Below are 60644 nucleotides of genomic sequence, written 5' to 3'. Positions count from 1 at the left end.
CTTTAATTATTGTGTTGCACATGGGATGTATAATGTCTGGCTCTTTTAATGTAATGTGCACAAGGGGCTAAACAATATAACAAATTAAAGCAGTATAATTAATGATAAACAAATTAAAGCAATATAGTTTATTGTTACGCTAAACAACAATAATTAAAGTAGTATAATTAACCAATACATTATAAAAGACAAATAAATTAATGAAACAACAATATAACAAATTATAGTTTATAAAAGACAAACAAATTAATGAAACAACAATATAACAAATTATAGTTTATAAAAGACAAACAAATTAATGAAACAACTAAACAACAATAATTAATAATTTTATTAATATTTCAAATGAACTTATAGTTTATTGTTTATTCTTTTGCTAGAATTATGGACAAATATTTGATAAGAAAACCACGTACGAAGATTCATCTCCTGTGCAAGATTCATCTTCATCTTCTAAGCGAATTCATGTTGATTTTAACTTAGAAAATCTTCCTTCAGATCCTGGGCTACGAGAAAAGATATTATCTTATCATCCTAATCATCATTATGAAATAAGAAGATATTATTTACAAAAAGACCCTTGTCAACCTGTTTTACACTATGATGATTACCCTATATCATATTTTTCTGGAAAGCCCTGTCAATTTATATCCAAATGGTATAAAAATAGATACTGGTTGAAATATAGTATAGATAAGGATGTAGTATTTTGTTTTTATTGCTACCTATTTGGGCAAGATGTTGGTAAGCAAGGAGGAGGTGACACTTTTGTAACGAAGGGATTCAAACTTTGGAATCCAGAAGAGAAGTTAAATTCCCATGTTGGAGAAGTTAATAGTTCTCATAATCAAGCTGTCTAGAAGAGTGAAGATCTATTGAAGGAAAAGCAACACATTCAAAGTGTTTTGGTTAAGCAATCAAATCAAGATAAAATTGAATATCGGGTTCAATTAAATGCAATAATTGATTGCATAAGATTCCTTTTATGCCAGGGATTAGCTTTTCGTGGTCACGATGAATCTCAAGGTCCAAGTGATAAAAGAAATTTCCTTGAGCTTCTACAATTTTTGGGGGATCACAATAAATCTATCAATGAAGTGTTGCAAAAAGTTCCGAAAAATTGCAAGCTTATCCACCATGATATTCAAAAAGACATTGTAAATGCAATTGCACGTGAAACATCCAAAGCCATCATTAAGGATCTTGACAATGGGTTCTTTTCAGTATTAGTTGATGAGTCACGTGATATCTCAGTGAAAGAACAAATGGCCCTCGTTCTTTGTTATGTGAACAAAAAAGGAATTATTATAGAGCGGTTCCTTGATATTGTACTTGTAGCAAGTACCACCGCTTTGTCACTTAAACATGCTATTAAATGTTTACTTTGTGAACATAATTTGAGTTTATCGAACCTACATGGACAAGGTTATGATGGAGCTAGTAATATGCAAGGTGATATCAATGGTCTCAAAACTTTAATTTTGAAAGAGAATAAGTTAGCATTTTATGTCCATTGTTTTGCTCATCAACTTCAATTGACACTTGTTGCTGCTGCTAAAAATCACATTAACATTGCTAATTTTTTTTTATGTGATTAGTAATTTAGTAACTATTGTTAGAGGCTCTTGTAAGAGATGAGATGCTCTTCGAGATACACAATTTGTCAAAATTAAAGAAGATTTAAAGAATTATGTACGTAGAAGTGGACAAGGTTTGAATTAAGAGACAAATCTAAAACGTCCTAGTGATACACATTGGGATCATATTATGAGACTATTCTTAACTTGATTTTAATGTTCTTTGCTGTTGTTGATGTACTTGAGATTATTGAAGAAAATGGTCTGTCCGACTAAAAAGTTGAAGTTCAATCTATTATGAGGTCAATTCTATCTTTTGAATTTGTTTTTACTCTACACTTGATGAAAAACATTTTAGGGATCACAAATGAGTTGTCAATAGCATTGCAAAAAAAAAAAAAAAAAAAAAAAAAAAAAAAATCAAGATATAGTAAATGCTATGGATCTTGTTAAAGTGTCTAAGCAACAATTGCAAGTGATGAGAGATAATGAATGGATATCTTTATTGACTGAAATGTCTTCATTTTGTACAACACATGATATCCCTATCTTAAACATGGATGAAATATTTGTAGTTAGTGGGAGGTCTCAACGCAACACCCAGCAAAATACAAATTTACATCATTATCGTGTTGAGCTATTCTGCACAATCATAAATATGCAACTTCAAGAGCTTAACAACCAATTTTCAAAGGCGAATACTGATTTGCTACTTTGTATGGCTTGCTTGAATCTAAGTAATTCATTTGTGGCTTCTGATAAGGAAAAGTTGATATGTCTAGCAAAGTTCTATCCATTTGATTTTCTTGGGATAGATATCTTGGCACTTGACTCTCAACTTCAGAATTACATTTTTGATATGCACAACAATGACTTGTTTTTAGAGCTTCAAGGAGTTAGTGAACATAAGGAAGCATGTGACTTATCCATTAGTCTATTTGCTTGTGAAGTTAGCTTTAACCCTTCCTGTTGCTACTGCAACAGTAGAAAGAAGTTTTTCAGCAATGAAATATATACAGAATGAACTTTGCAATCGAATGGGAGATCAGTGGATGAATGATTGTTTGGTTGTGTATATGGAAAGATATGTAGTTTGTAATATTGATAATGAGACTATCATGCAACGATTTCAAAATATGAAAACTCGTAGAAGACAATTGTAAACTTTATGTATTTGCATGTTTTTTGATTGTTGTTGTTATTAATATATAAAATTTTCTTTATATTAGATTGTTTAATTTATGCTTATTGAGGAACACCCTAGAAAAAATTCTTGAAGCCGCCACTGCGTAGAACCATATTAATGCACTACCTTAGAAAGGAATTAGTTACAGAAAGCTCAAGGAGACAATGAAGAGGATGGATTGAAAGCAATTTGTTCAGCACAACTACCACTTCATGAGGCCCTGCTTCTCGGCCAACACCCATAAGATCAAGGTAATATAGGTAATGGGATATAATGTTGTTCATGGACTCATTATCACCTTGACCGCAAACAAGATCTCTGTAAAGCACATTCATGGTAGCACCAAAACCAGAAACACGCTTGGCCAAAGAGTCATTCTTGGTGGGTTTCCAAAGGCCAATAAAGACATCGTGTGCTGAAGGTTGATGCTCTATAATTGGTGTCATCCATCTCCAAATTGCAACTTGGAAGGCTAGGGTAGCATTTTGTTCAATATATTCTGGATGGTTCAACAAATCCCCCTTCAGATCTTTACCGGCTTCTCCATAGTTGTAGTCCTATTGACTACAACCGTAAAGAAAGTTGATTGGATTGTGGTATGCAACAATGAATTGATCAACAAAAAAATCTTCTCAAAAAGGAAACAAAAGACACATACAAGTCTTCGGGTAGTAGAAAAAGTGGGTTGCACTTTCTTTTATATATAAAAATCAATTACTTAGATTTCGTTTGGAGAATGCATAACTTACGTACTCATATTTGAATTATGCTAGAAAGGGAACTCATTTTGATGTTTTATTAACATCGAAACATAAAACTTTGTAGAAGTTTCAACATAGGATAAAATTGAGCAATATAAGTTGAGAAAATAATTCTAACACATAAATAAAAGAATGTACAATTATTGTTAGTTTTATAGAAAAGATAGATACCAATAGATAGGCAGAGCACCTCGACCATAGTATGCAACTCCAGGAGAACATGGATAAGTATTTTTGTAGTGCTCATCACAATAATTGTATGAGTTGGAATTCATTTCCTTATTATTACATAAACCCCATGATAATGGTTCCTTGGTAGCCGGCCACTTTATATCCACCCGAAAAAATATTATTCACTTTTAGTTTGTATAGAGAGTGAGTGCGTGAGCAAAAGGCCATTGACCATATATAGCTTATAGATAAATTTAATTACACAACCAATTCTTCAACACGTAAAGCTCCGAATTCATTTTATTTCAAATTTAAACCCAATATGTTTTAAGGAAAAACGAATCTACTTAAACCACACTCATTAGATTCACTTACATCCTATTCCTTCATTCGTTTGCTCAAAAAATTGTTGGATTCAAAAATTAAATTAAGATTCTAATCATAATTAAGCCTCATTCCAACGTGACCCTAATAAACAATATAAATTGTTAAACTTTTCATAACGAGTAACATTCGATCTTTTTCAGTTTAAATTAATTTAATCAAATAAACGGGTAACAAAGCCCAAATTATACAATGTGACATCAATTCTTAATAGATTAAATAACTAAACGACATAAAAGATTTAAAACATTAAAGCCCATTCCAATTGCATCAAATTAAAACTTGTGTGTGTTTATTTCTTAAAAAAAAAATAATTAAACCTTTCTTGTTTTGGATAATTTTTTTTTTTTTTTTTTTTTTTTTTTTTTTTATACATGATAGAATTTCTACTGTAGCCTAATCTAAGTGTATATGTATATAAAACTCTCTCCTAGAGACTTGAACCCCGGCCCTTACCCCCTATGCAAATTAAAAGTCATGATTGTTTTTGATATATCAAATAATTAATAATAACTATCTTTGGGTAAACAAATATTTTATAGAGGTCAAAAAAATTCTTAAAATAATTGGTAAAAAGAGATTAAGAAAAACAGATATTAATACTATCTTTAAGATTTATCCAATTTGAAAAAGATCCAAACCAAACAGTCCCCTAGGCCTACAATTAAATGTCTTCAAAGTTTAAACACAGTACACACTTTGATCAAACCCCTACAAAATTTGAACCCTCACTCTCTCTCACTCTCACTCTATCATGCATGCACATATTCAACCGAACCAACAAGACAAAAACCCAAATTAAAATTTCCCAAGACAGAGACTCTTTGATTTAGTACTCACAGGAGGGTTTGGTGCCAACATGGGCAAGAAAAGCCGCAACTTCTTTGGTTCCAAAGAAGCTTGAGTTCAAGTAGGTAGTGCCAAAGCCATAGGGCTCATACTCTGCAAAGACAGTGATAAAAGAGTGGTAGTCCCAAAAGCCCATTGCATGGGCCTCAAGGGAGTTCCGAACTACAAAAAAAGGGGTCTATAGCCATGTTTCAAAAACGTGGCTATAGACCCCAAAAACACGGCTATAGGATAGAGCTGCATTTCCTATAGCCACGTTTGTAAACGTGGCATAAACAGCGCAACACAAAGCCTATAGCCGTGTTTTTGTAACCGCGGCTAAAGGTCTGACCTATAGCCGCGTTTTCTAACCGCGGCTATAGGATTCAGTCCTATAGCTGTGTTTTTAGAAACGCAGCAATAGACCCCAACCTATTACAAGATAGCTTTGAGCTGTGTTCGTTAGCGATTGGCCAACACTGTGGATTTCTAAGAATGATGGGGAGCATCGACTGCATGCATTGGAAATGAAAGAATTGTCCAAGTAAGTGGAAAGGTCAATATATTGGTCATACCCATGATCCAACGATAATTTGGAAATCTTGGCATCTATGACTTTTGGATATGGCATGCATTTTTTGGGTTACCGGGGTCTCACAATGACATGAATGTCCTAGAGCGGTCTTCTGTATTTTCTGAGCTTGCTAAAGGGCATGCTCCTCCGGTTAATTACTCGATAAATGGTAATGACTATTCGATGGGATACTATCTTGCAGATGGTATATATCCATCATGGGCAACATTTGTCAAAACAATTCTAGCACCACAAGACCGTAAAGACAACATTTTGCTTCCGCACAAGAGGCGGCCAAGAAAGATGTCGAACGTGCATTTGGAGTGCTTCAAGCACTATTTGCAATTATGCGTGGGCCTGCACATTTTTTCTACCTTGAAACACTTAAGGACATTGTGATGGCATGTATAATATTGCATAATATGATCATTGAAGATGAGCAACATACTTACCTTGGAGAAAATGACTTTGATTATGATCAAATCGATAATAGTGGACCCAAACCGGTGTCACATAATTCCACTTGTAACCTTATGCAATTCATTGAACGTCATAATTCCATTAGAGATAGAGGAATTCATTCTCAACTTCAAGCAGATTTCGTTGAGCATCTATGGCAACTACAAGGCCAGTCGTAGGAATTTGGAATTCTAAATTTCTAAGTATTACTACCTTTATTTAATGTGCACCTTCATTGGAATTTGAAATTTACTAAGTTAAATATTAGAATAAAATTTTCAAATTGCATTCCTTTGATGTTCTATGAGATTATTTATCTGAATTAGCGAAATGAAAGAACACTTCACGGCTTCAAAAGGCCTGTGATGTATGTATTTGCTTTCTTGTAATGCCAAGAAAATATTATTGCATTAGTTGAGGGTACTGTAGCAGGTCAGATGTAAAGAGGTGGATACAAGATACAAGATAAATGTTCAATTACTAGAAATAAAGGAAAATGATGGCTAATACATATGCATAGATAGAACGGAAGCAAAAGATAGAATTTGAAGGCACAATTCCAAATTTCCAAGCTGTTGCTTGACCAACTGCATCCCTTTTTTACGAGTGTACTATGTCTATATCTTGGACCTTCATAGAAGATTGCACACAGTTGAAAATAAACTTGTTCAAAATATGAGAAGGTGAATTGGCTAAAAAAGATACTATATATAACTATATAAAGTGTTACCAATAAAGCAGATGGTTTGGGAAGGTTAGAGAGACGGAGAAAGATAGGTCCATTGTGCTAAAAAATAAGGCTCCAAAGTCCAAACAACTCATATCAAAATTCAGTTCAAATTGTATGTTTGGCTTGAATCCAGAACTACATTATGTGATATATGACCACTATTCAGATCAATTTAATTAAATTTAAATTCAAACTCGATTAAATGGGCTGAAGCATTATATATACAAGTTAAACACATTTACACTACTGACATAATCATAGTAAAGCCAGCCTTCATCAATGGCTTCAATTGCAAGAATCCAGCCAACATACAAGTACAAGTACAGCTAGACATACACAAACCATAAACCATGGCAGCAAGTACAAGTACAACCACCTTCAACAAGCAAAACAAGAAAAGAGAATGACAAATTATCCAAGTGCTATTATCCTTGCACAAATTATCTTGTATAGAATGACAAAAACAGAGACAGTGCTTCACCCAAAACAGAATGACAAGAATAGAATCAAAAATTAAATTGAATAATCAAGTGTTATTGTCTGTGCACAATACAAAATTTACAACATTGCTATTTTCCTTGCACAAGTGAATACTGCAAAAATATATCTAACATGATTAGAGATTTAATAATCATATTCCCTACATAAGTAAATACTACAAAAGAGATGTCTAACATCAACTCATTTATGTCAACCATGTGCTAGTATCTTTGCACTATACAAAAAATTACTTGATTAGATATTGTCAATAATAATATTCAAATTATGATTGAAATTTAGACCTTAACCTCTCCAAGATTTCCAAACGACGTAGACAAATATATTCTTTTTGCTCAGGATCCATGGTTCTTGTATCTTTTATCATAATTTCATCTTCCACTTTTCTCTTTTCCACTTCATTCTTCTCTTCCTTGATACGAATCAACTCTCTTCGTTCTTCGGATGCAATGCGCATTAACTCTCTTCGTTATTCTAATGCAATGCGCATACTTTCCTTTTTCTCCTCATGCATTCTCTTCTTTTCTTCCTTGATTTCATCGAATTGGGAGGAAAGTATTTAGACCACATCATCAAATTTTTTTTTTTTTTTAATTTCTCCTTTTAGGCCTTTTTGCCTATGGGTCTCTCCAAAGTTTCGCCAGAGTTCATCTCATCATTATCTTCATCTAGATTTATTGAGCTTGCAAATGTATGACAAGATTGTATGGCTGGCTGTCTTGTGTGGACTTTCACATTATCTCTTAAATTCAACCACTTAGCTTCATTCCTCAAAATTCTCCAACAATGTTCCAGTTCAAATGCATTTTTGTTATTACTTTTATACATAGTTTTTGCATCATTAATCTACAAAAGTAAAAAATTGTAAATAATGAGAATCATAAAACTAAAAGTGCATTAATGTACAATACATATTAGATGTTGAGTCGAAATACCTTGTCATGCTCAGTTTTACCACTTTCATTTTGGTTATCAATTTGGGCCAAGTATCCACAAAACTTGTTGGTCTCCTTTTGAATTGCTAACCACCGACTATTTAAAGAATCGTTGTAGCGGTTAAATTTCTTGTTATTGTGGAAGGTGGACCAAATTCTATCCCAAAATGTTGTGCATTTTTGGTCTGTTGATGTCACGACATCTAAGCTAAAATTAAGCCACGCCGACACTAGCTTAATGTCTTCATCTACGATGAAGTTGTTTCCCCGTTGACTTCTCTTAGTAGTTGATTTTTTTGCAATGTGGGGTGTAGATTGTCCCATTTCAACTTGAGGTGGAGATTGATGGACATTCACGTCTGAATGCAAAGTGGACATCAAAATACTATTGTCAAAAGACTCAAAACCTTGTTCTTTGTCTTGTAAAATGTCAAGGAAGAAGGAATTTTGTGAGTCCATCACCTAACAAACACTAAAGTAATTTAGAAGCAGGATTGATAAGCAACAAAATTGAAGTTAAAATTTAACTACTAGATAATGCAGGGGAAAAGAATTGACAATGGTAGGTAAGTTACTAGTACTTCTAAACCAATCAAAACACACTCGTCAATGTGTGAACCATTGCTCCAAGGCAGAGAGACATACTAGGCAGTTCTTTCATGGCCAACAAATAGTATATGTTTCTCAAGTGTATCCCAAAGAAACATCCAAAATCAATGTAAAACCTTTAACATGAGGTTGAAGTAGTTTATAACTAATTAATAAGAGACTCCACCAAATGTCAATGCTAGCCATACATTCAAGAACCATTCCTTCCTACGGTGATAGGACATGAAGAAGGAAAATGAATTTTTTAAAAATAAAATAAAAGAAAGCAATGATCTGATTATCCACCTATTTCCATATTGGAAGAAACACCAATATTAGCATATAAATAGCACTTGGATTAGCTTCTTTCTATTGGCTTATTTGCCTATATACAAATTTTTAAAGCCTTTTTTTTTTAGGTACAATTGTACTTTTATGAACTTTCAGAAAATCAACAAATAATCTTTTAGCTCACTAATGTGCCTAAGATCCAGTATCATAGAATTGGAGGAATATATATAAAGATGTCAAATTTATCTCAGAAACAAGTATTGACAAAAAGGTAATGAGACCAAGGAAAAGCTATAGGATTACAAGCAATTTGCATCTGCCTAGTAGATGTGAATTCAGAAATGGAAGAATCTCTTCCATACAAATACTGGGCGATCATATTAAATATAAGGATTGTGATCATTTGTGAATCGTATATATGATTAATTTGATTTGAAACTAATCCCTATCTAAAATACATGAAATTTAATCCTTACCTGAACTCTAAAATAATCAAATATAAATACACACAAATTTTTGAAATATTAATAAATTCCAAAAATAACTTCGGGTGTGTTCCGAAGAATCTGAATTGAGTTAAATTCTGAAACACAAGGTCCAAATGTGAATTGCCCACATCCCAATCTTCAACAAAGACTAGCCAAAGTGACAGCTACTGTAGAAAGTACTCCATACATTAAAGACCCAATAATTTATTTTGAATGAGAAGTTACCTTTAGATTTTTTACTACATTCTATTCAGGCTTTTTTAGACAAGCAAGATCAATATCCAACACAAGAATGGATTTTATATAATTCAATCTATTATAGCATAGGCAAACACGCCCCAATCCCCCGAGAGGCCCAATGAAAGAAACCTTGTTTCATGCCCTCACTTGAAAAAAGAAACTCCCAGGAAACCCTAAAAAAAATTAGTTTAGAGAAACTCCCAAGAATCTTGCTTGAAACCAAAAAAAAAAAAAAAAAAAAAACCCTAAAATCTCAATGAGAGAAAACCCATACATTTTCAGAGAAATTTGCCCCAAAATCTATCAATAAAGATACCTCCAAGTTGATCCACCCTCCTCACGGGGCTACAAAACCCCCAAACCGATCACATTATTTCCAGTGGTGATGAGAATGAGCAAGACCTGTTGAGAAGTAGACAAAGAGAGAAGATGAGAGGAAGAGCTCAGGAATGAAACAGGGAGAGACTATTGAGAGGCGTTGGTGTTGCTCAGGTGAGAGGAGAGAGAAAAAAAGAGTGAGATAAGTTTTTTTATAGTATATAAAGATAATATTAAAATAATAGATGGACAAGTTACACGGTTACAGTAGCAATTGTGCACAGTTATTGTAGCAATTGTGAAAAAATGCACAATTTTACACCCACTGATGTGGATGTTTTTTTAGGTCAAAATGTGTAAAATGAGTAACTTTTTCTATTTTGCAAGACTTTACACATGATGATGTGGTTGCTCTTACAATGCAAAAAATGGAGTATAGATCTCTCTTGACAGTGGCATTGATATTATTAGTTCTTGTGAATTGTCCCAAGTTTTCTTAGAGCCAGAAGCTACCTTGTGAAAATAGAGCATGCTCAAAAACTAAATGTTATCAAGGTCGTGGGCAGTGCAACACCATTAAATATCGATGCTGTGATGGGCCGTCACTAACTACTTGCAGAGCGACCAGTTTGAGAACATGTTCTCAAACCGGATTCTATCTACGCATATGTATTAGCCATCATTTTCCTTTATTTCTAGTAATTGAACATTTATCTTGTATCTTGTATTCCACCTCTTTACATTTGACCTGCTACAGTACCCTCAATTAAATGCAATAATATTTTCTTGGCATTACAGGAAAGCAAATACACACATCATAGGCCTTTTGAAGCTGTGAAGTGTTCTTTCATTTCGCTAATTCAAATAAATAATCTCATAGAACATCAAAGGAATGCAATTTGAAAATTTTATTCTAATATTAAACTTAGTAAATTTCAAATTCCAATGAAGGTTCACATTAAATAAAGGTAATAATACTTAGAAATTTAGAATTCCAAATTCCTACGACTGGCCGTGTAGTTGCCATAGATGCTCAACAAGATCTGCTTGAAGTTGAGAATGAATTCCTCTATCTTTAATGGAATTATGACGTTCAATGAATTGCATAAGATTACAAGTGGATTTATGTGACACCGGTTCGGGTCCACTATTATCGATTTGATCATAATCAAAGTCATTTGCTCCAAGGTAAGTATGTCGCTCATATTCAACGATCATATTATGCAATATTATACATGCCATCACAATGTCCTTAAGCATTTCAAGGTGGAAAAAATGTGCAGACCCACGCACAATAGCAAATAGTGCTTGAAGCACTCCAAATGCACGTTCGACATCCTTCTTGGCTGCCTATTATGCGGAAGCAAAATGTTGTCTTTTATGGTCTTGTGGTGCTAGAATTGTTTTGACAAATGTTGCCCATGATGGATATATACCATCTACAAGATAGTACCCCATCGAATAGTCATTACCATTTATCGAGTAATTAACCGGAGGAGCATACCCTTCAGCAAGCTCAGAAAATACAGAAGACCGCTCTAGGACATTGATGTCATTGTGAGACCTCGGTAACCCAAAAAATGCATGCCATATCCAAAGGTCATAGACGCCACGATTTCCAAAATTATCGTTGGATCACGGGTATGACCAATATATTGACCTTTCCACTTACTTGGACAATTCTTCCATTTCCAATGCATTCAGTCGATGCTCCCCATCATTCTTAGAAATCCATGGTGTTGGCCAACCGCTAACAACCTTGCAATGTCATTGTTGTTTGGTGACCTTATGTACTCTTCAAAAAAGATTGAAACTACCACTTTAACAAAATTTTTTAAGATTTTTATTGCAGTGCTTTCTCCAATCCTCAAGTATTCATCCCTGAAAGTAGCCGACACTCCATATATAAGCAAGCATTCCGATTGCGGCGATCATCTTTTGAAGGGAAGACAACCTGAGTGTGTTAGCTGCATTTTTTTTTTTTTTTTGGAACAAAGTATGGTTCAGTAGCTTCAACTCTTGAATGGATACATAGAAACACCAAGCTGCCGACGGTCACCAAAGCCACTATTTTGGTAGTTTGGGCACCGGCGGCGTTTGTCGAAACCACTATTTTAACAATCTACCCACCGGTGGGTCACTATTCGGTGGTACGGCAGGTGGTGAGACCAATCTGGTAGCATTCGTCAGAGCCACTATTTTGACGATTTGGCCATCTCCACCACAAGCGGCTCCATTGGCCGAGCCACCGGTATTGGTAGTTTACTTAAAATATAAGTTTAAATTAAAAAAGTATGACTATTAGGGAAAATAATAAAAAATTGATGAAGAATGAATATTTTATTGAAATATCTTGTAAAATAGATAAACTAATGTGAGTATTTTGTAAAAATGATGATGTAAAATAAAAAATAAAAGTAGGTTTTTTGTGTTAAATAGACGGAATCTTTTGCACAAATTAATATGAATGCTCTAACAATGAATATATTAACAAGGCTGGCTGGTGGAGTTTGAACTTTGAAGAGAGATATGTGCCTTCCTATATACTGGGTGCTGGGAGAAGGAAATTAAAGGTAAACAAAATATAGTCAAGTCAGGTGCAACTGGGAAAGTCATCTTTCGCTCGCGTTTTTACTTTCTTCTTTTCTTCTTTACTTTTCTATTTTTTATTATTTTTCTTATCGTCCCTTTACTGAATTGATAAGTTTTTACAGATTTCATACTTTTTTGCGCTTCGCGATGAAAGTTTGTGCGACTTAGAATTATTGCTCCAAAAGGAAAAGGAATAAAGTTTGTGCGACTTAAAATTATTGCTTCAAAAGTTTGTGCGACTCAGAATTATTGCTCCAAAAGGAAAAGTGTTGTAAAATGATAGAAATATATAAAACAAAGTAAAATAAATAAGAAATATATATTGACAAACTCTTATATTCAAGTGATCATCCACGATTCTTTTGATCACTTTTAGATATGTAACAGTAAAGTAATCCCACACACACACATATATATATATATATATATATATATATGACCATAGAATGCTTGTAGAGTTTATGAGATAATGAGTACACTTATGGATATATATCTCCCATATAGACTTTACACATCCCAAATAACATTTTCATTGCCCAAAGTTTACACATTTCAATCAAACTTTATTTCTAACAAAAATGAATAAAGTTAAATGGAGGACACGGGAATTGTTGGTCTATGTCTGCATAGTCTCCGAATTCATTGCCCAAAATTTACACACAACATAGTCTCCGATTTCAGCAGTAGCGAAAGAAAGAGAAAAAGATAAATAAAAGGTAAAAAGAAAATGAAAAGTAAGAAAGAGAGAAAAAGATAACTTTTCCTCTTTTTTTTTTTTTTAATGGAGGACTCGGGGATTGTTGGTCTATGTCTGCCAGTATATTTCATTCACATTGGATTGATGCTGTGGGACACAAAGAGAAAGGCCATTTTGAGCTTCCTTTAATTTAAGGAAAATAATTCTGTTTATACACTTAACACGTGACATGCTTTACAATTACCGGGCATGCACGTAATATCTACAGACATAATATTTTTTTCACTATTTTTTCCCCATAATTGGTACAGGGTTTGTTGTGATCTAAGCATAATAAAAATTATAATTTTTTTTTTTGAAGACTATAAAAATGATATTAATGACATAGCAGGATAAAAATGATTTTGGTTTAATCATAGTATAAACCGTATTAACAATTATAAAAAATATTGTGTCACTAATATTACTCCATAAAATATTTATCAATAATACAAGCATATTTACATATATTTTTTAAAATCATAAACATCTATCTATTAAAAAGAAAAAAAATGGTACATGTATATTATAAATATCAGCCCATTTCTATACATGCGTAATATTTATAAAAAAAAAAAAATTCAAAATAAAACCAAAGAGCCAAAAAAATTTCATAATTTTCTTATAATAGTTTGTTTTGATTTGTGCATAATAAAAAAGTGGTAGACTGATGTTCTATTTTAACGTACTATCTTAGCAAATTGTCACTCATATATCATATAAAACTGTTAAAAAAACAGGTTATGAAAATTTTGTGTCCCAATTTTGTATTATGATTTTTTTTTTTTTTTTTTTTTTTTTTTTTGCATTGTTTGTCTTATTGAGAATGCTATATTCAATGACACAATATTAAAGTACAATCAATTTCCAAAATAAATATGGTCAGTTTCTTGCATCTTAAAAAATGAAAAAAAAAAAAAAAAAAAAAAAAAAAAAACTGTTTATATTTCAGATTGTAGGGACACGATTTTGGTTAACCCAGTCCTGGACGGTCAGGTCCCGGCCCAAGAAATCCAACACAATGAATTTTGTAGAGTATGGGCTGAAGAACTCGGTTCCAGTTGGCTCAGACGGTTCGTTGCATGTCCTTAGTAGATGTAGAAACATGAATCAAGAAAATGGATGCAAAAGTGGAAGTTTTATTCATGGCTATGCATTCATACAATGAATCCTTGCCCTTCTCTCTCTCTCCCTCTCTTTTTTCGTCCCCCCTTTCTGAGGGACTCTTACATATTATATAGGCCCTCTTTTATCATCTGGGCCTTACACTTGTTGATCATTCAAACCCCCACTTGAGCACCTGTCCCATCAGACGCCCTTACCAGTTCTTTGTGAGTTGCAATGACCAAGGTAATACTGTTCAAGGGTCTTCTCTTCATTAATGCGGCCAGGAGAGTAGTTGTGGTGCATTTAATGTGGTGGTGACAGCCTTTGCTGGGATATTTTGAGCCTTCTTTGTTTTTATGTGTTTGGAGTAGAGGCTACAGTAACTGGGATGCATCATTGACCTGGACTTTGGAACGTCCGAGGAGGAATCCTCCTCGGACGTGTTTTCTTCGCTCTAGTTGGCTTGGGCAGGGGTTATGGGCCGCGACGTCTCCTCGGATAGAATGGTCCTCGGACGGGCCCAAGGCCCAGCCAACTTGTTATTCTGGACCAGTCCCCACAATAGCCCCTCAAAACTCCGGTTTTGATCTCCCTCCGAGGAGAAAAGCGAGGTTTTGACATTTATTAAGGATGGAACAGATGAAATCTTGATCCGCACGCATGGGCGGTTACTTTTGACGCGCCACAATTTACGAGGCGCGGCCATTTACTCCAGACAGCTTTATGTCTCCTTCATCCAACGACGAGATGTGGATCTAACGGCTAGCATTGCTCCTCGAATTTGTAAGCGGGAGGGATTTTTTTTCTCTCTTTTCCTCCTGCTATATAAAGCGCCTGAGAGGCTCCTTTTTTCTTTTTTATCCGCATATCAGAACAGAGAGCTCCAGAGAACTCCAGCGCCCAGAAATCCTTGTGCACCTCCGTTCTTCAAATCTCCATAATCGTTTCTGCGAAGCGCCCTTCCTAGAAGAGATTTCCGATCACATCACCGGTCATTTGCGAAGGTATCCGTAAGTTCCGTTCGTTTCGTTGCTTCGATTTTCTCCTCGGATTTTACTTTTCTCCTCGGTCCTTATTTCCATTTCTCCAGTTCAGCTTAGATGGGTAGATTCAAAAACCTAGTAGACACTCCGGCTGCCATGGAGGCTTTTAGGGCAAAATACCATATCCCGCAGGGGGTGGTTCTGCGGTACTGTCCCACAGAAGGAGTACTGTTAGATAGAGACGTGGGTGAAGTGGTCATTCCCATGGTTGCCTTTATACAAGGGGGAATGACACTTCCCATGCGTAGGATTACCCGGGACTACTTGTTCCACCATAGGTTGACACCTCACCAATGCGCTCCAAACATGTTCAGGGTACTAGGCTGCATAGATGTCCTGAACGAGCAAATGGGTCTGGGTCGACCTAGCATGATGTGGTACACATGTACGAGTGTCACTACGTCGAGAAGGGAGGATATTACCTTAAATCTCGATCCGAGGTGGTTAGGCTAATCTCCTGTCTCCCCATATCCAATAAGACTATGAAGGATGACTTCCTCATTGCCTCAGGAGAATGGAGCGATGGTTTTCATTGTCCAACTCAGGCAGGAACTCCAGGTGCGGCGCCTTTAGGCCCAATCCTTTTAGGGAAGGGGCTTAGCTCCTCGGATTTACTCTCTTTTTTGCTTGTCATAAATTTTGTAGTTTAATTCTAATTTCCTTCTCGGCTGTATTGCAGATAGAGCTTTGGTCGCTCCCAAGCTGAGCCGCGTGAACGTTCCGGCCTTAAATTATCTTTTAAGGTCAGAAATCTACGTCCACAAGGACGGGCAGCTGCATGCATGTCATCTGGTTTTGGGCTATCGACCACTAACCCGCGCTTTCCAAGCCATTGGCCAAGCCATTAGAGCTGATAGCTCTCGGTTGGCTAGGATTGACGTGTCCAAGCCTAAGTTTCTGGCTCGAGTAGATCTTAAGCCAGTCGTGCTACTTGGTGTTCGGGATCATCCACCGGTTGTGCAACTACCTCCAGACGACCTTGAAGCCGCCGTGCCAGCTGAGGAAGAGGCCGAATCATCTCGTCTTTCCCTTGAGGAGGAAATAGATGAGTTTTATTTTGAAGAGGACGTTGACAAAGCCCCCGTAGTTGAGCTCTCGGACCCTGAAGGAGAGCAGGATCGCAACTCCGTGGTTGGCGGTCCAGTCATTATAACTTGCTCGAACGACTCTTCAGACGAGGAAGTAGGCGATATGGCTGGTAAGGGAAAATCTTTGCGAGAACTGATGTCCAGCCGAGGAAAGGGTCAGTCTTCAAAGGCGCCTGTTAAGGCACAAGCCCAGGACCCTCCTCTAATCGCCCTTCAGGTTCCTTCCAACCCTGGCCTCAAGGTTAACCCTGACCTAAAAAAGAAAAGGCCGGTTGACGTTCCTGAGGAAGGTGAAGTGGCCCCCCGCCCGGCCAAGCAGCAGAAAGCCACTCGGGGACAGAGGAGTAAGAGGGCTAACTCCACGGAGAGCCGAGATGAGGAGAATCGGGCTGAGGTGCGCGTTAATCCCCGCGCATGGAGTCCGAAGATGGAGCTGGACGGGGTCGCTATCCCCTATACTGCCTCGGTTTGAGAGTACAACAGGGGCAGAGCGGGTTATATAGCTGAGGCCCTGGAGCAGCCAGTGCTCCTTCCTCGGGATATGGAGGCCTACAGGCGGTTCTCCCAGCCCGAGCTTTTCTGTCCCTTAAGAGGGACCTTGCGATGGTAAGCTCTTCTTGCATCCTTTTATTAAGCCATTGACATTGTTGCATTCTATCCTAATTCTGGTTTTGTTTTGTTGGCAGATCACCCAGCAGGTGTTTGTGGCTGAGGAGTTCTGCCGCAACAACCGCAGCTTGGCTGAAGCTGAGGTTCAATCTCGGACTGAGGTGGAGAAGACCGTGGGGTCCCTCAAGCAAGAAATCTTTGAACTGACGGAGAAGTTCAAAGAGTCGGAGAAGTAGCGCAAGAGCGCGGAGGCTGGCCTGAAGAGTGCTGAAACCCAAGTAGAGGATTAGCGCCAGAAATTGTTTGTAACTGAAACTAGTCTTGCTACTGAGAAGCAGAATGTACTGGAACTTAAGGCCGCTCTGCAGAAAGCTGAGGACGAGATACGGCGGGTTAAAGAAGAGGCTCAGCTGGTCCGGGAGGCTATAGAGGCTGAAAAGAAAGCTTCTCATCAGCTCGGGGTTCAAGAAACGGAGGCCAGGCTATTCGAGGAAATCCCCGAGGTGTGCAGGGACTACTGCAGCATCTCATGGGCTCACGCCCTTGATGCTGCAGGAATTCCTGCGGATTCGGCGTTGAGACTGCCTGAGAATGTCTTCTATCCTCAGGAGATCCGAGAGAATCCTGATGGCGCCCAAGCAGTTTTTTAGCAGGACTTGGTGGTGCCTGATGCCAACCCTGTGCCTGATAAAGCGAAGGATCTTGCCATGGACTCTATCTCCGAGGCTCTTCCTCCTCAGCCAGAGCAGAAGAAGGATCCTCCTGCTAAGGCTTAGCTGTTAGGTTTTTAATTTTTGTACTTCCTTTTTTTTTTTTTGAATGAGAGTCGTCTTGTTTTTGTTCTTTTGTAAGGACCTCTCTTTGTATTGACCTCAGAATATTAATATAGAATGTTCTCTTTGTTTTCTATGGATGTATGCTGATACTATCCCTTTTATTTAAAGTTTGCAATAATAAATATAAACGGGCGAGAAAAGAAAGGATGTCGTGTAGCGAATTTGAATAAGAGTTGCAATGACGCTGGACTGCGCGCGCACCTTGAAATGATTTTCCTTAAGTAATAATTTCCCCTAAATCTGTGGTCCGAGGAGCCATGCGGGACTTAGGTTCTGTTTAAAACTTGGATAAATTGCATAAGTAATAATTTCCCCTAAGTCTGTGGTCCGAGGAGCCATGTAGGACTTAAGTTTTGTTTAAAACTTTGAATAGTTGCGATAAGTAATAATTTCCCCCATGTCTGTGGTCCGAGGAGCCATGCAGGACTTAGGTTCTGTTTAAAACTTTGAATAAGTTGTCATAAGTAATAATTTCCCCTAAGTCTGTGGTCCGAGGAGCCATGTAGGACTTAGGTTCTGTTTAAAACTTTGAATAAGTCGTCATAAGTAATAATTTCCCCTAAGTCTGTGTTCCGAGGAGCCATGCAGGACTTAGGTTCTGTTTAAAACTTTGAATAAATCGTCATAAGTAATAATTTCCCCTAATTCTGTGTTCCGAGGAGCCATGCAGGACTTAGGTTTTGTTTAAAACTTTGAATAGTTGCCATAAGTAATAATTTCCCCCAAGTCTGTGATCCGAGGAGCCATGCAGGACTTAGGTTCTGTTTAAAACTTTGAATAAGTTGTCATAAGTAATAATTTTCCCTAAGTTTGTGGTCCGAGGAGCCATGCAGGACTTAGGTTCTGTTTAAAACTTTGAATAAGTTGTCATAAGTAATAATTTCCCCTAAGTCTGTGGTCCGAGGAGCCATGCAGGACTTAGGTTCTGTTTAAAACTTTGAATAAGTCGTCATAAGTAATAATTTCCCCTAAGTCTGTGGTCCGAGGAGCCATGCAGGACTTAGGTTCTGTTTAAAACTTTAAATAAGTCGTCATAAGTAATAATTTCCCCTAAGTCTGTGGTCCGAGGAGCCATGCAGGACTTAGGTTCTGTTTAAAACTTTAAATAAGTCGTCATAAGTAATAATTTCCCCTAAGTCTGTGGTCCGAGGAGCCATGCAGGACTTAGGTTCTGTTTAAAACTTTAAATAAGTCGTCATAAGTAATAATTTCCCCTAAGTCTGTGGTCCGAGGAGCCATGCAGGACTTAGGTTCTGTTTAAAACTTTAAATAAGTCGTCATAAGTAATAATTTCCCCTAAGTCTGTGGTCTGAGGAGCCATGCAGGACTTAGGTTCTGTTTAAAATTTTGAATAGTTTGAAAGAGACCAGTGGGCACAAGATAATCACGGAACAAAACATGGGCAAAGCCATTTTCATTAATAATAGTATCTTCTCAGGTTATTTACATTCCATGGTCAAGGTACATTTTTTTCATCCAAATCTTCTAGATAATAAGCACCTATCCCGACCACGGAGGTGATGCGATACGGTCCTTCCCAATTGGGCCCCAGTTTGCCCCAAGAGGGGTTTTTTGCGCTGCCGAGAATCTTTCTCATCACGAGATCACCTGGACCTAAAGGTCGCAGTTTAACATTGTCATCATATCCTTGTCTCAGCTTCTGATGATAATAGGCCATATGGATCGTTGCTATTTCCCTTCTTTCCTCAGCTAAGTCTAGACTTCTTCCCAAAAACTCGTCGTTGCTATTTGGGGTAAATGAGTTAGACCTCAGTGTGGGAAAGTTGTTCTCGATTGGGAGCACGACCTCAACCCCGTAAGTCATCGAAAAGGGGGTTTCCCCGGTTGACCGTCGAGGCGTTGTCCGATAGGTCCATAAGACGTGTGGGAGCTCCTCTACCCATCTCCCCTTTGCCTCATCCAGCCTTTTCTTCAGTCCATTCACTATGACCTTGTTCACGGCCTCGACCTGCCCATTTCCTTGGGGGTAGGCGGGAGTGGAGTATCGGTTAATGATCCCAAACTCGCGGAAATACTCCCTAAAGTTCTTGCTGTCAAATTGGAGACCGTTGTCTGAAATGAGTGTGTGTGGAATTCTGAAGCGGGTAATAATATTCTTCCAGATGAATTTCTGGGCATCCACGTCCCTAATGTTGGCCAAAGGTTCAGCCTTCACCCATTTGGTGAAGTAATCGGTTCCAACTATTATGTATTGCTTGTTCCCCGCAGCTTTGGGGAAAGGACCGACAATATCAAGACCCCATTGTGCGAACGGCCAGGGGCTGGAGAGGGGGTTGAGGATCCCTCCCGGTTGGTGGATATTCGGGGCGAATCTCTGGCACTGATCACACTTCTTGGCATATTCTTGGGCCTCTCTTTGCATGTTCGGCCACCAGTATCCTTGGGTGAGTGCCCTGTGTGCTAGCAACCTCCCTCCGGTGTGACTTCCACAAATCCCCTCGTGTAACTCTTCAAGTAAAGACTCGGATTCTTCTGGATGTATGCAGAGTAGGTATGGCCCAGAGTAGGAGCGCCAATATAGTTTGTGGTCCTTCGATAGCCAGAACCGAGGAGCATTCCTCCGTATCTTCTCGGCCTCCAATTTTCCCTCTGGTAGGATGTCGTTTTGGAGGAAGTTTTTTATGAGATCCATCCAGCTGGGACTCTTTCTGATCTGATGGACCTGGGCCGGGTCTCTTCTAATGGGACTCGCTTGGACTAGATCTTCGACCAGGATCGTTCACGGCAGATTATGCGCTGAGGACGTGGCGAGAGTGGCCAGCGAGTCTGCATGGGTGTTTACACTCCTGGAAACGTGTGTCAGGTTGAAGGATTCAAAACTCGACTGTAGGCGTTTGACTTGTCCTAGATACTCTTGCATCCTAGCATCTCTAGCTTCCAGCTCACCCATCACTTGGCCGACGACCAATTGAGAGTCCGAGAACGCTTCTATTACCCTTCCGCCCAATCTTTGAACCATCGTCATCCCTTGAAGTAAGGCTTCGTACTCGGCCTCGTTGTTCGTAGCTGAGAACCCGAGTCTTAGTGATTTTTCAATGGCAGCACCGTCCGGCGATATTAAAACTATCCCAACTCCAGATCCTCTCTGGTTGGCCGCGCCATCCACGTAGACCTTCCAATGCGAGGTCCCACCTGCTGAAATTGTACCAACCGATTTTCCATCCATGTCTTTCTTCTCGGTTATTGTTTCTACAGAGGGTTCAGCAAACTCCGCGACCAAGTCTGCGAGGACTTGACCTTTGATGGAGGATCTGGGCATATATTTAATGTCAAAGGCCCCCAAAAGGGCACTCTACATGGCGATCCTTCCTGTGTAGTCGGCGCTTCGAAGCACCGCTCGAAGGGGAAGTTGGGTTAAAACGATGACCGTATGCGCCTGAAAGTAGTGAGGGAGCTTCCGTGTGGCGTGTACTATCGCCAGAATTGCTTTTTCCAAAGGTAGGTATCGCACTTCGGCCTCATGTAATGATTTGCTCACGTAGTAAACCGGTCGCTGCACCCCATTGTCATCCCGTATCAGTACCAGGCTCACAGCATGGGGGGTTACAGCTACGTATGCAAACAGTATCTCGTCTACCTCAGGGCTGGACATGATGGGTGGTCATGACAGGTATTCCTTAAGTTGCTGGAAGGCGCGAACACAATCCTCCGACCATTCAAACCCTTTCCACTTATTTATCAAGAGGTAGAAAGGTCGACATCGATCCGCTAATCGTGATATGAACTTGTTTAATGCTGCGATCATGCCAGTGAGCTTCTGCACTTCTTTCGGATTCCGAGGAGCCTGTAGGCCGTTAATTGCTTTGATTTGATCGGGACTTACTTCTATTCCCCTGTGGGTTACCATGTACCCTAAGAATTTCCCAGACTCGACCTCGAATGAGCATTTGGATGCATTGAGTCGCAACTTGTGCTCCCTTAAGATAGCAAAGATGATTTCAAGGTCTTTTACGTGCTCGGACACCATTTTACTTTTTACGACCATATCGTCTATGTAAACTTCAATGATTTTGCCCAACTGTGGCTTGAACATCCTGGTCATCATCCTTTGGTAGGTTGACCCTGCGTTCTTTAGTCCGAATGGCATCACCTTATAGTGGTAATTTCCGATGGGTGTCATGAAAGCCGTCTTCTCCTGATCTTCTAACGCAAGGGGTATCTGATGATAGCCCTGGAAGGCGTCCAGGAAACTCATTCGAGGGTGGCCCACGGTTGCATCTACCAATCAGTCAATTCGAGGTAAGGGAAATGGGTCCTTTGGGCACGCCTTGTTTAGGTCCGTGAAGTCCACGCAGACTCTCCACTTCCCTGTTTTCTTTCTTACCACCACCGTATTTGCCAACCATTCAGGGTAAAAGACCTCTTTAATAGCCCCTGCTTTTTTCAGTTTTGCCACTTCGTCTCTTACGGCACTAGCATGTTCCTTTGAGGGGCGTCGGGGTGGTTGCTTCTTCGGAGTGGAAGATGGGTTAACATTCAGGTGGTGACAAATAAGGCTAGGATCAACTCCCGAGGCATCGTAGGCGACCCATGCAAACACATCGACATTTCTCCTGAGAAATCCGACTAGTTCCTCTTTTTCTTGAAAAGGCAACTCGGAGCCGACCTGGAAAAACTTCTCCGGGTCGTTGTTGACAGTGAATTTTTCCAAACTTTCACACCTTATCTCCTCGGCTAGCTTATTGTCTTGCCCTGCCGAGGCGGCTGGTTGCTATAAGTTCCTAGGGGCCGAGGACTCGACATGGGACCGATGTAAGATGGCGGCCACCATACACTGCCTGGCCATGGCCTGATCTCCACGAATCTCTTCTACTTGACCTCTTGATGGGTATTTTACTTTTTGGTGAAGTGTGGAGGACACGGCTTCCAGGGCATGGATACATGGCCTGGCAACTATCGCTGTATAGGGTGAGTAAGCATCGACTATGATAAAATTTACCTCCACCACCTCCGATCCAGTTTGTATGGGTAGTCTAATCTGCCCCTTTGGCGTAACAGTCTTCCCTTCGAAGCTGATAAAGGGGGAGTCATAAGCTATTAAATCCTCCGGCTTCAGGTTCAGCCCCTTGTATAGATCAGGGTACATTATCTCTACTGCACTTCTTGGATCTACTAACACCCTTTTCACATTGAAACCTTCGATTCTTAACGTAACCACTAAGGCACCGTCGTGAGGTTGGATAGTTCCTCTCTTATCCTCGTTTGAGAATCCTAATATCAAAGAGCTTCCCTTTTTAGACCTTTTAGGTTCCCTTTGCCTGTCCTCGGAGGGGAGCCGACCAACAGCCAGTACCCTGGAAAGGGGTGGCCCAGCTCTTCCTAGTGCGGCGAGGATAACATGTATCGTTCCGGTGGGGGGTCTTAGTGACACATCCTTTCGAGGCTCTTGCATTGCTGGATCGGGATGGCCGCTCGAGGGGTGCAGAAGATGACGCAGCTTCCCTTCTCGGACTAACTGATCTAAGTGATTCCATAGATTCCTGCAATCCTCAGTGGTATGCCCATGGTCCTGATGATAGTGGCAGTATAGGTTCTGGTTACGTTTGGAAGGGTCTCCAACCATCTTTCCCGGTCATCTAAAATAGGCTCGTTCCTTACTTTCTCCAGCACCTGTTGTACTGGCTCCCTGAACACGGCATTCATTGCTTGCGTGTTACTCTGTCCAGCCTGTCGCGAAAAATCTCTCCTCGACTAGTTATGGTTATATCGTTCCGACCTAAAATCATTTGCTTTGGGGGGAAAGATCTTCTCCTTTCCTCTTCCTTGTAGCTGATCTTCTTCCACCATTTTGTACTTGTTGATCCTATCCATCAACTGATGAACGTTGGCAACTGGTTTACCAGTGAGAGATTTCCTTAAGCCATGCTCGGTGGGGAGACCGCTTTTGAATGTGCTGATAGCAACATCATCATGGTTGTCATCTAACTCGTTATACACCTCCCAATATCTATCCGAATATGCTTTCAGGGTCTCTCCCTCGTGCATGGATAAGGACAATAGCGAATTGAGGGGTTGAGGGACTCTGGTATTTGTAATAAAGCGGGAGCAGAAAGCCTGAGTGAGTTACTTGTATGAGCCTATGGAATTTGTCTTCAGGCTATTGAACCACCTCATCACCATTGGTCCCAAGCTGGATGGGAAGACTTTGCACATTAGGGCTTCATTTTGCGAGTAGATAGCCATTTTTTGGTTAAACTGACTCACGTTCTCTACCGGGTCTGCTCGGTCGTTATAGATGGCGAACGCTGGTTGGTTGAAGCGTCGAGGCAGCTTAGCCCCTTCGATTCTTTACATGAAGGGTGACCTTGAAATCTGGTCTAGCGCCCTCTTCATAGCATCATTTCCCGAACCCTTGCTGGATGGGCTCTCGTATTTCCGTACAGGGCGTGGTTCCCTTTCGTAAGAAAAGGTTTCACTTGGGGGGGTCCTTGACCTCCGTCGGCAACTCGCATCCTCCCCATTAGAGGACTCATTTGAGCTAGAGGGAGATCGTTTGCACTGCACACGTCGTAACTTCCTTTTCAGGTCATCTATCTCTCACTGCATGGCCTAATGACTATTTCACCTCTGGGATACATGACTACCTATCTGAGTGTGACTCTGGCTCGTCTAGATAGTATGCACGCTTCCCTCACGATTCCCCCTGCCACCTGGGTTGACAGGGTTATTTTGCCTCTGGGACTCAATGGGTTGTGTCTGTTGGAGTTAACCTGGTGAGGATTCTCCTGGTGTGTACCTAGTTCTACCATGCTCGACCGTTGTGCTAGCTGATACCTTAGTTCTTCTCACAGACGGCGCCAATTGTAGGGACACGATTTTGGTTAACCTAGTCCTGGACGGTCAGGCCCCGGCCCAAGAAGTCCCACACAATGAATTTTATAGAGTATGGGCTGAAGAACTCGGTTCCAGTTGGTTCAGATGGTTTGTTGCATGTCCTTAGTAGATGTAGAAACATGAATCAAGAAAATGGATGCAAAAGTGGAAGTTTTATTCATGGCTATGCATTCATACAATGAATCCTTGCCCTTCTTTCTCTCTCCCTCTCTTTTTTCGTCCCTCCCTTCTGAGGGACTCTTACATATTATATAGGCCCTCTTTTATCATCTGGGCCCTACACTTGTTGATCATCCAAACCCCCACTTGAGCACCTGTCCCATCAGACGCCCTTACCAGTTCTTTATGAGTTGCAGTGACCAAGGTAACACTGTTCAGGGGTCTTCTCTTCATTAATGCGGCCAGGAGAGTAGTTATGGTGCATTTAATGTGGTGGTGACAGCCTTTGCTGGGATATTTTGAGCCTTCTTTCTTTTTACATGTTTGGAGTAGGGGCTACAGTAACTGGGATGCATCATTGACCTGGACTTTGGAACGTCCGAGGAGGAATTACTCCTCGGACATGTTTTCTTCGCTCCAGTTGGCTTGGGCAGGGGTTATGGGCCGCGACGTCTCCTCGGACAGAATGGTCCTCGGACAGGCCCAAGACCCAGCCAACTTGTTATTCTGGGCCGGTCCCCACACAGATAAATATAATCTCAACAAAAAATTTAAGAAAAATCTAACAATGAATACATTGAACACGATGATTGTGGGATTAGATCCAATAACATATTTCTTTCATTTAAGTTTAGCTGGATCAAAATAATTTCTCCTCTTTCAGTTAAAGTCGGCTCAACCCATTGTGGGGGCTTAAAAGCAAAAATTTTAAGTAAGATTTTTTTTTTCTTATATTTAAATATTAATTGAAGAATATTTATATTTTGATTTTTTTTTTCATTTAAAATTCAAATTTTCTTGCTTTTGAAATGCAAAATTACTAATAAAATTGTGTTATAAATTCAGCTCACATTTCTTTTTCAATAGCTTTTATGGCTATTTTTTTTTTTTTTTTTGAGAAACAGTTTTTATGGCTAATTCATTTAATCATTTTTGTAATATAGTTGATCTTAAATAGGATGTCTATTCATTTTAATTTTGAAATATTCATTTCTCCAGAGTTGATCAATTGTAACATCTATATATAATGCGTAACATGTATATTATAGCAATATTCCATAAGCGATACATGCATTAGAAAGAGAATCTAGAATTTTTGTATAATCTATCCGTTTTCAAGGATCGAAGCAGGAGCTAATATCTTCATGGAAATACTCTCACGTGAAACCTACACCACTTGTTCCTAGTGGGATCCCTAGGACTACATATGTGCTCAGGTTTTCTTCAAGCATTTCTAGACTCAAAATTTACTGCTTTGCTTGCCCAGCTAGCTACGTACTAGTATTTATGAAATCCACCAACTACCCACCAATAACCACGATATCTTCCTTTTTCAAATCCAAACATTTATAGAAGGATTCCGACTCTCTAAATTTCCTAAATATACTTCTTCCAAACCTAAAATCTTGATGTGTTTTCCCCAAAACTTGTGCTTTCTTTACGTTGAGTAAGCATGAAAAGGGAAAATGACTTTTTTTTCAAGGATCCAAGAAGAAGTTGATATTTTTGTGGAAATACTCGTGTGAAACCTAGACCACTTGTTACTAATGGGACCCCTAGGACTACGTCTATGTTCAAGGTTTTCTTCTAGCAGTACTAGACTCAACATTTACTACTCTGCTCGCCCAGTTAGGTTCGCAATGGTATTTTTGAAACCAACCACCCACCCACCAATAACCACTGCATCTTGCCCTTACAAACCCAAACCCTTACTGAGATATATCTTCCAAACCCCAAACATTACTTTGTTTTCTTCCCCAGACCTTGTTGTGCTTTCTTTATGTTGAAAATTAATGAGTTTATGGTTTAAGTTTGAATAGTTTATGACCACTACGTTCCTAACGGTAATGAGTTTATAGTTTGAGTTGAAATAGTTTTGACATTGTGTGATTTAATTTTTCTTTTTATATTAATAATTCAATGATTATAACGAGAGAGAGAGAGAGAGAGAGAGAGAGAGAGAGAGAGAGAGAGAGAGAGAGAGAGAGAGAGAGAGAGAGAGAGAGAGAGAGAGAGAGAAGTTTAAAACATAAACATCTATATAAAAAATATAAAGAAGTGCTACTTGAATTACAAAATTCTTAATAATTAAATTATTTATCATGAAACATCTAAAAAAAATAGACTGAATTTGAAACAATCTCTCAACTATAGATTAAAATTATAATTTGTTCGAAAATTAATTACTTGAAAAAGGTTAAAAGGAAAAATGAGAAAGATAAAGATAAAGACAATTTAAAAAATATATATTAATGGAGGACTTCGGGATTGCTGGTCTCTGTCAACCACATTACTTTGTTCACATTGTATTGATTAGGCCTGTCCACGGGTCGGGTCGGTTCGGGTTTGGGTCTGAACCGAACTCGACCCGTTTGAATCGGGTGGATGAATTTTAGACCCGTATTCGACCAAATAGTCGGGTCGGATCCGGTGCTTCGGGTCATCGGATGGGCGGGTCGGAGCTGTCGGTTAGGTGGGTTGGGCCATTAATATGGGCCCAGTTTTTGAACCTATATGAAATTTTTGTAGGTAAAATTTTATCAGCCCTTTTAGCCCACTTTTAGCCCAAATTAAGGAGTTGGCAGTTTTAAAAATTATTTGGGTGCCATAATTTTTGAACTTTCCATATAAAACAGATTGGGCCTCCGTTTTCCCTAATTTTTTTTTAAAAAAATGGGGCTTTCAACTAAACTAAAATTAAGCAACTTCACTTCCAAATATATTGGGCCTTTAGAACAAAATCTTCCTAGAAAAATAACCTCACCAAAGGTCACAAAATAAGCCAATTTCTACCACTTGTTAAGCATTAAATATCCTGAACAAAATACCCCACAACAACACAAAATAAACCTATTTTTACAACATCCGTTCAGCCTCCACACATGGACCACAAAAACTAAACTCATCAATATATATTGTAAAACCTAAACAAAGAGCACAACACATGTAACACAAAATCCTATTTTCACCACCTGTGACTTGTTAAACAGCCACATTGACTACCCAAAAATTACCACAACAAATAACCTGGACAAAATAGCAAAACAATACACAAAACGTGTATTTCCATTCCAACAACCACACAACAAGTGATTAATTATAAGGCAGTAAAATCAATGTTTCCACAAGGCAATAAATAATAAGGTAGCAACCTTGCTGGCTATACAATGTTCCCAACAATATAATTAATTACAAATTATAAAATACTATAGGTATTTCCAAAAAAAATAGCTTTTCCCAAATATTAAATGACAAATTCTCAAGCTTATAACTAATAGAAAAGAAAACCTATATGATTCCTAGGATTTCTTTCCTATAAGCATTAAGACTAGTATTGTTAGAAAAGCAATTTACAAAAAAGCTTCCAAAATGTTCCCAAAAGGTTCTGCCTCCTTCACAAAATAAGTGATTCCACCTACAAAAGACAAAAAAATATTTAACAAATAATACATTACTACCAAATGCAAGACCAAATATAAAGGGCAGCAAGCCAGCAAGCTTATAACAGTAAGAGGCCAAAGGCAGTAACATACCAACTCAGTTATCAATCTTCAACACTAATTATGGGTCGTTTGCCTAAGCTAGAACCCAATTTGGAGCTAGTACTTGCTGGTGCACTTGATGATGACTGTTGATTTAAAACTAGAAGAGAAAAGGAAATAAATACAACATATTAAATTTTGTTTGAACATGAGACATAGACTATAGGTTCTAGAATTTAAACATATTACCTAAATCATGAAATTCCTCCTCCAATGCCTCAACCTCATCCCTTGATTGGCGATGAGAAATTGGTACTGTGGCTTGAAGCCAATTTTGTGCACATACAAGGTTTTGAACCATGAGAGGAGAGAGAGAACTTCGAAATGGATCAACAATGCGGCCTCCGGTGCTGAATGCTGACTCAGATGCAACAGTCGAAATTGGTATAGCCAGCACATCCTTAGCCACTTTGGACAACATTGGGTACCTACTAGAATTGTCCTTCCACCACCCCAACACCTCAAAATTCCCATCCCTTCTACCATCACAATTTTCAGCTAAATACTTGTCAACCTCATTACTACAACCTATAGATTGCTCAGCTTCTAAGAAAAGCTCATACCGAGAGTGAACCATCACATATGGATCACTTGCATCACCTACCACCATCGGTGTCCTCTCACCCCCACTTGATTCTTCCACATTTGGGGAATTAACAGAACAGAAAAAAGTATACAACTTCATCAAAAGAGCTTTCACCTTATCAACCATCACACTCCCCACTTCATTCCCATAAATTTCAGAAAAAGAGAACTTCAAAAACCTCAATTTTTTTCGTGGATCAAGAACAACAGCCATATACAAAAGAGGATTAATCTCATCACCTTCCCCCCAGTATTTCTCAAATTTAGTTTGCATGTTTGTGGCTGTGTTTTTCAAGAGGGAGTTTTGGGATTTAACTAAATGAGAAATACTCTCCTGAATAACAAAGATTTCATCAAAAAAGGCATTTGAGGTCACATACAAAGAGCCAGAGAACTTCTTTGTTGCATTGTAAAAAAGCCTCAAGAAAGTCACAAATGCCCTACAATTTTGGAAATCACTCATACAAGGAGATCCCAAACCACCACTATCTTCCTTGCTCCTAAAATATGATGAATAACCATCATCTTCAAAGTCCATCCTAAGGAATACTTTCTCGAATTTTTCAGTAGTTTCTAACATAAGGTAAGTTGAGTTCCACCTAGTAGGTACATCTAAACAAAGAAGACTCTTGGACTCCATACCTAACCTCTCCATAAAATTCCTAAAGGTTTGATTTCTATTAGGCGAGGACTTCACATACCTCACAGCTTCACGCACCCTAGCAACAGATGCATCAATTTCTTTCAAACCCTCCCCAACAATTAGATTTAGGATATGGGCACAACACCTCATGTGCATTAACTCATTTCCTAAAACTGTCCCATTCCAATCTTTTGTTACCCTTTGTAAAAATTTAACTGTGGTTAAATTGGAACTAGCATTATCCACTGTCAAAGTGAATATGCCATCAATACCCCACTCAATCAAAGACATCTCAATCTTTCTACCTATAGTCTCCCCCTTATGATCTTCAACTTGACAAAAATTTAAAATTCTCTTATGCAACTTCCAAGCATCATCAATAAAGTGACATGTGAGACACATATAATTCAAATTTTGTAGAGAAGTCCATGTGTCCGTAGTAAGACACACCCTACAACACTTCAAGGATTTCCTAAGCTTCTCTCTCTCACTATTATAAATTCCAATTACATCTCTAGCCACAGTTTGTCGAGATGGAATATCTTTTACACGAAGCTTAGGTTGTAACGTAGTTACATATTTCTTAAACCCATAACCCTCAACACACCTAAAAGACAACTCATCAATTATTATCATTTCAGCTAGTGCCTTTCTAGAAGCCTCAACAGAAAAAATTGTTGACACAAGTTTGAACCCTTCATCTCCATCATTTTTGGGTTCAAAAGCCAAGGTTTTCTGCCCTTTATCTTCTCTATTAGGGTTCTTAGGACAGATTGTCACATGAGCTAATAAATTACTAGTACCACAACTCTTACTATCAGCCAGATATGATTTTTTACAATAATTACATATAGCCATAGTGACACCATCGTCTACCTTTACTTTTTCAAAATGATTCCAAGCTAAAAACTTTTTCCTACCACTACCAGTACCAGTCTTACTCACTACACTAGGTGGAACTAGGGGCAACTCACCATCAGTAGCTTCAGTTTGGGTTGCAACAGCAGCCTCTTGGGTGGCAGTGGCAGTAGCACCATCTGCTTGGGTGGCAGCAACACCATCCGCTTGGGTGGTAGCAGCACCATCCGCTTGTGTAGAAACAAAGGGAGCATTAGTGGAGGAATCCATGACCTAAAAAATCAAACATAGAAATTAGCAAACTAACAATTAATAATAATAATAATCAAACAAACCAAAAAGGAAAATCTTTGATACTTGAATCTAGATAACAGCATTCTACATAAAACTCTAACAAAAAAAAAAAGAACAAAATCCCAACTTTTAACACAAAACACAAAGGGAAACAAAAATCATACCTTAAAGAAACTAGGGGTGTTGGAGTTATGAATTTGAAGACTGAAAACCCCACTTGGACAACTTTCAATTCCTGAGTAAAATTAAAATAGGAACAGAATTAATCAAACAAATAAACAAAGAACAAAAAACTTGGGAGTTTATTTGATTTTTAACAGTATAAATTTTACTAAATAATAAAAGCTGAAACATTGAACACATCCACAACAGCTTAAGTTACATGCATCAACTCTACGTCTCTAACAAAAAAAGAACAAAATCCCAACTTTGAACACAAAAAACAAAGGGAAACAAAAATCATACCCTAAAAAACCGTGGGTGTTAATTTCAAGTTTGAAGACACTGAAAACCCCACATGTACAACTTTCAATTCCTGAATAAAATTTAAATAGGAACAAAATTAATCAAACAACTTAAGTTACTGAACAAAGAACAAAGAACAAAAGTAAATGGTTAAGGTTTCAACTATTTCTAGTTAGGGTTTCAAATTATAAAACTTAGGGTTTATTTGATTTTAACAGTAGATTTTCATAACATATATAATCAATGAGAGACTGAAAAAAAAAGAGATGAGAAAAGGAGAACACATACCCTAGGTTCAACCCATATGATCGGCGGCAGGGAGAGGAGTGGCTGCTGGTGGTGGCGGCGGCAGCGGCGGCGGCTAGGTGTGAAGAACTTGTAGTGAGAAGCTAGGGTTTGGACCTTGGAGTAGAGAGAGGCAAAGTGAGAACTGAGAGTTTGAGAGTGTGATCTGTTCATTGGTGAGAAGACTGAAGATGCAAGCTTTTAAAGGGTGAAGATTGAAGACTGATGAAGATTTGAGTCTTGAGATTTCGTATGAAATTGGTGAAGGGACTGTAGAGATTAGAGAGTGAGAGGCAGAGAGCATTCGTGTGAGACTAGAGGATTTGGTGAAAAGATTCCAGGTTTTGAGGATTTGAGATTGAGAATCTGAGATAGAGAAAGAGAGAGAGATGCAGAGAACATTACTTTGAGAGTGAGAGGTATGAGATTGCGATTAGAGAGAGAGAGAGTGACTGAGGTCTGAAGCCGTGGATATGGTGAGAGAGTGATTAGGTGAAGAATGAAGAGAGATTGAGGCCGTTGATCACTTGATCTTGATTCGGTGAAGACTGAACTCTGAATAGTGAGAGAGAGTGTTGGGATATGAGATTATATCTAATCAAATATTTCATCTTTAATTGTGACCGTTAGATTTTGATATTAATTTAATTTTAACCGTTGATTTTGAAATCTCTGACTCTCTGTGCTGTGCTAGGAGCTGTATTGCTGTAGCCTGTTGAGTAGATTGAGTAATATATTTATAACCGTTGATCTTAAACAACTCTTTCTTAATAAATAAATAAAAAATTTTAAATGGTTGGATTTGAAATTGGGAAGTTGTGCCCAGTTCAGCTTCAGCACGTTACCCACTCCACTACCCAGACGACATGACTTATATCAGACTGAGACTGAGTGGTTTATTATTTTATTTTATCAAATATTCGGTCAGGTCGGGTTATTCGGATTTTTTATTGTGTAACCCAAAACCCGAACCGATTATTTGGTTCCTCTTAAAACAACAACCGTATCCGACCCGTATATGCACTCGAATTCACCCGTGGGCCTTCGGGTCGGGCGGATACGGTCGGGCGGGTCGGATTACACGAGTCGCTGGACAACCCTAGTATTGATGCTGTGGGACACATAGAGAAACCAATTTGACTTCATTTAATATAAGGTGAATAATTAAGCTTCTCCCGTACAATTGACGGCTTGGTGATTGCCCTTTACACACGCATGTGACATGCTTGACCGGCCATGCACGTAAATATTTATGGACATAATATTTGTTTACTATTTGTTTCCATGTGAGCATTTTCATCGGCTCTCTTATAAAAAATGTCATTTTGAAATATTAAAAGTCTATTTTATTATTTTAACACATCATTTTACAATTCACCATTTATCACATCTTCTATTCTTTGATTTTAAACATTAAAATAATATATTTGTAACACAAAACTCTGCCAATATACCAAACACAAATAGTGGCAGTAGCCACCACCCAACGACCAACAACCACCACCACAACCAATAGCAACCAACCAACAACCACCGCATCCTCCACAACCCAAAACACAACTCAAAACAAACCAAATAAATTCCAACCAAATATCCACAACAAATCCACAACGACAACCACCACAAATCAGATTAAAAACAAAAAAAAATAGGTAAGAAAGGTAGAGAGATCTGGCAACGGTGGCTTTCTTTGTCGACAGTGGTGGCTTTAGATCGGCGGTAGTGGCTAAGATCAGCTTCACGTCGTGGCTGAGATGTGCATTAAACGAGCGATGCTGCAACTTCAAGCCGTGGTTAAGATGGGTTTAGATCTAGGCGACGTGGCAGCTTCAGACTGAGGTGGCAATGGCGGCTTCAGACTAGCGACAATGGTGTCTTTAGATCGACAGCGATGGAGTCTTCAAACTAGAAGCGATGGCGGCAGCTTGATCGGTGAGGGCGGCGGCTTGATCGATAAGGCCGCCATACCGTTGATTTGAGGGTGAGGGAGGGTGATCTGAAGAAGAAAGAGAGAGAGAACATGGGTTGGAGAGAGACAAATCAATGAGAAGAAAGAGAAAACATTGAATTAAATATTAAGAGGAGAGAGAAAAGGTTGAATAAAAAATTACTATTTTGGTTTAGCATTTGTGTCTGTATTGTCTCATATTTGAGACAGTACTGTAGCATGTTGCAAAATTTTAGGAGATTTGGAACACTTCATGAAGCTTGAATAGTGGTGTTTGGTGTGCCAAATGCCAAATATTTAGCATTTGGCATACCTGATGAGAATGCTCTAATATTTATTTATTTATTTATAATTCAATCGTTACAAAGAGAGAGAGATGGATTTGAATATTGTAAGAGATATAAAATCAAAGGCACAAAACATTTTCATAATTTCATTTTAATATACGGAAGTTTTTTTATTTATTAAGTTTTTATTGATGTATAATGAAAGTGAAGTCAATGAAACGTCCTTCTTGTTTTCTCTATCTTTTTACAGACCATTCCAACAATGAATACACCGTACGCGCTGAGTGTGTAAGGAATCCAATAACAAATTTCTTTCTTTTACGTTTAGCTGGACCAAAATAATTGCATCTCTTTTAGTCAAATTCGGTTCAACTCATTGTGGGGTCTAAAGTGAATATTTTAAGTGGGGTTTTTTTTTTTTTTTTTTTTTTTTTTTGTTATATTTAAACATCAGTTGCATAATATTTATATTTTGATTTTTTTATTTAAAAAAAATATTTTTTCTAGCTTTCAAGATGCAAAAACGCTACGTATGTGTTTATACTTTTTTAAAAAAAAATAAAAAAATATGGTTCTACAGCTACGTTGGTTGTTGTTTTTTTTTTTTTTTTTTTTTTTTTTTTTCTCACCAGTTTTGAGAACCGCCATTATAGGAGACCTAATGCAACTCTTTTAGAAACTTCCACTAGCGGTTGGCCTATTAAGGCAATTTAAAACCGGCGCTTTTTAAACTGCTGCTATAGATACCCTACTGCAGCATTTTAAGAAACTACCACAATAAATAGAACTATTATTAAAATTCTACTAACATTTATTTTTCAATTGGTACTATAATTAATCCACTTAATTGATTTTGCGAAATAGTCGATTTTAAATACGATTTTATCAATTTTAATATTCAAAAATTAATTTCTTAGACCAACGGTCTTCTCAAAAAAAAAAAAAAAAAAAAAATCTTAGACCAAATGTAACGTATATATCTTTAGTAATATTCTGTAGGTGACATATATTAGGAAAACAATCTAGTATTTTTATATGATTGAGTATGTTAATTGGAGTATTTTTCTCGTGGGTTCCAGTTAGCTCAACTGGTAAAGTCTCTGATGGTTGTATAAGAGATCTAGGGTTCAATCCTCGTCTACATCAAAAATTGATTGGTGTCTTGGTCTGATGATAAAGAAAAAAAAAATTCTTAGACCAAATGTAATGTATATATCTTTAGTAATATTCTGTAGGTGACATATATTAGGAAAACAATCTAGTATTTTTATATAATTGAGTATGTTAATTGGAGTATTTTCATTTATTTGTAGAACTTCTTTTAAAACTTGTATTATGAGAATAAGTTGAAACCATCAATATCAGAATGAATATCATGTTGGAGATAGTCAATATCTCTTTTTTTTTTTTTTTTTTTTTTTTTTAAGTAAATAGCCACTGTCTCTTGGCAGTGTTAGATTTTAGGCATTATATATACATTGGATTTCAATAATGAATTTGTTTAGAAAACTATTAACTCTAATTTTAAACCTGAAGGAGAGAGAAAGAGAGAAAAGAAAAGAGTCCTTTCACCTTCCATGTGTTTGGAAAAGCAAAAATTTTTACATGCACACTTAAACTGCCGCAGATGAGTACAACACACTAATAGAGTGCACAACATTTGAACAGAGGATAATTTTTTTGAAATTTTACATTATTGTATAAATAAATAATGTATTGTATTGGCCAAAAGAAGCGGTCCTCAAATTGTTTTTCTTAGTTAGAGGCCTTACATTTATAATTATTGTTGTTAAATACTATAAGACAAACAAATAGTGTGATAAAGTTACACAATAACAGGACATAATTAAAAAAAAAAAATTAAAAAGAAAAGAAAAGAAAACAAACAAACTCAAGTTACACAATACTAACAAAAGGCGGATAGAAATCAATACAAATCTTTATTGTCCAAGCAACATCATTACATAGAGACAAATAAACAGTTTATACAAACTCTTACTCTCCTTCGTATTTAAACCTTTGCTTCGGTTGCTTAATAGGATCTTAGAACCATATTAATGCATTACCTTAAAAAAGGATTAGTTCAAGAAAGCTCAAGGAGATGAGGAAGAGGATGGATTGAAAACAACTTGCTTAGCACAACTAAGCACTTCATTAGGCCCTGTTTCTTCTTGGTTAACACCCATAAGATTAAGGTAATAAAGGTAATGAGCTATGATGTTGTTCATGGACTCATTATCGCCTTGACCGCAAACCAAATCTCCGTATAGTACATTCATGGTAGCACCAAAACCTGAAACTCGCTTGCCCAAAGTGTCATTCTTGGTGGGTTTCCAATAGCCAATAAAAACTTCGTGTGCTGAAGGTTGGTGCTCCTTAATTGGCATCATCCATCTCCAAATTGCGACTTGGAAAGCTAGGGTGGCATTTTGTTCAATGTATTCCGGATGGTTCAACAAATCCACATCCAGTTCTTTACCGGCTTCTCCGTAATTGTAGTTCCTATTGAAAGTATTAGAAAATATAATTTTTTTAGATTGTAGAATGCAACTATGAATTGATCTACAATAAATTCTTCTGGGTAGGGAACAAAAGACATTTACGCGTTTTAGTGCAGTAGAAAATTGTATTTCCTGAAAATTAGTTACCTAGATTTCGATTGAAAATGCCTTAGGTGCTCTTATTTGAATTATGTTAGAAAAAGGATCTCATTTTAATGTTTTATTTAACAAATATACATTTAACTCCATCGAAGTTTCAATTTGGGATAAAATTGAACAATACCATATAAGAAAATAATTCAAATGCAAATTTGTAAAGGATGTATGATATGTCAAAGTGATTGAAAAAGTAGATACCAATAGATTGGTAGAGCACCCCGACTGTAGTATGCAATTCCAGAAGTGCATGGATAAGTATTTTTGTACTGCTCATCACAATAATATGAGTTGGAATTCGTTTTCTTGTAATGGCATAAACTTGAAGCTGATGGTTCCTTAGTGGTCACGTTATATTCACCTGAAATATATCATCCACTTTTACTTTGCATAGAGATTGAGTATAGGATCATTGTCTGTAGCTCAGATACAAATTTAATTACACACAACTCATGGATATATAGTACTCCAGATTAAATCATATAGTTCCAACTTACAACCCAGTCGATTTTTAAAAGAAAAGGATCTACGTAAATCACTCTCTGTAAATTCAAATACAACCCAAAGCTTCATTCATTTGCTCAAAAAAATGTAGGTTTCAAAAAATAAATTAAGGTTTTAATCATAAATCTCATCCCAAGAAGACCCTAGACAATGTAAAATGCGAAAATTTTCATTTGTTAATGAGTAAAATTTGTTTTCAGTTGAAATCATTTTAATCAAATACATGTTAAGAAAAGCCCAAATTATGCCCTGCAATATCAATTCTCTTAACACATTAATCAACTAAACTCAAGAAAAGAAATTTTAAAATTAAAATTATGATTCTATTGATGATATTTCAGTTGATTAAAAATCGTAGTCTTTATTACATATCCTATCTTCTGCTAACCAAATATTATATTGGGATAAAATAAAATTAGTAAAAATTGATTATTAATTAAACAAATCTAATCATATTTTAAGATTTTTTTCACCTTGGAAAAGAAACCAAATCAAATAGACAACAATTAAGGGACTGTTTGGTAATGTTGTTCTAGTAACATTGTTTGTATTTTTTAGAAATACGTGTGGGTAAAAAAATATGTAAAAATATGTATAATGTTGTTTAAAAATTGAAAAGTGTTGTTTAAACTACCATACCAAACAGTCCCGAAAGTATTCGAAGTTCAAATATAATACAATACACATGGGTCCCTCACAATATGCTTGGAGGGACCACAATATGTTCGGAGGGACCCATGTGGGTCCCACTCAACATGTTGTTAGAGAGCTTAGTGTAAACAACCAAAATATAATATTATTTTTCATATTGATCTAGTTTACTTAAACCCAAATTTGTACCCTCAAATCCATTTAGAACCTATGAAATCAAAGCCAGACAGAAAAGAAGTCGTCAAACGCATATATTCAACCAAACCAACAACATAAAATTCCAAATTAAAATTTCACAAAAGCGAAACTTTGAACTCACAGGAGGTTTTGGTGGCAACATGGGCAAGAAAAGCTGCAACTTCTTTGGTTCCCGTGAATTTCCGGTTGATGTAGGTAGTACCAAAGCCATAGGGCTGGAAGTAAGCAGAGGCAGTAATAAAAGACTGGTAGTCCCAGAATGCCTTATTTGCATGGCTCTCAACCTCAAGGGAGTCACGGTTTGAGAACATCTTCTCAAAATGGTTGATCTGGAAGTAGTCAGTAATGGCCCCCTCGACACAGCAATTTGGTGCTTTAAGCACGTGGCACGAAGCACATTCTCTCTCAAACTCACTCCGTTTAGCGCACCTTATTAAGGCGTCACAATTCACAAGCATCACTAATATCAATGCCGTTGTCAAGAGTGCACAGCACTTATACTCCATTTTTTGAATGTAAAAATTAACAAGGGTGGAGTTTGAATAGAGGTATGTACCTTCCCTGTATTATATATATATATATATATATATATATACATACTGGGGACTTGAGTGATTTAAAGTTTAGGAAAGAAAAGATAGTGAATTGCAAGTCATCAAAATTTCGAAGACTTGGGCGGGTCTTCGGTCAGAAAGTCTGCAGAATCTTTCGCTTTTTTAGCTGCCTCTTTACCTTATTTTATTTTTTTCGCTAAAGAGGTTTTTGATTCCTTTACTTCAAAAGAAATAAAGTTAAGTGGGGAATTGGGGATGGCAGTTAGTTGTTACATAAAGTGTGTTACACACTCCTTTTCTTTTCTTTTTTTAATATATATTTTTTATCCAAAAAAACTGAAAATGTGACACACAGTGTGTAACACTGTATTCTAAACTTTTTTTTTTTTTTTCTATTAAAAAAGAATAAGTTAACTAATTAATTTTGAGAGAGTTTTTTGAAAAAATATTTATAAAATCATTCACATGTATTAAATTGCACAATTTATTAAATTATTTAAATAAATTATGTTTTTTTTTTTTGCTAAAAAAATTATGTTACCATTAAGTATCATATTACCAAAAATAAACATGAATAATTTTTTAAGTTTGTAGCAAAATTCTATGGTAATTATGACAAAAGGGAAAAATCCTCAAAAGATCTAAGGTATATATTTGGTATGATGGACAAAAAAACAAGAGGGAGGTGTATCAATTTGTGGACCTAGAAAATAATGAAGAGGGCCTAAGTCTTTAAGATCAAATTTGGAGCTTAATTCGATAATATCATCAGCATACAGGAACAAGTATAGCAGATTGGAAGAATGGTTGTAGATAAAGAGTTTATCATTTTCACCTGAAGCTACAAAGCCAAGATGTAGTAATTGAAAGTTGAACCTTTCAAACTAGGCTCTAGGAGCATGCTTAAGTCCATAAATGGTCTTTGTGCAAAAGATAAACATAATTAGGAAAATAAGGATGTAAATAGCCTCGAGGTTGTGTCATGTAGACTTCTTCCTTCAAGACCCCATGAAGGAAAGGATTACTAACATCATGCGCTTCAAAGACCAACTGCAAGAGCAGGAATCAATCTCATTGTTATTGGTTTAGCAACTGGACTGAATATTTTGTCATAATCAAGTCCATGTTGCTGTAAATTATCCCTTGCAACTAGTCTGGCCTTGTAACGGGCAATGGAGCCATCATCGTACTATTTGAGCTTATATACCCATTTACAAGTGACAATATTTTGATCTAAAGGAATTGGAACGAGAGATCAAATCTACTGCTTATGCTTATGGAATTCGGAGTCCATTGCAGATGACCATATGTATGGATTGAATGAGAAGAGGCTAAGGATAATTGACCAAAATTTAGGGCAGGACAGTCCAATTGAATAAAGCATAACATGTAAAATAAACTTTGTTGGTAGATGGATTGAGACACAAAACATTTGGACAAAGTAGGGTAGCCTAGAAAGATAAGCTCAAAGGATCTTGGCTGAAATTTATGTTTATTATAATGCATGATTGAACAAAGGATAACAAGTACAACCAAAGGTCTTAAGGGCATTGAGAGGTGGAGGATGTGAGTGCAATTGTTCCCATGGAGATTTGAAGCCAAAAAGAGATGAGGGTAACATGTTTATGAGATAAAGGGGAGTAATGAAAGACCAATAATTGAGAGGTAATTGGACTTATGAAGTATATCTAGGCCCGTCTCAATAATATGCCTATGTTTTCTTCAAAAATTATACTTTGTTGAGGAACATAAAGATAAGATAAAAGGATGTAAAATAGCATGAGTGGAGAAAATGATTGAATTTCTGATTTTGTATATTCTCCTCTGCCATCAATCCCAAATCCCAATGGTATGTTTGTATGGAGAGATAGGGAGGATAGAAAATTGAGAAGAGAAAAGTAGAAAGAAAGCATTTTTAGTGGGTTTTTGGTTGGAAGAGGAAAAAAAAGTGGTAGGACCTAGTGCTTTCTCATTGAGTCCAAAAAAAAAATTTTCTCCCCAAATTGGGGATGTATTTTTGGACACAATTGCCCCTCCCAAACGTTATTTTTTTAGACTTTTTCTTCTTTGCTTTTTTTTGTTTTTCTCCGCTAATCCATTCTTGTTTTACTTTTTCTTCTTCTTATTTGCTTTTTCTTTTGCGTTGACCCTTTATTTGTTTTCTTTCTTTTTTTTTTTTTTTTGGGCATGATACATGCTTCTCTTTTCTTTTCTTTTCTTTTTTTCTTTTTTTTTTGGTGTGGTTGGTCATTTTTCTCTCTTTTTTTTTTTTTTTTTCATCTTTAACTGTGCATTGTTGTTATTCTTTTTTCTTTTTTTAACTTTTTTTCTTTTGTATCAGGCATGAGTTTTCTTTTTAGGTGATTGTTTTTTTTTTTTTTTTTTTTTTTTGTTAACGCATTTTTTTTTTAATTGGAAATCATTTTTTTAACAAGGTCTGTAAGTACATTTATACAAAATCTATTTTCTATCATTCCATTTTTCTTCTTAACCAAACAAAATAATTTTCACCCCTCCATTTTTTCACCCTTCCAACCAAAAATAAGTGAGGGAGACTAAAATCTTTTATATCCTCCCACTTTTTCACCTCTTCTCCATTTTCTATCCTCCCATTTTTCCATCCTTCCAACAAATGGATCCTAAGGAGATGAAAAAGTAGGAGAGATGAAAAAGTGGGAGGACAGAAGAAATGAAAATGTGAGAAGATAGAAGGGATTTTATTTTCTCTATTTTGTATTTGGTAGGAGGTGGAAAAGAAAAGGAATTGGAAAAAATGAGTTTGTATAAATTTACTCATATGCCTTTATTAAAAAATGATGCACAATTAAAATAAAAAGTGGCAATCACCCAAATTTATTAAAGAAGAAAAACCACGCCCAAAAAAAAAAAAAAAAAAAAACCCATCTCCCTTCTATTTTCTCCCCAAATTGGAGAGATAGAATATTGGTGGGCCAAAGAATAAAACACTTGGGCCTCACCAATTTTTCATTCTCCCTTTCTCTCCAATCAAATATCTATAACATTAGTTCTTTCCACTTTATTTTCCTTTATTTTCTATCCTCCTTACGTCTCCCCCAACCAAACCGACTCCAAGAGTTCTAATTTTGGTGGAATATTGAGTTTCAACTAGAGTTTTAAAGTGTTTAAAAATTAACAGAACTTCATATTTTTCTTTTTAAAGTAAAAAAACCCGTGTAATCTTGCGGAATCATTTACAAAAATGACATGGAATCTGAAACCAAGAATTGATATAAGGGGTGCAAGCCCCTAGACATCATTATGTACAAGCTGGAAAGGAACTTAGAAGACATATCATGTTTAGTCAATGAAAAACTCCGCATTTTAGTACTTATGCAGTATGTACATGCTGAACAATCTCATTCATGTGACTAATCTAAATAATACATATTAATGGTTTTATGAGTCGTTATATAACAGGGTTGAGGAGATTCTTCAAAAATTAGTTTGGAGGAATGCTTTGTCCAGTCAGCTTCTACCATGGAACTACTGCTTCATCTTGGACCAAATGCCCTTGTTATGAAACATCCGATTGGACTAATTGTGCGGCCCAATCCAAAAATTCAAAAGGATGGGCTTTACTAAGCTCAGATCAATTACACCAAATAAAGTGGACTCTCCTATTTCCAATGAAAGGATGACCTTAGAACAGGATTTAGGCCCAAATCTAGTAAAAAATTCACCATGGAAGAGGCGTCTGAGAACTTTTCTGACTTACAATTGCTTCCAAAGAAGAAAATTTTCAAAATTAAAATTAATATAAATATATAATCCGTCCAACAATTCATTATGTAACAAGAAAGACTAAATCAGTTAATCATATTATCAACTGAAAATGATGTTACCGTAATTTGGATAAATAATTTTATTATTAATTTTGCACTTCAAAAGGTGAGAAAAATATATTTCAAATAAAGCATTATATCTCAAATTGTATCAAGTTGATCTAGGAATCTGAGAAGTTTCAATTAACAACATATTTCTTTCATTTTTCTTAATCTTAGTCCAGAATAAATGCACATTTTTTATGTACGTAATGCTTGTTAAAAAAAAAAAATTGGAAGCGCAAAAATGAGATATTCCAAGATTTCACAACTAAAATGCATACTATACAAGCCTAGAAATTAACTTTCATATACAATCCACAGTAAATAGTTAAAAATATTAAGAAATTGAAAACAAAAATTATATCTCAGATTCGCAATAGCCGCACAACACTAGCAAAAGGCAGTTACAAATCACTAAATAAAAACTATTGACCTTCAAGCAAGTATAGCATCACACGGAGACACACACAAAGTTTATACATACAATTACTCTACAATTACTCTCCCTTAATGTTTGATCATTTCCTTTTTGTTACTTGATAGGTTCAGAGAACGTTATAAATGCACCTCCTTAAAAAAATGATTAGTTCAACAAAGGGCAAACTATCCATCAAAACCAAACAAAGCTCAAGGAGATGAGGAAAAAGATGGATTGAAAGCAACTTGCTTAGCACAACTAAGCACTTCTTGAGGCCCAGCTTCTTCTCTGCCAACACCCATAAGATCAAGGTAATATAGGTAATGGGAGATAATGTTGTTCATGGACTCATTATCACCATGACCACAAACAAGATCTCCGTAAAGCACATTCATGGTAGTACCAAATCCAGAAACTCGCTTGGCTAGAGTGTCATTTTTGGTGGGTGTCCAGGTGCCAAGAAAGACATCATGTGCTGAAGGCTGATGATTCTTAATTGGCATCATCCACCTCCAAATCGCAACTTGGAAGGCCAAGGTAGCATTTTGCTCAATGTATTCTGGATGGTTTAATAAATCCACCTTCAAATCTTTACTTGCTTTTCCATAATTGTAGTTCCTGTTGAAAGCATAAGTAAACAAAAAAAAAATTTGAATTGACGCATGCAATTTGAATTGATCTACACTAAATTCGTTTGAAGAATGCATCACTTAGATACTCATATTTGAATTATGCTAGAAAATAATCTCATTTTGGTGTATTTCTTAATAGATAAACATAAATCTTTGAACGAAATTTCAACTTTGGATAAAATTAATCGACATAAGATGGTAAAATAATTCAGATGCAAAGATATACATGATGTATGATCAATGTTAGTGTAAATGATAAAGTAGATACCAATAGATAGGTAGAGCACCACGACCAAAGTATGCAACTCCAGGAGCACATGGATAAGCTTTTTTGTAATGCTCATCACAATAATTCGAATTGGAATTCATTTCCTTGTTATAGCATGAACCCCATGCTAATTGATCCATGGTGGCCAATTTATTTCCACCTGAAAAACAACAACAACAAAAATCCACTTTTACTTTGCATGGATAGGTTGTGCTCCAAATTAGTTTAGTTCCAACTTAAATTGTTCTTTGGAGAAAATGAATTTAGTTAAATCACTATATGATTAGACTCACTTACAAGCCAACACTTTTCATTCATTTGATGAAAATACAATATAAATTTTTTAGGTCAAATTACGAAGCTAATCCTCCAGTTATTGAATAAAGTTCAATTTGATCCTTATACTATTAATTCTCTCAATTTAGTCACTCAACTTTAAAATTAAGTCAACTTTATACTTTGGTCTAATGTATGTTTAAATATTAACATAATTAAGAGTTGAAATTGATTTGATTTAAAAAAAAAAAAAATTTACATTTGCTATAATAATCTTCTAATATGTGTTCCATTATCCTCCTTAAAGTTTAAACGAAGAGAATATTCAAGGATGAACTAATTTCGATTTTGAATTTTTGGTAATAGATTTTGAAAGTTGAGGAATTAAATTGGCACAATTAATTTTTGAAAAACTAAATTAATACAAATAACTTAATGATATAAAAAAATTAAAACATTAAAATCCATTTCCAACTTCATCAAATTAAAACTTGCTTTTTCATATATATATATATATATATATATCTGTATATATTAAAAGGATTTAAAAAGTTAGTTATGCCTTTAAAAAATGTCAAAAATACCTCTAATCTAATTAGATAATCCTTATTCTTAAAAAATAAAAAATGGGGTTAAAATTGTAATTCAACAAAATTTTAAATAAAATAAAATAAAACTACTAGAAAAATTTTTTCCCTAAAATTAGCACTCTCTTTATTTAAATATATTTCACGCATGTTTGATACATTTTTTCCTAAAAACTAGCATACACTAAACCTAGCAGCTTACTCCATTTCAAATCCTAAATTTTAGTTTCTTAAAAATTCCTTCTTGTGTAACCTCACTAACAATAAATAAATTAAAAAATTACATTAAACTCAAAAAAAAAAAAAAAAAAACCATCATCGCACGTGTGTAACGCATGTGATGAGACTAGTGTGTATGTGTGTGTGTGTGTGTATATATATATATATATATATATATATATAAACTCAATAATTAGAGGGTTTTGAACCTTAGGTCTTCAATATACTCCCTCCGTCCCACTTTGTTTGTCCTCTATTCCATTTTGGGATGTCCCAAAATATTGTCCTATTTCTAAAAATAAAAGTCATTAATTTACTAATGTTCCTATTATACCCTTATTTTATTAATAATTCAAATTTTTGAAAATTTTATTTAAGGGTAGTTTTGAAAACTTATATATTTTTAAAAGGTAAACAAGACAATAAATGATGTTCCCTTAAAAAGTTTGACTTTTCAAATAGGACAAACAAAGTGGGACGGAGGGAGTAATAAAATTAAGTTTCAAATAAGTTTAAACACAGGACACACTATGATATATTTTATACTTAAACCCCTACAAAATTTGAATCCTCAAATTTATATTAAACCCAAAAAAAAAAAACAAAAAAAACAAAAACAAAAACAAAAAAACAAAAAGAACACCAAACCAAACCAAAAGGTCTGGTTTAAGAATCGGATTCTAATTTGGTTCTAAAAATATTTAAAATATGGGATTTTTTTTTTTTAATTGTTTCGATTTTTAAAACCATACAAAAACCCAAATTGAAGTTCACAAAACAGAAAGTCTGCAGTACTCACAGGAGATTTTGGTGGCAACATGGGCGAGAAAAGCTGCAACTTCCTTGGTCCCAAAGAACGTCCAATTCATGTAGGTAGTACCGAAGCCATAGGGCTGGTAGAGAGCAGAGGCAGTGATAAAAGACTGGTAGTCCCAAAATCCCTTATTTGCATGGTCCTCAACCTCAAGGGAGTTACGTTTCGAGAAGATGTTCTCAAACTGGTCCGTCTTGAAGTAGTTCCGAACGGCACCGCGACAGCATATTCCTGGTATTGCTGGATTGTTTGGGTTTTTGATACCAGGCCTAACGTATACACCTCGCCCACCCTGTCTCACTAATTCAACACTTTCAACTCCTTTAGATGAATTATCACAGCATGACTGGGTTCCCGGCATGCCCCGTTTCGGTGGTGGAAGCGTGTTGCAATAAGGACAGGGCTTCGGAAGCGAACCTCGTCTATTGTATGCCCCTTTCGATGAAGAGTACTCATCACAATTCACAAGCAATACTATAAAAGCCAATATTGTAAAGAGTACAGACCGTTTATACTCCATTTTTGCATGTAACACCAATTAAACAATTAATGGTGATGACTGGAAAAAGGTCTGTAACTTCACTATATATTTAAGAGGCTATCAGAAGTTGCTGCCTATAATCACGGCTAAAAAAGAGAAAAACGCGCTTTCCAAATGTAAAACGTGGGAAGCGCAAAACGAGAAATGGAGTGGCAAGCGCAAAAAAGAGGAAGAGAAAAACACAAAACGTGAACGTGGGAAGCGTAAACACGCTTTCCAAATGCATACTTAGAACTGTACTGACTGCTGAAAGAAGGAAAAGGAAAGATAGGGAAAGTCATAAATTATTTATTTATTTTTGTCACTATGCTAACCTAATTATAATCTCCTTATCCTTTTGGCACTTTTATCTGATCAATAAAGACCCTACCTTTTGAATAAAAAACAAAATGTTTTCTTTCTTTTTTTTCCTTTTTTTTAATAGTAAATTTGATTATACTTTTTTTGATTATACTATATCTACAATGGGTCCATCCATTTATGGATTTGTCATAAATTAATATATATAAATATTGATAATTGGATAATGGCAATTTAGAGGATAGAGTAAAAACGATTATTGGGGATGACATGAAATTTATAGTATAGATATGCTTAATGTACAAATAGATATGCTTAATTTATAAACTGACTTGACTTCCTTTTGGACCTTGAGTCCTCACTTCAGAATGTTTTACTTTTGTAGATTCTTTTTTACTTGAAAATGATATAAGTTGTTTCTCAAAAAAAAAAAAAAAAATGATATAATTAGTTAAAAACACGTGAATTTTGCATTCTAAAATGGGCATATGACTTTTTTTCAAGGATCCAAGAAGAAGTTGATATCTTCGTGGAAATACTCGTGTGAAACCTATACCACTTTTTACTAATGGGACCCCTAGGACTACATCTATGTTCAAGGTTTTCTTCAAGCAGTACTAGACTCAATATTTACTACTCTGCTCGCCCAGTTAGGTTCGCAATGGTATTTTTGAAACCAACCAATAACCACTGTATCTTCCTCTTACAAACCCAAACCCTTACTGAGATATATCTTCCAAACCCCAAACATTGCTTTGTTTTCTTCCCCAGACTTTGTTGTGCTTTCTTTATGTTGAAAATTAATGAATTTATGGTTTAAGTTTGAATAGTTTATGACCACTAGTTCCTAACAGTAATGAGTTTATAGTTTGAGTTGAAATAGTTTTGAAATTGTAAGATTTAATTTTGTTTTATATTAATAATTCGATAATTATAATGAGAGAGGAGAGGTTTAAACGGTAAACATTTATATAGAAACTAGCTTGTAACCCCGTGCATATGTATGGAAATACTTAAAAGATACACATTAAGATGCATAGTATAATAATCTTACATATATAATTTAAATATTATTGATAGTCATTCTTACTCTTTAAAAAGTCTTGTAAGAATATTATTAGGTAGAAAATGTAAATTTTTTATTTTTAAAATATTTTTATATTAATTAATTCTAGACTCTTTGATTTTTATACACAATAGCTCACTTGAATGGATATTTATGATATGAGCCCACATTTGATTACAAAAGTAAGAAATAAAACTCTCTCTAAAAATAAATAATTTAGGACATATGATGCAAAATTGGACTTCAATTGTAGAATCTAATTGGATTTTCTCTAGACTTTACCTATTAATATAAATATATATATATATATATATAATTTTTGTGCCAAATGAATTGTTTTTAGTTATAAAAAAAAAAGCTCATAAATATAAAATCATTCAAACTCTCTCTTCCTCTAATTTTATATATAATGTTAGACATATGATTATGTTTTTATAGTTTATTTATATTGGACTCTAAATTAACTTATTTGGCACAAAAATTAAAAAACTTCAATTAGATGGAACATGTGTCATAAAATTAAACTCTAATTGAAATCTAATTTTTACACTGAACTAACTTGGTTCAAAAATTTAAAAATACTTAGATTAAATGGAACACATGCCGTAAAATTAAACTTTAATTGAAATCCAATTTTTACACTGAACTAACTTGGTTCAAAAATTTAAAAATTTTGATTAGATAAGACACGTGATGCAAAATTAGACTCTAATCGAATTCCAATTTAAAATCTGTGAAGTTGTGATTTACAACTATGTTTTCTGTTGGTTTTATTCCATGACAAAAAGTGTTGTAATTGCTTTAATTTGTTCCTTGTATTTTGTGGGATTTTATTGTATTGAGTTTAATATTAAGTTGGTGAAGACTCAAGCTTAATTGAAGATCAAGTGGATTTCACGAGAAGCTCGCGAGAAGCTCGCGAGAAGCTAACCCACGAAGTAGCCACGTGAGAAGCGCATGACTGGAAGCTGAAGAGTTGTGCCAGGTTGTCAGTTTCGCGAGTGTCTCACAGGTAAGGCCTTCCTGCGAGGTAGTCGCGAAACATTTTGCTTTGAGGATTTTTAAGTGTGACTTTCTTACCTTTCACCCATACTATATATACCCTCATTACCCATAAATGTAAAAGAGGCTATTCAAAGAGAAAAATCCTAGATAGGTTTTTTATAACACACACATTCATCTTTTAGAGAGAGAGCTACTCATATTTTAGAGAGAGAGCTACTAGTCTCTTCTCATTCTCTCTCCCATTGTCATACATTGAGAGGAGATTTGTACCCAAATACAACCCACACATTTTCAGAGTGTAGAGAGTGTTTTGAAACTTGGGAAGCTTTAGAGATTTGCCAAAAGAAGCTGGTGTGGCTTGGCGGATGCAATCGGGCATATTGCGGGATCCGGAAAGCTAGACAAGACACGGTTCAAAGAAACCTTGTTGGAGTAGGAGCTTGGAAGGTTTAGGTACATTGGGTAGATTAAGCTTGGAGAGTCTCTTGCTATTCGTGTATCCTAACTTATTGTCTAGTGGATCGATTTACCGCTTAGAGGGCGGCAGAGAGATTTTTCGCCGAGTTCTTCAGTTTCTTCTTTGATAACACATCGCCGTGTTATCTTGTGTTTGCATCTCTCTTCCCTTACTCTTGTACTGTACTTTTATTGTTTGTTGTTCATGTCTATGCACTAAAGTAGTATCAGTTGTATGCGCTTCATTTACTCTTGTTTTTGCACTTAGGTAAGTTAGAGTAAAAGTAATCTAGCCGTAATTTTATTTGGGGGTCTAAACAGCTCTTGTGTTTTAACACATTTTTGAGCTTTCAAAATCTAATTGAATTTTCTCTCAGCTTTACTTATTAATATATATATATATATATATATATATATAACTTATAAACTTGAATTGTTTTTAGTTCTACAAAAAAAAAAAAAAAAGCTCATAAATATAAAATCATTCAAAAATTATGTTTTTTTATTTTTTTTTTATGGTTTACTTATATTGGACTCTTCGTTTTTTACACTAAATTAACTCATTTGGTACAAAAATTAAAAAACCTAGATTAGATTGGATACATGTCGTAAAATTAAACTCTAATTGAAATCCAATTTTGACATTGAATTAACTCACTTGGCAGAAAAATTTAAAAATTTAGATTAGATGGAACACGTGACGCAAAATTAGAACTCTAATTTGAAATTTTAATTTAAGTTTCTCTCAGCTTTATCTATTATTATTATTATTATTATTATTATTATTATTATTATTATTATTATTATTATATAGATTATAAAGAATTATTAATTGAATTACAAAATTCTTAACAATTAAATTAGTTACCATGAAACTTCTAAAAATTATAGACTGAATTTGAAACAATCTCTCAACCATAGATTAAAATTAAAATTTGTTCGAAAATTAATTACTAGAAAAAGGTTAAAAAGAAAAATGAGAAAGATAAAGATAAAGAGAAAGACAATTTTTAAAAAAATTGTCAGCCACATTATTTCGTTCACATTGGATTGATGCTGTGGCACACATAGAGGGACCAATTTGACTTCCTTTAATATAAGGAGAATAATTAAGCTTCCTGTGCAATTGACGGCTTGTTGATTGCCCTTTACACACGTATGTGACACGCTTAAATGACCGGCCATGCAAGTAAATATTTATGGACATAATATTTGTTTACTATTTGTTTCCATAATATTTATTTATTCATTTATAATTCAACCGTTACCAAGAGAGATAGATTTGAATATTGTAAGAGATATAAAACCAAAGACACAAAACATTTTCTTAATTTCATTTTAATATACGGAAGTTTTTTTTATTTATTAAGAGTACGTTTGGATTGGGCTGATTTCCGTCTGCGTCTGCGTTTTTCAATTTTTGATTTTTTTCCCCGTTTTTGAGACTTACGGCTACTGTTCATACACTGTTTAATGAACAGTAGCCGCAAAGTTTGACTTTTCTAATTTTTTTCAGCCAATCAGTGCACATTGTGTACTGTTCATGGACCCACAAATTTCACTTTTCAACAACTTTTTCATTAAAAATGGGTCCAAAGGTACTATTCACACATTTAAAAATTATTTTGCTACATTATTTTTCAGTTTTTAGTTTCAGTTTTCAGTTTTCAATTTTCAGTTTTCAACCATATCCAAATGGACCCTAAGTTATATTGATGTATAATGGAAGTGAAGTCAATCATAAACATCTTTTTTTTTTTTTTTTTTTTTTTAAGGGCATAAACATCCTTCTTGTTTTCTCTATCTTTTTACACACAATTCCAAGTCCAATCATGAATACACCGTACACGCTGAGTGTTAGAGCATTTGCAGCAGTATAGCTATAATGCTATAATACTAAAATTTAGCTCCACAAACACAAAAACCTTGCTGCAGCAGTGGAGCTAAATCTAAAAAATTTAGCTCCATTGCTACAGTGCACATCTATAAATAGATATGCACTGTTCATAACAACTAAAAGAAAAAAAAATATTATTTTATTAAATTCCTCCCTCCTCTTCTATTAAAAAAATATTTTTTCCTTTTTCTTTTTCTTTCTCTCTCTCCGGTGTCTCTTCTTCCTTCCTCTTTCTTCCTCTTCCAGTCCTCCATTTTAATCAAACCGGCCTCTCTGCTCAGTCCGTTGCTCCGAAGCCCAACACCGACCACTCCTCACTGCCTAGCGCCGATCGCCGATCGAAGTCCATCCCAACGCCGACCACTCCTCGCTGTCCAGCGCCGATCATCGAAGTCCATCCCAACACCGACCACTCCTCGCTGCCCAGCGCCGATCGCCGATCGAAGCCTAACCCAACGTCGACCACTCCTCAGCGCCGATCGCTGATCGAAGCCCAGCCCAGCGCCGATCGCCGATTGCTGATCTCCGGTGCAAGTGGGCTTGTGTTTGTGTTTGTGGCAGTGGGTTTTGCTCGTTGTGGTTTTTTTTTTTTTTTTTTTTTGCTGTGGACTACCGGTAGTGGTGGTGGTGGTTGTGCCTGTAGTCGATGGTAGAGGTGGTTGAGGTTGGTGGTGTAATATTTTTTTGGTAGTGGAATATATTATTTTATTGTAGTAGTTATAATATTTTATTGTGATGTTTATATTATTTTATTATGCTGAAAGCTAAAATAGATCCACTGTTACAGTATGTGTGTAGGTAAAATAGATAAAGTAACTTTTGGTGAAGTTAAATTGCTAAAAATTTAGCTCCACTGCTGTGGATGCTCTAAGGAAATCCAATAACAACTTCCTTTCTTTTATGCTTAGCTGGACCAAAATAATTGCATCTCTTTTAGTCAAGTTTGGCTCAACTCATCGTGGGGTCTAAAGTGAATATTTTAAGTGGGCTTTTTTTTTTGGTTATATTTAAATATTAGTTGCATAATATTTATAATTTGATTTTTTTTATTTAAAAATATATTTGTTCTAACTTTTCAAGATGCAAAAATGCCAAGTATGTGTTTGCACTACAAAAAACTGGTTTTATAGTCGTTTTTTTTTTTTTTTTTTTTTCCCTCCCCGGCTTTGAAATCTGCGACTATAGGAGACCTAATACAAGTCTTTTAGAAACTTCCATAAGAAGTTAACCTATTAAAAGAGTTTAAAGTAAGCACTTTTTAAATCTCCGCTATAGATATTTTATTATAGCGCTTTAAGAAACTGCCACAATAGGTAGAGCTATTATTAAAATTCTACTAACAATTATTTTCAGTTGGTACTATAGCTAATTCACTTAATTGCTTTTGCGACATGGTCAATTTTAAATACGATTTTATCATTTTTAATATTCAAAAATTAATTTCTTAGACCAACTTTCTTCTCAAAAAAAAAAAAAAAAATTATATCTCAAATTGTATCAAGTTGATCTTCGCATCTGAGAAGTTTCAATTAACACCATATTTCTTTCATTTCTGTTAATCTTAGTCCAGAATAAATGCACATTTTTTATGTACGTAATGCTTGTTAAAAAAAAATGGAAGCGCAAAAATGGGATATTCCAAGATTTCACAACTAAAATGCATACTATACAGGCCTAGAAACTTTCATATACAATCCACGCTAAATAGTTACAAAATATTAAGAACTTGAAAACAAAAATTATATCTTAATAGCCGCACAACACTAGCAAAAAGGCAGTTACAGATCACTAAATACAAACTCTTGACCTTCAAGCAAGTATATATAGCATCACACGGAGACACAAACACACATAGTTTATACGTACAATTACTCTCCCTTAATGTTTGATCATTTCCTTTTTGTTACTTGATAGGTTCAGAGAACCTTATAAATGCACCTCCTTAAAAAAATGATTAGTTCAACAAAGGGCAAACTATCCATCAAAACCAAACAAAGCTCAAGGAGGTGAGGAGAAAGATGGATTGAAAGCAACTTGCTTAGCACAACTAAGCACTTCTTGAGGCCCAGCTTCTTCTCTGCCAACACCCATAAGATCAAGGTAATATAGGTAATGGGAGATAATGTTGTTCATGGACTCATTATCACCATGACCGCAAACAAGATCTCCATAGAGCACGTTCATGGTAGTACCAAATCCAGAAACTCGCTTGGCTAGAGTGTCATTTTTGGTGGGTGTCCAGGTGCCAAGAAAGACATCATGTGCTGAAGGTTGATGTTTTTTAATTGGCATCATCCACCTCCAAATCGCAACTTGGAAGGCCAAGGTAGCATTTTGCTCAATGTATTCTGGATGGTTTAACAAATCCACCTTCAAATCTTTACCTGCTTCTCCATAATTGTAGTTCCTGTTGAAAGAATGAGTAAACAAAAAAAAAAAAAAAACAAAAAAATTGAATAGAGGCATGCAATATGAATTGATCTACACTAAATTCGTTTGAAGAATGTATCACTTAGATACTCATATTTGATTTATGCTAGAAAATAATCTCATTGTGCATGATGTTTTTCTTAATAGATAAACATAAAACTTTGGACGAAGTTTCAACTTTGGATAAAATTAATCAACTTAAGATGATAAAATAATTCAAATGCAAAGATATATATATGATGTATGATCAATGTTAGTGTAAATGATAAAGTAGATACCAATAGATAGGTAGAGCACCACGACCAAAGTATGCAACTCCAGGAGCACATGGATAAGCTTTTTTGTAGTGCTCATCACAATAATTTGAGTTGGAATTCATTTTCTTGTTATAGCATGAACCCCATGCTAATTGATCCATGGTGGCCAATTTATTTCCACCTAAAAACAACCAAAAAAAAAAAAAAATCCACTTTTACTTTGCATGGATATGTTGTGCTCCAAATTAGTTTAGTTCCAACTTAAATTGTTCTTTGGAGAAAAAGAATTTAGTTAAATCACTATATGATTAGAATCACTTACAAGCCAACACTTTTCATTCATTCGGTGAAAATACAATATAAATTTTATATGTTAAATTACGAAGCTAATCCTCCAATTATTGAATAAAGTTCAATTTGGTCCTTAAACTATTACTATCAATTTAGTCACTCAACTTTAAATTAAGTCAACTTCATACTTTGGTCTAATGTATGTTTAAATATTAACATAATTAAGAGTCGAAATTGATTTGATTTTAAAAAATTTACATTTTCTAAAATAATCTTCTAATATGTGTTTTATTATCCTCACTAAAATTTAAACGAAGAAAATATTCAAGGATGAAGTAAATTTGATTTTGAATTTTTTGTAATAGATTTTGAAAGTTGAGGAATTAAATTGGCACAATTCATTTTTGAAGAACTAAATTAATACAATTGAGGGACCAAATTGAATTTTACCCTATAGTTGAAAAACAAAATTAGTGATTAAACATTTTCTTTTATAAGATTTGTTTTCAGTTAAACAATTTTAATTAAATAAAATTATACAAAACCCAAATTATACCCTATACAATCAAATAATTAAATGATATAAAAGAATTAAAACATTAAAATCCATTTCCAACTTCATTAAATTAAAACTTGCTTTTTGATATATATATATATATATATATATATATATATACTTGATAATTAGGGGAGAGGTTTTGAACCGAAGGTGTTGGATATAATAAAATTAAGTTTCAAATAAGTTTAAACATAGGACACACTATAATATATTTTATACTTAAACCACTACAAAATTTGAATCCTTAATTTTTTATTAAACCCAGAAAAAAAAAAAAGTATGGTTTAAAAATCGGATTCTAATTTGGATCTAAAAAAATAAAAAATGGGACCATTTTTTTTTTTTTTTTACTGTTTCAATTTTTAAAACCATGCCAATAAGATAAAAACCCCAAATTGAAGTTCACAAAACAGAAAGTCTGAAGTACTCACAGGAGATTTTGGAGGCAACATGGGCGAGAAAAGCTGCAACTTCCTTGGTCCCAAAGAACGTCCAATTCATGTAGGTAGTACCAAAGCCATAGGGCTGGTAGAGAGCAGAGGCGGTGATAAAAGACTGGTAGTCCAAAAATCCCTTGTTTGCTTGGGTCTCAACCTCAAGGGAGTTACGGTTCGAGAAGATGTTCTCAAACTGGTCCGTCTTTAAGTAGTCCCGAACGGCACCGTGACAGCATGTGCCCCCGCCCCCGCCCCCAACCTTGCCCCGATTATATGTATTACCTTTTGGTACACCTTGACCGCAGTTGCATTGCTGGCTTGTCAAAGAAGCTCCAGGTGAACCCGGACTCGGCGTTGTTCGATGCACGTTGCATTGAGGACAGGCCTTTTTAGGCGGACCTGCTGCTGCTACATTCCACGAAGAGTACTCGTCACAATTCACAAGAAGCGCTAATGTAAATGCCAATAATATTGTCAAGGGCACAGACCATTTATACTCCATTAGTTTTGCAATATTAATTAACAAGCTTGGTGAAGAGTGGAGAAAGTCTGAAATTTCACTAATTCAGGAGGTTGTCAGAAGAACTTGCTCCCTATAAACTTGGAAGGTGCTGTGATGGCTGCTGAGAGAAAAGATAGACAACTGCAAGTCAATAAAGTATTATTTATCTTCTTTTTTTCTTTTTTCTTTTTTTGATACTTTTGACTGATCAATAAAGATGTTAGTAGTAACCTTTTAAATAATAAACAAAATCTTTTTTGAATAATATTGATAAGTAGATATGCTTAATAAATCATAGCCAAACTTCAGTTTGGAGTTTTGGACCAGAGAGGCTTAACGGGTCCCATCACCGCAGAATGTTTTACTTTAGTAAATTCTTGTTTACTTGAAGAGGATACAAGTAAGAAACACGTCAATTCTGCATTCTTTTGGGATATGTTAGGGATATGATTTTTTTTTTTTTAATAATAATTGAATTTACAAATTTTTATTGGTATTTCTCTTGACCTATTAATGACATTACTTTATTATTAATAATTAAGAATTGTTATTTATGAAGTATTTTGTGAAAATTATTGTGACTCTAAAGTCTAAAGACTCTAAACCCTTGAAATTTTGAGACTAATTGGTTTTCTACCCAAAAAAAAAAAAAAAAAGAAAAAAAAAAGAAGAAGAAGAATTAACTAATTAATATTTACAAAAGTGAAAAACCCAAGAGGCCTTTCTTCTTAGCTGGGCAGAGGCTTTAATCTGGTCGTGTGTTGGGCCACAGATCTAATCTAAACTTATTTGGACCTTCAAAATTTGAACCAAGTTTGTAATTTGAGTAGTTTCTATAATCTTGCATAAGAGATTTAGGATTCAATCTCTGCTTACATCAAAAACTGATTGTTGTCTTGGTCTGATGACAAAGAGCTATCATCAAGAGTGGATGTCATAAGTTAAAACTTTCTCAAAAAAAAAAAAAATAATAATGATATCTTCTTATTCTTTATATATATATATATATATATATATATGCAAAAGTGGAAGCTTAGATATCAAGATTGATTGTGAAAATTGAAAGTTCAATTAGTGTATAAAACACTATAAATGTTTAGACCCCCAATTAACAAATTATCAATTCAAGTTTAATATCAAACAATTAATGTGTGGAATATGAACATAAGCTTAATACAGAATAGATAAACAATCTAAACCAAATAAAATCACATTCATAGCATAAATTAAATGGTAAAGATTAAGGGAAGAGATATGCAAACACAAGGACAATACAACAATATGTTATCGAAAAGGAAACCGAAGCTCTCGGCGTAAAACCTCACCGCCGCCCTCCAAGCGGTAAATAATTCACTAAAGAATGTAGTTATGATACATGAACAGCAGAAGACCCTCCAAGCCTAATCTACACAGTGTATCTAAGCCCTCCAAGCTTCTACTCCAACGAGATTACGTCGAACCTATTTCTTCTTTAACTTACCAAATTCCGCTACGTGACCATAGCATCAACCAATATGAAATTGGTCTCTTCTTAACTGCTTCCCAAAGTATCAAATGGCCTTCTCACAGATATGGATATGGTGAGAAAAGGTTTTGGTAATGTACCTCTCAAAGATGTAACAATTGAGAGGAAAAGAGTAGAGGAATTTGAAGAGTCTCTATGTGAAGATTGGGGATGAGTCAATCTTGTTTTTATCTAGGGTTTCTCTCTCAAAATTCTCTCCAGAAGCTCTCTACCTTTCATGGGTATAAGGGTCTATATAGTGGGGTGAGAAAGGAATGCGAAAAGTCAGTTTTTCCCAAACAGGGTGGTCTGGCGACTGGACTGATTCGCGAGTTCAAGTCGCGAGCTAACGGCCTGGCCAACCTAGGACTTTTGTCCTATAGTGCAACAGCTGGCATGATGCTTCAACTTCTGGCATGCTTGGCACGTGTGCAACTTCTGGTGGCTTGCAAGCCACGAGCCACCCACAAGGTCCAGTCACGAGTCCTTGCTTCTTTGCACAATCTTGAGCATTTCTTTACACTCTCTCACACACTACCTTTACATGATTCCCACCTAAATATAGGGTTACTAATTGCTAAAATATAAGTAAATTTGACACAGAATAAAGCCAACAAGATAGTTGATAAAATTCAACCTTACAAAAATATTATGAACCTTAAAAAAATCTACACGACAAGTAATAAGAGAAAAAAAAAATACACCCAAATCACATAGAAGAGAAGAAAATATCTTTAATTATTTGATATATAATTTTTTTTTAATTAAAGTCATGTTAGAGCTCAAATTGTTTGAAGCTGGTCCTTGCATGATGCATCTGAAAATTTTGAATGACAATATATTTCTTTCATTTATGTCAACCTCAGACAAAATAAATTCACATTTTCTTTTGTACCTAACCAAGCACAAAAGATGAAATACGTTCCAAGATTTCACAACTAAAATGCTTATTATACAAACATAAAAAGGTTTGCATCAGCGGTTCTATTTCCTTGCATAGATTCAAATGGAGTTTGAAACAAGTTTATTTATGATTTTACACCAACGTAGTTGACCATTTGTGTAGCACACTTGTCTATTAGAATTATAGTTAGGAAATGATGAACTTAATTACTCAACCATAATTCTAACACTTTCCTCAACATTACAAGGGCCTTTTTATGAGACAAATGCTCAAATTTGTGATAAATCACCAATTGTCTAAAAATCTTAAATTATTAGAAAATGATGAATTTAATCACTTAATTATAATTCTAACACTTCCTCTCAACATTATAAAACCCTTGCTAAGAGGCAAATCCTCAAATTTGTGATAAATCAACGATTTTCCCAAAAACTTAAACTTTTAGAAAATGACGCACTTAATCACTTAATTATAATTCTAACACTTCTCTTCAAAATTACAAGGCCCTTGTTAAGAGGCAAATGCTCAAATTTGTGATAAATCACCGATTGTCCCAAAATCTTAAATTGTTAGGAAATTATATTTAATCACTTAACTATAATTCTAACACTTACCCTTATTTATGGACCTAAACTCTCCCTTAATAAGTGGGGACCCAACATGTGACATTTTTAACATTTTAAATGAAATGTAGAGTAATGTTAAGGATTGCACTAAAGATCTCCTGTTCTGATACCATAATGAATTACCTATTATACCAAAAGTTTAAACTATTTGAAAATGGAAAATTTAATTACTTAACTATAATTCTAACCATTTAATGTTGTTTTCCATGTTTGCTACTAGTTTGGTCTTTTGAAAAACAATGCTAAGGAATGTGTGGGACAGAAAAACCATCAAGAGGAGACTTTGCAATTTGGTGCTTGGTTGTTTACCAACCAAGGATACTGAAATGTCCAATGCTTAAGAAACATGATAAACCTAAGAAGGGTGAAGATGATGGTATACTTGATGATGATGTTTAAGTGGGGGGGGGGGGGGGGAAGTTTACTTCTAAACCGGTGTGAAGAAATTTTTTTTAACCCATTACGTGACAATTGATAAAATAAAACTACCCATACATACTTTTGGCCCCGTAAGCTATTTAATGAGGTATGTGACTAATCGAAATAATACACTTGAATGATTTTATAAACCGTCATGTAATGTGGTTGAGTTGATTACCCGTTTAGATGAAAACTTTTTCTGGTCATTGTTTACCATGAAACTACTGCTACATCTGGGCTTGAACTATCACCCTTGTCAAGACATGACATTGGACTAATTTTTCAGCCCAAACCAAATAATTCAATAGGATGGGTTTTCTACCAGTTAAAGCGGACTCCTATTTCCAACAAAAGGATGGACTTAGAACAGAATTTAGGCCCAAATCTAGTTAAAACTTATCATGGAAGAGGCATGTGAGAAATTTTCTGACTTACAATTGATTCTATAGAAAAAAAATTTCAAAATTAAAATAAATTATATCTTTCTTACAAATTGATTATGTAACAAGAAAGTCTAAGTCGATTAATTATATTATGAACTGAAAATGGGATGTTATCAAAATTTGAATATAAAGCTTTATTATTAATTTTTCGTTTTGAAAAGTCAGAAAAATATTTTTAAATAAAAAATTATGAACAAAGTTTAGCTACAAAACTTATTATAGTCTAGGGTTACAACTTTACTCAATGAAATAAATGTTACTATATATTTTGAAATCTAACTATTGAATTGCATGTTTTACATGCTCTTAATACACGTGCCAAATTTTGTGCCAATCAGATATTATTTACTATATAATCTATAAACTTATATATTATGCATAATTTTAAACTACAAAAAACTTGCAATTTAAACAATTTATTGATGACATAGCTATTGATTTTTAATTTTTTAGAAATTTTGCAACCATGAAGGATATAAGATTTGTGGTGGGCCTTTCTGTACTTCTGGGCTAGACTGCTTCCTATCGTCACGTGCCCATGGCAGAAGATGCTGTCACAAAAATGTTATAACAGGAGAGCATAATATAATGAAATAAGAAGAATATATTTGCTGCCAACCAAAGACAATGATTAAACTACTTTCTTAGTAAGGAAAACACAGTGATATGAGTACGGCAGAAATTGGTTAGTGACAATAATAAAAGAAAAAGGAGTAATGTTAATGCTTGATCAATAAATAAATAAAAGAAAAAAAAAAGTGATTAGTATGCCATGCTTGGTTCCTTAGGAGATTTAGAGCCTGTTTGGGTAAAGATTTTTCATCACTCAATTTCCATCACTCATCACTCATTTTTTCACACTCATTTGGCAACATCACTTTTATATTCATCACTCAATTTTTTCACACTATTCATGGGTCCCACACCTGTCAGCCAGTACAGTTTTTTTTTTTTTTTAGTACCCAACTCACCGAAGCTAATATATATAAAAATAAATAAAAAAACCAAACCGAACAGCCAACCCAAGAAAAAAAAAAAAAAAAAAAAAAAAAAAAAAAACTGAACGGCCAACCCAGGAAAAGAAAAAAAAAGAAAAAAGTCAAAAGGTGGTCAAAAGTTGCGGCTGTGGGTCCCTCATGTGTGTTTATTTACGGAAATGCCATTGAGTTATGAGTTATGGAAACTGAAAACAGTCTTTTGTTGTTTTCAGTTTCCATAACTTATAACTCAAAAATCAGAGAATTGAGTGATGGAAACAGAGTTATGGAAATAGAGTTATCGTTTGGCCAAACAACCTTTTTATTATGGGTCCCACCATTTTTGAGTTATGAGTTATGAAAACAGAGAATTGAGTTATCAAAAAACTCAATCCAAACAGCCTCTTAAGTTCAAGAAGGGATCACTCTTTAATGTGGGCAATCTC

At 35.5% G+C, this 60644-nt stretch overlaps 4 protein-coding genes and 1 pseudogene across 4 annotated transcripts; all 5 read right to left on the bottom strand.

The window, feature by feature from the left end:
• Window positions 1-2901: 2901 nt before the first annotated feature.
• LOC126719373 (chitinase-like protein 1) lies at window positions 2902-8562 on the bottom strand (annotated as a pseudogene).
• Window positions 8563-28403: 19841 nt separating this feature from the next.
• LOC126719372 (zinc finger BED domain-containing protein RICESLEEPER 2-like) lies at window positions 28404-34608 on the bottom strand. Its single transcript, XM_050421939.1, has 4 exons — window positions 34590-34608; window positions 31140-31210; window positions 28785-30954; window positions 28404-28468 (listed from the first exon to the last, which is right to left on the bottom strand). The coding sequence occupies exons 1-4, from the start codon at window positions 34606-34608 to the stop codon at window positions 28404-28406; spliced, it is 2325 nt and encodes a 774-aa protein (XP_050277896.1).
• Window positions 34609-35884: 1276 nt separating this feature from the next.
• On the bottom strand, window positions 35885-38536 carry LOC126717443 (chitinase-like protein 1). Its single transcript, XM_050419187.1, has 3 exons — window positions 38092-38536; window positions 36819-36978; window positions 35885-36462 (listed from the first exon to the last, which is right to left on the bottom strand). Exons 1-3 carry the CDS (start codon window positions 38474-38476, stop codon window positions 36054-36056), a joined length of 954 nt encoding a protein of 317 aa, XP_050275144.1. The 5' UTR covers window positions 38477-38536; the 3' UTR covers window positions 35885-36053.
• Window positions 38537-42725: 4189 nt separating this feature from the next.
• On the bottom strand, window positions 42726-46296 carry LOC126717434 (chitinase-like protein 1). The gene is made up of 3 exons (XM_050419180.1): window positions 45569-46296; window positions 43688-43847; window positions 42726-43405 (listed from the first exon to the last, which is right to left on the bottom strand). Exons 1-3 carry the CDS (start codon window positions 46101-46103, stop codon window positions 42997-42999), a joined length of 1104 nt encoding a protein of 367 aa, XP_050275137.1. The 5' UTR covers window positions 46104-46296; the 3' UTR covers window positions 42726-42996.
• Window positions 46297-52566: 6270 nt separating this feature from the next.
• Window positions 52567-55429, bottom strand: LOC126717435 (chitinase-like protein 1). The gene is made up of 3 exons (XM_050419182.1): window positions 54817-55429; window positions 53557-53716; window positions 52567-53255 (listed from the first exon to the last, which is right to left on the bottom strand). The coding sequence occupies exons 1-3, from the start codon at window positions 55322-55324 to the stop codon at window positions 52847-52849; spliced, it is 1077 nt and encodes a 358-aa protein (XP_050275139.1). The 5' UTR covers window positions 55325-55429; the 3' UTR covers window positions 52567-52846.
• Between the last annotated feature and the right edge of the window lie 5215 nt (window positions 55430-60644).

This window comes from Quercus robur, chromosome 3 (assembly GCF_932294415.1).
Source record: "Quercus robur chromosome 3, dhQueRobu3.1, whole genome shotgun sequence".
Taxonomy (NCBI): Eukaryota; Viridiplantae; Streptophyta; class Magnoliopsida; order Fagales; family Fagaceae; genus Quercus; species Quercus robur.
This window is presented reverse-complemented; position numbering and strand designations above follow the sequence as displayed.

Excerpts from the sequence above, each read along its gene's own strand:
- LOC126719372 (XM_050421939.1), bottom strand. Across the intron at positions 30,955-31,139 it reads ACACCCCTAGTTTCTTTAAG|GTCATGGATTCCTCCACTAA; the intron begins GTATGATTTTTG and ends TTGATTTTTTAG. Across the intron at positions 28,469-28,784 it reads GGAGGAATTTCATGATTTAG|GTGGAATCACTTATTTTGTG; the intron begins GTAATATGTTTA and ends TGTCTTTTGTAG.
- LOC126717443 (XM_050419187.1), bottom strand. The coding sequence starts at position 38,476 with ATGGAGTATAAGTGCTGTGCACTCTTGACAACGGCATTGATATTAGTG. Across the intron at positions 36,979-38,091 it reads TGTTGCCACCAAAACCTCCT|GTGAATATAACGTGACCACT; the intron begins GTGAGTTCAAAG and ends GATATATTTCAG. Across the intron at positions 36,463-36,818 it reads GGTGCTCTACCAATCTATTG|GAACTACAATTACGGAGAAG; the intron begins GTATCTACTTTT and ends TACTTTCAATAG.
- LOC126717434 (XM_050419180.1), bottom strand. The coding sequence starts at position 46,103 with ATGGAGTATAAACGGTCTGTACTCTTTACAATATTGGCTTTTATAGTA. Across the intron at positions 43,848-45,568 it reads TGTTGCCACCAAAATCTCCT|GTGGAAATAAATTGGCCACC; the intron begins GTGAGTACTGCA and ends GTTGTTTTTCAG. Across the intron at positions 43,406-43,687 it reads GGTGCTCTACCTATCTATTG|GAACTACAATTATGGAAAAG; the intron begins GTATCTACTTTA and ends TGCTTTCAACAG.
- LOC126717435 (XM_050419182.1), bottom strand. The coding sequence starts at position 55,324 with ATGGAGTATAAATGGTCTGTGCCCTTGACAATATTATTGGCATTTACA. Across the intron at positions 53,717-54,816 it reads TGTTGCCTCCAAAATCTCCT|GTGGAAATAAATTGGCCACC; the intron begins GTGAGTACTTCA and ends GGTTGTTTTTAG. Across the intron at positions 53,256-53,556 it reads GGTGCTCTACCTATCTATTG|GAACTACAATTATGGAGAAG; the intron begins GTATCTACTTTA and ends TTCTTTCAACAG.